Here is a 72,089-nt window from a genome sequence, read left to right on the forward strand (position 1 = left end):
GAATGAAAGTTCTGAAGTTTCCCTCTATAATCTGATGTTAAAGTCTCTTTGAAGTAAGATGCATGTAGTAAGGTCGTTAAGACTGTACAGGTAGGTTGAAATGAAAACCAACTGGTTTTTCCTTGTGAAAATGTCTGATGTCTGATTTGTGGGCATTAATTCTTTGGCGAAATATCTGAGAAGTCTGTCCAATATACGTAGCAGAAGGACACTGTTCGCACATGATGGCATAAATTATATTTTTGGATGAACAGGAATATGTGTCCTTGATCATATAACTGACCTGGTTAGGTCCAGTGATGGCGTCACCAGAGTAAATATGTGAACAAAGTTGGCAACAGGGTCTGTTGCAAGGGAAAGTTCCAGGGTTGGTATTAATGTGGTATGTCCTGTGGTTGTTGGTAAGAATCTTCCTGAGGTTAGGTGGTTGTCTATAGGAGACTATGGGTCTGTCCCCCAGAGCCTCTCGGAGTATAGTATCCTCTTCCAGTATAGGTTGTAGGTTATTGATAATGCGTTGGAGGGGTTTAAGTTGGGGGCTATAGGAGATGACAAGTGGTGTTCTATAGTTGGTTTTCTTGGGCCTATCTTGAAATAGATGATTTCTGGGTATTCCTCTGGCTCTTTCAATTTGTTTTTTTTAATTTCCCCTGGTGAGTAATTGAGATTTACAAATGCTTGGTAGAGAGAGATCTTGAAGTTTCTGGTCTCTGTCAGTGAGATTAGAGCAGATGCAGTTATACCTAAGGGCTTGACTATAGACAATGAATCTTATGGTGTGTGCTGGATGGAAGCTGGAAGCATGTAGGTAAGTGTAGCAGTCAGTGGGTTTTCTGTAGAGAGTGCTGTTTAATTTTCCATTAGAGATTTGTACTGTGGTGCCCAGGAAACGGATCTCTCGTGTTGAATCGTCCAGGCTGTTTTGTTCCTTTACAAAAGTGTGCGTGGTCCCATTTCCCTGGATGCAGCAGGAACCAGCAACAGTTCCTTTCCTTAGCTGTTCCCAGCCTCTTTCCAGCCAGTTATTCTGTACCACAAGTGCCAGCTTTGTTGAGGCCACCGGGGGAGAGGGGGAGAGTTATTCAGCCCCCTACTCTCTCCCAAATTCTCTGCCCCAGCTCTTTCAGCCCCTCCCATGAGCATGCCCCATCTCTACTCCTCCTCCCTCCTTCCTCCCAGAGCCTCCTGCATGTTGTGAAACAGCTGATTATGGCACACTGTAGGTGATGGGAAGGAGTTGATTGGCAGGAGGGCAAGAGGTGCTGCGAAGTGAGAGGAGAAGCTGACTGGTGGTGGGTGCTAAGCACCTGCTAAATTTTTCCATGGGTGCTCCAGCCCTGGAGAACGTATGGAGTTGGCACCTGTGGTCCGTACCCAAACAACTTTCACTTACCTTTCTCTCAAGGCCACATTACTAGCCTCCTGTTTCAGTCTGCTTGGCTTTCTCTTGCTACTTGTGTTTCCTCTGGTGCTTCATCAGCTTGTGCTGTGCATGTGTCTGTCTTCCTCTCACACACAGCCCAAAACAATTCCACTGAAGTCCCAGCCCTTGCATTGAAAGCCCTTTGGGCCATGTGATTCAGCTTTTTCTTATGCCTGTATTTGGGGTACTAGGGTATTGTGTAAGCCCCTGGCTCTCAATCTTTCTAGACTACTGTATCCCTTTTCAGGGATCTGATTTGTCTTGTGTTCTCCAAGTATCACCTTGCTTAAAAGCTACATGTTTACCAAATGAGACCCAAAGATACAAGTGCCAGGGCATTCTATTACTGAAAAATGGCTTACTGTGAATTTTACCATATAATTACAAAATAAATCTATTGGAATATAACTGTTGTATTTACATTTCAGTGTATAGAGCAATATAAACAAATCATTAGCTATATGAAATTTTCGCTTGTACTGACTTCTCTGAGAAAAGCTATGTAGTCTGTTAAACTAGCAAATATGTAGATGAGTTATGTACCCTCTAATGTACCCTGGGGGGACACAGAGATCTATGTACCCATGTTTTATGCCACTTGCTTACAACAGCTTTTTCACATTTATTCTTCATGTAAGATAGTGGCTACACCTAACCTATAGCAAGGTATAACTTTCAATTATATTTTCAATATAAGAAGGAAGTTCTTTGGGGCAGGACCTAAGACCTTATTTTTCTTTATAACAAGAGCCCTTTGCACCACTTTAGTAATGCAAAGTGACTATAAATGTAACTTATACCCACTTAATTCATACCACCAGTGGTGTAAAAGAGCCTTGGTAAAAGAAATTCTTGCCCATAGTCACTAATACACCTTGCTCATTATTTGCACAAAATACTCAAAACAATTTCTGTTCAAAGGACAGTCCAACAACAATCTGTGAACTCATAGATTTGTCTGATCTCACCTAATCTCATCTCAAAGTGCAAGGTGAATACCCAAATGTGAAGAGTAATGTGGCTTTCTTCCCTGGTTGATTAAAAATCATTTTTGCTCTGAGGGAAGTTACAGTTAGCAATATAAATGTTGAGCAATGGCCCTCCTACTTCAAATGACTAGTTGATTTAATCTGCTCTGTCCCTAAATCTCAACACTCCTGTAATGCAGCAAGCTCACAGTCTTTGATTATATCTGACACTAACAGAGGAGTATTGATCAAAAATACCCTCCTTTGATTTTCTTTGGGTAGCACATAAGATTCATCAGTTAAAAGGGTAGGAATTGATTAGCACACAGGGTGCATTTATTCCTGCAAAGACTTGCTTTAGAATTCTAGACAACATGAGCAATCTTTTCTTTTTGTTTTGTTTTAAAGATACTTTCAGTACCTGCAAAATGCAAAACAATCTGAGCCTTCTATACCAGCACCCCATAATGGGTGAATGTACCACTCCAAGGAGAGCACTGGTGTTGATTCTCCACTGCTGTGCTTCTTGGGCAGTCATTTAGGCTGTGCAAAAGAGATAGAAAAGTCTAGGAAATCCAAATGCTAACAGCTGAACTCACAGGTGGGGAGCAGCGGGGGTGAGGAGGGTATCTGTACAAGGCTGTGAATAATCAGGCCTATTGTATTTGAATCAATGTAATCTCCTGCAGGGAGTGTAGTTACTTCCAGACCTCTTGAAGAGGTTGTGATGTCTGCACCTTTCTGTACATGGCCATACCTTGAGCATCATTATAGAACACTAGAACTGGAAGGGACCTCGAGAGATCATCAAGTCCAGTCCCCTGCACTCGCGGCAGGACCAAGCACCAACTATATCATCCCTGACAGGTATTTGTCTAACCTGCTTTTAAATGTCTCCAACATTATATTACCTCATCTACTGTGCTGTGTTTGTGGTGCTGCTAATGGTGCTAATAAAACTAAAATGTATTACAGATTCAAAAAGGTCTTTCCTACATGTGAGAGTCTATGGTATACACACAGATTCTCGTTGTCGTTTTATTCTGTGTCTGATCAAGAGGCAGTAGGAACCTGCTAAACCACAGAATGTTAAACTAGAAACTGAGTAACACTTAATCAATAAATCAGGCACCAGTTGTGACTATCTCAGCACAAGAGGAGGAAGGTTTGCATACCTGTGCAGTGATACGCATGCTCTTGCCTTGTGAATGTTTTCAGGGCGAAGCAAAGTAATTGTGTATTCTTGTAAGCAACTGTTTTGATACAAGCATTTTCTTGAGTTATGGATTTGAGCTACAATTTTTCATTTTGACTTCCTCATCTACACCATTCCCGTGGCTAGGATAAGTGATGATTAGAGAGCTTTGCTAAAGTAACTGTTTTTATTGCTTGAACAAGGCTGAAGTGAGGAGGACAAGCACATTAATTATAAAGCTCACTTCATATGTATGGCCAGCTCTGGACAGAAAAATTTCATTGGGCACTCACGAGCAGCTGATTCTGCTTTTTCCTTTCTGGAAGTGAAAGCCAAGCTACTCTAAGAAGTTTATTGTTAATACTTTAAAGCATGGAACTAGCATTATTTTGTGAAAGCTACTCATGACAAATGCACTGTACCACACATGGAATACTTACTTACAGAACAATTGAAACTTTCTTAGTTAGCTAACCCCACATTGCTTACTCTCAAGGCCAATTTGCTTGTCCTACAACTTATCACATTTGAGATTGTTGGCTGGCTTTTTTTGTAGTAGATGTATTAATGGATAATTGAGTGCTTTATTTCTGGACTTTGGCTTGAGGTTGATCTGTGGACACTGGCCAATGGGAGCTGCCCGCACCATACGGGAGGACAGCACGTAAAGTACCCGCACCCTTAGGGCTCATAGCATTCAGAGTAGCACATGCCTCTTACAGCCAGCTGCTTTGAGTGGCATGAGGGGGCATGGGAGGCAGGGAGTCTGCTTGAGGGACCTTCTGGGTATCTGGCCAGGAGCCATATAAGATAAGTGCCTCCCAGCCTCTGGCACCTCAGCTCTTTCTCGCCCCCCCCTCCCAGCCTTCTGCTTTCCCCGCCCCATATCTCTGCCCCGGTCACAACTCAGAACCTCTGCAGTCCTGCTCCTGCACCCATACCACCCTACAGGACTCTGCATCCCAATCTCTTCCCCAGGTCACATCTCAAACCCCTGTACCCCCTCCTGCACTTCTGCACCCCCACCCCCACCCAGGGCTTGTACCCTACTGTCCCAGGACACAACCTCTGCACCCCCACTCCTGTACCCATATCTCTTCCCAGACCGTTCATCTCAATCTCCTCCCCCATGACCCAAACCTCTGCATTCCCTCAACACCCATCCTCCCAGTCAAATTCCTCTCTTACAAGAGGGAGTATGGGTGTACCCTGTGCCCTCTCCTGCACCCCAATACCCTGTCCTAGGTCAGAACCTTCTCCACCCAACCCCCCTCCTGCACCACAATCCCCTCCTGTAAGTTCTCTTCTGTATGCAACCTCCATCTCTGACCCTGTACCGCCTCCTTTAATATCACAGAAGAGTGTGGCCCTTGACCACTTTCCACTCATCAAAAATTATTGCCACATAGTTCATTCTGATCCCATCAGTCATTGGCCTTGAAAATAATAATTTAAAGTCCTCATTCATGCTGATGGAATTTACATTGTTCAACATAATAGGTGAATTTCCATCACCCAATTTTATTCCTCCTTCAGTTCCCCTTTCTCCTTTCCTTCCTTCCTTGGTCAGCATGATTATGTCCTATCTGAGAGTTAGACAAGTTAAGATTTATTCCCTCCCTACAATCAGCAGTGTGTTTGCTTTTCTCCATTCAATCAGCAGGCATAAAAAGTCAGATAGCATCTTTCACACTAAAGGTCTAACCTCTCTAGTCCAGAATGCTCTGGTTTGGAAACGTCTGTCATCTGGGATGATTTTGGTTAGCCGGATGTCCATCTTTCATGGGTGTAGCCACGTTTCTCATAGTCCTATAAAGTTTGTTTACAGCCACCAGTCCTGGTTTTGTGTTCTGTGCTTTTATTTAGTTCTAATTTTCCTCTAAAAGTCTAACAGCCTAGTATACAGTGGAAGTGTTGGTAAGACTGCTAGACAATATTGACCTCCCATGGTCTGGAAAATTCTCTGGTTCAGAACCAGTCAGGTTCTGGGGGTGCCAAACTAGAGAGTGTCAACCTATAGTGATCTATGGGTCACTTTTGATAGTGCCTCGTAGAAGTGAATATCCCCCAGAGGAGGGCTTATTCCTGGTGAAACTTGTCAAATCAGGCCCCTAGGCCTGGGGTTATTCACAGTGTAGGGAAGAATTCCCAGCCACTAGTGTGCTACATCTAAGAGGGAGTGTGGCTGTAGTTTTTCAGTAATCTGTCAGTCCCTAATTTCCACAATCCCTTCCCCACCCCCCGAGCAATCTAAGGCACAAGAGTCCCCAAAGCCTGCTGAAATGAGCTAATGGTGTAATGCAAGGCTACTCCAAATTGCATCATGGGGTGAATTAGGTGTAACATGAGGCTGCCAGTATTAGGGACCCCCAAATGACAAACATTTTAGTGCTATTTTTTCCACACATGTCCCCAGCCAAGCAAAACAAACTGTAGCAGAGGATATAGTCCATTAAGTTACAGCATGTGATCCTTTGCAACTTCAGCTGGGTGTCTAAGAACTCAGTGTTGAGGATGGATGCCCTTGATTTAAACTACCTTTTGTTCTAGGCAGACTAGTAACTATTTTATTTATTCATGCTAGGATGTTGGCATTATCATATGGTTGTTGATCTTGCCTCCAGTCTTCAATCTCTTAGTTCCCTCATTCAAATTAATTTTATGAGCTACATTTCAATCATTCATATCATTGGTGAAAGAAAAACTGTCTGTGCTGTGATTTCACGGTTCCCTCAGTAATCATCATCCTAACAGATGCTCTGCTAATAGAGACCTTGCAGTGAGATTGAGACACGGATGTCTCAACACGAGCCTTGTTACAATCCTATGTGCTTCCTTAAATAGACAGAGAATGATCCTTTCCAAATCTGCGACTAACAATTCTTATGATTTCTGTGGTGAATGGAGAGGTAACACTATTTTTTGGATGTTCCAGCCATTCAGTTAACTAAGTAGTTAACTCTTTATATCTAACCTTAATTGCCTTGCCTGTAAGAGTTAAAACCATAGACAGTGAGTCTTAGGGTATGTCTACGCAGCAATGTTATAACAAAATAACTAGCGTTATTTTGAAATAACTTAGTTTGCATTTAACAGCCAGCAGTTATTTTGAAGTGTCAAAATACTGTCGAGCTTGAGGACTTCTTATTCCAACTCCTATAACCCTCATTGTACGAGGAGTAAGGGAAGTTGGAGGAAGAGTGCTCTATTTCGAAATAAGTGCTGTGTAGATGCTCCCAGTTTCGAAATAAGCTATGCAATTTTCATAACTCCAAATAAGATACGCAAAATTGAGCTAAGCCCTGCAGTGTGGATGCGCCCTTAGTGAGTATTCAGGAATGATTAGGGAAGCTGGAAGTGACTTTGCAGGAGGCCAGGAGAGCCAATGAAAACAGTGTGTAGGTTTTTTGAATTTGAGGCAGCAGCTTTCCTCTTCATGTGTGTGGCAGACAAAGTTCTTGAAGGACATGAAATAAGCCAGGGAGCCAGACAAGGAGAATCCAATCACATCCATGCCTAGGGGAGAAATCTTGAAACTACAGAGATGTGAGTAAAACAGGGAAAGTTTAGCCAGATGTGATCAGACTATTTTCTTTATTTTTATGTCTGTTGGACTTCTCTGTGCTGATCACATGTAACTACCCCCTTACTCTATAACTTTCCAAGTTGAATCCCAGGAAAGCAATTCAGTGCATTTAATCCTTTTTTCAGTTTCTCTAACACCTAGCAACCAAGCAATGTTTCACCAAATGTGTTTTCTTTAATAAAAAGTGTCCTTTTAAGACTATGATCTGATACTTATCTTTTAGAAGGCAGGAGGTTCTGTGTGCCTGTGCCTAAGATCACAGACAAATTACCAAGAGAAATCGAAGTTCCATTTTCAGTTCATAACAATACCTGGGTTTTCAAGCTCTCTCCAGAGGAGGAGTTAAAGGAGATTGAGGGTACCTGCACAGGAAGGCATTTCCAAGTGCACCTTCCTGGATTCTCAAAAGGGTTTTTGCATTTGGGTAGTGGCAGTGATACAAAACCAAGGCCATGGAATCTGTGATCTCAGAGTATTAATACAAGTCTTCAGTAGCAGGGTATTCTGAAAGTCTTTTGTGGGTTCTCAAAGGGCTCATCTACACTACAAGGCTTAACTCAAAATAAGCTACACAAATTGAGCTACGTCACTTGTGTAGCTTATTTCAAAATAGCTTATTTCAAGTTTTGGTGCTGTCTACACGGCACTTATATTGAAATGGAGCACTCTTCCTCCAACTTCCCTTGCTCCTCATAAAATGAGGGTTAAAGGAGTCAGAGTAAGAAGTCCTCCAGCTTAACAGTATTTTGACAGTCAAAATAACTGCTGGCTGTGTAGATGCGGACTATGTTATTTCGAAATAATGCTAGTTATTTAAAAATAATGTTGCTCTGTAGACATAGCCAAAGTGCAAGAGTGGGGAATAGCCTTGACACCTCAGATTCAAAGATTAAATTTAATAAGAGTAAACACATACATATTTGTCTAATCAATGCAAAGAAAGGCTCTACTGCTCCTCTTTCAGCCCTCCGCTCCACAAATTAGTTCTGCTAGCAATCAAATTGAATTTTTTAAAATAATCTGCACAGTCTGTCAATGGGGCATTGATACCTGAGATAGATCACCTTTGGCACACAGAGGTGCTCACCACCATCCAGCTTTGGCTGGGTCTGTGGTAAAAGTGCCACTGTAGAACTGCTGCTTGAGCAGTATAGACACTACTGTGACTGAAAGGGGTTTCCTATTCCTGCAGTAAATCTATCCTCTCGAGGTGGTAGTTACTGAGTGAAGTCTTCTGTTGACCTAGCTACATCTATAACAGGGTTTAGTTTGCATAGGACATGATATTTTTCACATACTTTAGCAAAGTTGATAGGTGGGTGTAACTTTTAGGTGCAGATTAATCCGTACTATAATTAATTCAGTATCTCTCACACCATTCAGCATATCGAAAGCTGTGCTTTGTGGACCTGTTTTGGTCAATATAGGAAAGCATCTTCAGGTTGTGGTGCTTTCTAGTAATTGTAGCTGCATCAGTTGTATTATGATTTTTTTTTTTTTTTTTTTGATGAGCTGATCTAATATAGTAAGGTGCTTTTGGCACCCTGCATGCCTGCTTTCTTGTTTTCTCTCCGTTCTTTTTTGTACAATTTAAGTTGTGAACAAACTTGTCAATCGCATCAAAACTGGAGGAGGAGCCAACACCCAAGAGGATAGAATTGAGCAGCAAAGAGACTTGAAGGTAGCAAGGACTGCAGGTCGTGGTAACTGATTTGGAACTAATAAATGTAAGTTATACTCCCGGGTGAGGAAATAAACAGCATAGCTCTGAGATGGTGGGGTAGGAGGTGGTGCAGCCAAGCAGATGCAGCAATTGCAGTGAAGTCCATTTGCTTTATAGTCTCTTTAATGCTGTCCTGATGTTACACTTACATGAAAACAAGGCAGGTATAGTAGTTGCTAGATAGAAAGCTGTGCAGTAACACTGCCTCATCAAGCCCTACCCAGACCTGTGTGTGTGTGTGTGTGTGTGTGTGTGTGTAAAATGTCTGTGTAAAATGTCTGAGTGGGCTGCTCTATGGCTTAGACATTTTAACTTTGATTTTATTTATAATGTCTTTGCACAGCTGTGGCACTCTAGATGTGGATTAAAGAAAGATTTGGAAAAAATAAACACGCTCAAATGGATATAGGATTATGGAGTCTCAGTTACATAAAATATTCTTTTATCTGCAGTGTCTGTTAGCTTCTGATGCCATGGGGAGTGTGGGTGGGCCTGAGTGGCGCCAGCCACCCTCCCCAGTGATCCCGAAACCATATCCTGTAGGGTGGGTGCAATGGGAGAGAGAGGGTGGGGATGGTGGTAGGAAAGGGTGGAGCTTGGGGGCTAGTAATGGACAAGTCCCTGCCCCCCAGGACTCCTGGGCCAGATTGCACAATTGCTCTGGAGGTGGGTGACCCGTGGGCCAGGAGTTTGAGACCCCCTGGCTTAGACCTTTATTTAGTAGTGCATAATCCAGTGCCTGTTTTTTAAAACACATGTTTTATGGATCTTGAGTCTCTAACACCATATGTGGCGATTGAGCCTGTCAGTATGGACAATATATAAACTACCTTAAAAATCTGTGTGTGTGTGTGTGTGTGTGTGTGTGTGTGTAAGGGGGGGGAGAACCCTCTCTCAGTTTTACTCACTCACAGTCATAATGACGGTGATACAGCATCTCACTTTCTCAGCTGCTAATATAGTACCAGCTTCCTCAGGGCTGGCCTTACCATGAGGCGGCCGCCTCACGTGCCAGACTGGGGGGGAGGGCCACTAGGACTCAGAGTGTAGAAAATTGTCTGCTGCTGGTGCATATGTATTCTCTTTGCTCTTGATGCACAGAGATGGTGTAGTGCCATGAGAGGAGTAGAACAGGAAGAAGGCAGAATTGAGACCTTTCAAAGTTTTGGCCCAAGTGAGGGGGTGTGGGAGCATCATTTGAGCTCCCTGCCTCAGGTGCCAAAATCTTGTGGGCCGGCCCTGGGCTTCCTCAGCATTCTCGGGCGTAACACGCCAGCTATGTACTCTGCCTTTCTGCTCCCATCCGGTGAACAGGCAGGGTATGAAATATATGACTCCTGTTCTCTGCTGTTGTTGGTGATCAAAATTCTGTCAGATTTAACTCCTCTGCATGTCCTTGTAAGAACAAAGAGGAGTGGAGGGACTGTGCAGTGCTGATTCCACAAACCAAAACACCACTGGTAGGTCTAATTTTGAGGCCTGCTAGCTTTCACGGTGCCCTTTCAACAACCTCGATCCCACAGGTTTGTATCGCAATTGCTTTAAATAGGATTTATTCATTTAAAGAGGATGATAAATTGTTCCCTTTAATTAGACTCTTCAAACAAATAAGATTACTTGGGCCAGATGAGGGAGTGATGGACGTACAACTAGCCTCTCATGTGGTCAGACTGGCCTGGCCTAAGAGATGGGGGAGAGGATGCCTTAAAAATCTGTCTACCTTCCAGCTCCCACCCCTCCAGCTCCCTCCCCTCATCTCATGTCCATGAACAGAAACCAAGGATCACATCCATTCATGTACTCCTTGAACACCATAAGATGGGGATGCTGGCAGTGCAGCCAGGCCAGCCCAGCACCTTGTTCTGGCCCTGAGAACGTGGAGCACAGGCTCGAGGAGGGGGCAATGCTCCCTCAGGGTTTCCAGAAGGTTTGGAAAAAATCCTGCTCCCACTGAAATGAATGGAAAGTGTCCATAGCTGATATTTCACTTCATGAATAATGCCTCCAAGAGCTTCTGCTGCATAGTGCCTCTCCACCTCAAAGGGCATTGGTTAAAGCCACCCCTTTGTCCCTTTGTGTGTATTCAAGCAGAGGTAAATCCCGGTTTTGTCTATATGGTGTGGACCCCCTTGGCAGCAGCACTATATGGTGGAAAGGATAAGGGGGTAGGATTCCAAGGGACTATTCCCATTCTGGGTATCCACTGCTTTGTAGATGATCATTCCATGGTCCTTCTTTTTTTTCTAGATCCTACAAAGGTTCTTCATAGAGTTTGCATAATTCCTCTCCCTGATGGTGGATCTCTGTCCCAGCTATTTTGGTCAGAGAATGTGCCTTATAATATAGATTGGCAGATTCCTGCCCCATCATGCAGAAATGGAGGTAGAAAATGGATTTAAAATGGTGCCATTAGTACATTAACTATGGTTTGCATTGTTCCTTTATGGGAATCACAGGAAGCTACCATGCTAAGTGCACCGACTGTCTCCTCGCTTTTCTCCTGTCTCTCCTTCCACAGAAATCGTGTCCACATCACTTTGTTTCTCTCTTGCTTCTCAAACCTCCATTTTCTAATGACTGCTGGCTATGAATCCATCTGCAAAGCCTGACATCTCTGATGGCATTTTGCTTCACCTGTCACAACCCTCTCTACTTTAATAAGTTAGCTGTCCAGACAAGTATCAGAGGGGAAGCCGTGTTAGGCTGCCTCCACAAAACAATTTTCCACTCCATGCATCTGACAAAGTGGATTTTTGCCCACGAAAACATATGCCCAAATAAATCTGTTAGTCTTTAAAGTGGCACAGGACTACCCATTGTTTTTGCTGTGCAGAGCTGCTGCTTTAGAGAGCCAAGATGGAAACATGCAGAGAATAGGAAGTGATTCTACTAGCCTCTTTTGCTGAGACACTGATTGCTAGTCTGGTAGCTACAGTTTGACTTTAGTGCTGCAAGCAGCCTATGGAGCTATGCATTTTATGGATATGGGGCAAGGCTAGAACTTAATGCCTGGCCTTGGTAACCAGGCTAGGTACTTGGGCAGAAGTGTGGGTAGGAGGAGGAAAGCGATCAATGAAATAGCTTCTGTTTCCAAAATGGAAGATAGCAGCAGCTCCTCTTGTGACTTACACAAGGTAGGGATTGCTGGTATGGATGCACAAGGGGCTGCCTAAGAGAGGAGATCTACACAGGGGAATGTACCCAGAGAGGCTCCTTGTGCAGTGAAATGACTCGGGTTATATTGTGTAAGGAGCCTCCATGCCCACAGGGATAGAGGGGCTGTGTCCACTGGATGCCTATGAGGAGCAATGGGCACTGTCAGTGGTTCTCTGTTCAGTGTTTCCCTCTGGATCCCTGGTTTTTAAGTGCATGAACTCACTCCTATCCCTGTTTAATCATTTGCTCCCCCCCCCAATCTAGTTGAGAACTGGGTGTACAGTAGCTCTTCTGCGGCAGCTGTGAGAAGGGCCTTCAGATGGGGGTGGACTTGTGCTCGCCTGTCCCCAGACTCTGAATATGTGCAGAAAAGGCAGGACTAGCATTCTTGGGAAAGCAACAAGGGTTTTCAGAGATGCCATTAGTCATCTAATCAAAAAGTGATGAGGAAAAAGTGCCTGGCTCTGGGAGGAGAGAGATGGCATTGCACTATGTATCCACCTGCCACTCAATCAAAAATGGACAGTAACAACTCATCCTGGGCATATTTATCTACATATTTTCTAGTGGCGTTTCCCTGTCCGCATTCTGTCAAAGGCCAATAGCCTGTATGTGAGCATTCAGAGGAAGATGATATATTCTCCCATCTGCCCACGAACACCTCTTTTCATATTACAGATGCAGGCTTTGTGCCTTCCACTAACTAGCAGCCTCCACGATTTTAACCTCCTTTTATAAATAGCACATTTGTCTGGAGTTCCTTGAAAATTAAATTGACAAGAGTGCCTGAAAGACAAATGACAACAGATCAGTCTGAACTCTTGTGCCTTTGAAAAAGGTGCCAAGATAGTGGAGGTGCAACTTCTATCTGGCCTGGCTCATGGCAGAATTGGATCTGTTGGTCTAGCAGAGTAGCCCCTTGCATGGTCACTGGCTCTCTCGTAGTGAGGTGACTTCTAGATAACCTCACTGATATGTCTAAATGCTCCCTTTCTTCTGCTATTCCACAGTTTCTCAATAGCATCTTATCAGTAAAAGTTGGTAAGTTAGTTGAAACTAAATGACATTCCAGTGGTTATTTATTTTCTTTATAATTTGGGGGAAGGAGAAGATAGGCCTCTGAAGCTCCCAAAGTCAACTGTAATATTTATTCTTTTTTTTTTTTTTTAAAGAAGCTTCTACACAGTGTTAGGAGTTGTTACCCTGAGATAAATGAACACAGCTTTCTGCTGTGTTCCTGTGGATAGCTTCAGGGACTGTGGGGGTTTTTTGTTTTTTTTTAAGTTCAATCTTCTTTGCCTGAACTCAGAGCTCTTGTTTCACAAATGTTTTGAGGAACTGAACATAAGGCATATACAAGTGCCTTTGCCAAGGAGCCAAAGGTCAAAAGCCTGAACAAGAGAGGAAGGAGTTTCATTGCTTTAAAGTACTGTACAACTTATCTGGAGGACATCACCCCAGGACTAGTCTGGGAAGGAGGCAGGGCAATTGGAAAGTTTAATCTGTTCATTCTCCATCTAGTATACATCAGCACTACCATTAAAGAGAATCTAGAGATGATGCAGTCTTTAAAAAACAAACAATCAAAACCCCTTAGCTGGTACTCAGTAAAAATTCAGAGGAAACAGCAGTGTAGATCAGAAACTAAGAGTACAACAAGAAAAAAAATGGCAACTCTTGTATATTATGTAGGTTTCATGGAAACCAGATTAATTCAGTCAGGGACTTTTAGTTATTTCAGCAACATTTTTATTTATTTGCTTTTAACAAGGATAGAAGACATCACTGAGTAGTGTGGGAAGAGTTTTATTCCCCTGGGCCACGAAGCAGCCATTATCTATCTTCTGGGGTTTGAATTAGCGGGTCTAGTGAAGAAACACACTAATTTGAACTGAGCGGGGCACTCTGGTCAATGCCGGTAGTCCTACTTCTATAAGGAGTAAGGGAAAGTGTGCTCCCTTCAACTTCCTGCAGTGTGGACGGCAACAAAATTTGAGTCCGGATACTTCAACTTAAGCTATACAATTAACATAGCTGAAGTGTATCTTAATTTGAATTTATCCCCTAGTGTAGACCAAGGGCTTGTGTTGTGTTATAATGTTTAAAAGCTCTCTTCCTGAGCTGATTCCAAAAGTGAATGTATTGGGCCACATTGTATTATGAGAGAGAACAGTGAATTGGTTGCTACAGTAAGATAAAGAAATAGGTACCTCAAAGTCACAGTGCAAACACACACAAAATAGTGACTTGAATATTTAACATAGTAAGATTACCTCCCTATACACTGTGTTTCTCCTTGGTTTTTGCTTGTCTTTGCCCATTGTATCTATTAATTTGTCAAAATATTTCCCACAAAAATATGAAAAGGAGCATATGACAGCAAAAAGAACAGCTTTGCAACTGAGCCATAAGCAGATGGTCACAGTGAATGCGGCCTGGAATGAAACATCTAAAAGGAAAGACAAATGTCATAGGCTGGTTTGATGAGAGTGGCCTAGGAGATGCCAGTCACCACCTTTTGGAACTGGAAAATGCTTTTTGTACAGTTCATAAACATGAGAACACGCAGGCCTTTCCTTTTAGACCTTTAAAAAGGAAAGGAAGGTATGAACCATTTCGATGGGATGTAGCGCTGTCACACCATTTGATGCAAACAACCTCTTTTTCCAGGCCTTACCATTTCTGGGTTCACTAGAGATGGATTCATACCTGCTTCCTAGCTCTGATCTATTTGAAATGTTTCTGAGACACCTAACCCTGTGTGACAGTGTATTTTGTATTCTTTATGGAAATATGCTTCTGAGTATGAATATGTATATTATACATGAAAAATGCTTTATGCAAAATACTACTTGTAAGGTATCATTTGAAAGGTTATAATCTGAATATGATTTCTCCACTTATGTGCAGTTATCATTCCTGTATTTGAAATTAGAAATATGAAGTATAAATCTTTTTTATTAATCTAGACATGCTAAGTGAGGGCCATTAAGGGTTATTTCAGAAACTTTATGGCTCATTGAAATGGACAATTATTTGTAAATTACTTTGTTTTTCCTGTGAAAAGCCAGCCAGTAGGAGAGGCTCAGAGTCCCCACAAGGACATGTGTTTTAGGTCATCTGATGCCGGGACCCATCTTGGATGCTGTACTTTTCCAATGAAAGTGTGAACTGAACACAAGGGAGTTGCACCTTTTGCAAAATCTACATAAAGGCGGGAGGCCCACTAAGGGGGCTATTTCCCAGGGCAATGGGTATAATAAGTGGGGCAAGGCATTGCCTTCCCAAACTGCTAGCCTGGCCCAACCCAACCTCCACTCCCAGAACATCTACTGTAGGTATACTGGGGGTGGAGTGTTGCTGCCCCTGAGTATTTGCCCTCCCAGTGTTCTTGGGCCAGGGAGGCTGGGGGGCAGTCCACCCTTCCCATGGGGCTGGGGAAGCTGGGGGCATGCACAGCCCGCTCTCCCCATGGCACTGTGGGGGTGGGGACAGGCTCCCGGGGAGGGTAGAGTCTGGGTAGAAGGCATAGAGCTGGGGGCTTGCCTCCCTCATCCCTACCTTCATCCATTGCCAATGCTATTGACAGATGTCAGGACACCCCTTCTTGGCACCCAACATGACTCCTAGAAACATCTAAGGCTGTACTGAGGTATCGACGCTCTGGCAGTTGATTTTTCCGGGGTTCAATTTAGTGGGTCTAGTAAAGACTCACTAAATTGAACACTGAAGGTGGCCCCATTGGAGTACTGTGAGGACTACTAGCACATATGGGGGCACCCTCTGCGTTCGATTTAGTGGGGAATAAGGGAAGTCGTGAGGAGAAAGGGAAGCCACCAGGAGCATTTCTCCCATCAATCTCTCAGTGTGGAGATGGTGTCAAGCTTGGCATAAGGCACGTTGACTCTGGCTACATTATTTATGTAGCTGGAGTGGCGTACCTTAAGCTGACCTTCCCCCCCACAGTGTAGACCTGGCATAAGACACAAAGGAAAAGCATCAGGCCTAGACTGGGTGACTTTCCAGCCCCTGAAAAAATATGTTTAGAACTACTGTAAGGGTAAGGTAACAAGTTTCTTAGTGTATTAAGTTTAGCTGCCATGTTTTGTTTTATTTTGCTTAGTGACTGACTTTGTTCTATTACTTGCAACTGCTTAAATCCTATTTTTTATACTTCATAAAAATTGTTACCTGGGGGCCCAAGCAGCTGTCTCTTTGGGTGTGTCTAGACTACATGCCTCCTTCGACGGAGGCATGTAGATTAGCCAGATCGGAAGAGGGAAATGAAGCCGCGATTAAAATAATCGCGGCTTCATTTAAATTTAAATGGCTGCCCCGATCTGCCGATCAGCTGTTTGTCGGCAGATCGGGGCAGTCTGGACGCGATGCGCCGACAAAGAAGCCTTTCTTCATCGGCACAGGTAAACCTGGTTTCACGAGGCTTACCTGTGCCGATGAAGAAAGGCTTCTTTGTCGGCGCGTCGCGTCCAGACTGCCCCGATCTGCCGACAAACAGCTGATCGGCAGATCGGGGCAGCCATTTAAATTTAAATGAAGCCGCGATTATTTTAATCGCGGCTTCATTTCCCTCTTCCGATCTGGCTAATCTACATGCCTCCGTCGAAGGAGGCATGTAGTCTAGACACACCCCTAATGTAAGAGAGTGGACAATATGAGCTTGTTTTGTATACAATTTTATTTGGGGGTTTTGGTCTAACTGAGATGCACCAGGTCCCTTTGACTAAGTCTTCCCAGAGCTGAGCTGATCTCAGTGTATTACTTTGTATAGGGCTGTGACCCAAATTCTGTGTCAGGCTGGCAGAGACTAGAGGGCCTGGCTCAGCAAGACCAAGTGAAAGGGGGGCCCAGAAAGGCAGGAAGGTTGGCTCAGTGGTGTTTCAGCACATGAGGATCTCTGTGACTAAACCCATCACGTCCTGCATTTGGGTGAATCATGTTGATCAGAAGCTCATTCAAAATGTAGCTTTGAATTTTGTAACTGGCCCAGTCCTTGTTATGGAACAAACTAAGCCCAGAGATTGACTCCTCCCCCTACCACAAAAAGGAGGGCGGGACTTTAAAAATCCACTTTTAAATTTTGTTTGAGCCAGAAGTGGCATGATTGCCAATGATGGGGGTGTTTGTCACTCCTCGTGAAAACAGGTTCTTGTAGCTTGTAGAACGTTGATCTTTTACCCTTCTGGCTAGACTCATTCCAACCATTCATCTCTGGCTCCTCCTGGTTCCTCTTTTGTGGGAGACATTTCTTCCATAACTCCCTAAAGCCCTGATACCCAGGGTATTTTAGGCAACATTATAGAAGTTGTCTTGTTTCTGCCTCCAGCAAGCCATCTGCTGAGCTAGCAGGTAACTGAAAAAAGGAAGGCTATCCTTGCTTCATGTTTCTAGGAAACTGTCCCTCTCCTACTTTACACAGTCCAGCAGGAACCCTTCTCTCTTATAAACCTGAAGGGCAGCATGAAGGCAGCTTAAGTGGGACACTGAAGTAAGGGAGACAGTACTCGGTAGAGGGAGAAATGGAGGAAGGAACTTAGAAAGGGGAACATGCTTGTTAAAGAGAATTGGAAGGGACAGAAGATGAAGGGCATATGACATTCACAAGGGGTGGATTCTGCGCCAAAGAGGAGGAACATGCATCTTAATTCATTTTATTTCAAGGCCTGGCGGAGCTAATGTGAGATGAGCCTTAGCTAAGCCTCAAGGCAAAGAAAGGGAAAGGGCTTGAACAAGGAAGCAAATTCAAGGGAACTTTAAAGACCTGTAGAACAACAGGTCTCCTCTTCAAAGAGATTAGTTTCAATATAAAAAAATAAACTTGGGTGACCTGACTCTCTCTTGCCTTGCACGCTGCGTACTCATGTTTATCTGTGCAGAGTGAGTGCAAAATACTATCCGCAAAGGGAGGGGAGAGATCTGTTTTGCTAAGCTTTTACATCCATTATGCAAGGTGCTAGTGTCTGGCTAAGACGACATGGAAGTGCATAATAAAACCCAGTGTTTTCAGGTGGAAGAAAAGGGATGAAACCTAATTTAACTGTATGATCGCTTTTTCAACACACCCTTTCAGAAGCACAACCAAGGGTATTTTAAAATTTTCTGTTTGCTCTATGTGTGCAACTGCAGAATGATACAGTGAGGTAGGAACAAGGGTAGGTGGTTAGTGATGCCAGGGTAGGTGGAAGACGTGAATTTATAAGAGGGACTTGAAGGAACAGAGTAAGATTGGTTGGTGTATTGCAGAGACGTCATTCTAGGCATAGGCAGCAGAGTAAAAATAGCACGAAGATTGAGGGTTGGCAGAACCAGGCTGAGTTCACAGAGCATAATGTGCACAGAGCTGTGGATGGGTGCATTATAATTAAATAAATCCCCAACGGCAGCAGGGTGAGAATCAAGCTGTGCGGAAGGACATCAGCCTGTTGAAAGTGATATTCATGAGTTTAAACCCTGCTGTGGAGGGAAATATGAAGCCAGGGGAGCAGCTGACATTCTCAGAAGGTAACTTTTGCTTCAGCAGGGTGAATAGAGCATGGAAAACAACGAGGCTGTGTCCAGACTCGAGGGTTTTTCCGAAAAATGTAGCCTTTTTTTCTAAAAAACTTCACCTGCGTCTAGACTACAGCCGCGTTCTTTCGAAATTAAATCGAAAGAATGCGGCTTTTCTTTCGACGGTGGAAAACCTCATTTCACGAGGAAGAATGCCTTTTTTCGAAAGTGCTCTTTCAAAAAAAGGCGTTCTTGAATGCAAACAGGGCTTTTTCGAAAGAGAGCATCCAGACTGCCTGGGTGCTCTCTTTCGAAAAAGCGACTTGCTTTTTCGAAAGTACTGCTTGCAGTCTAGATGCTCTTTTTTGAAAGAGGCTTTTTCAAAAGTATCTTTCAAAAAAGCCTCTTTCGAGAGAGGCTTGCAGTCTAGACGTAGCCTAAGTGTGGAGGCTGGAGAAGAACCACCTATGATTCCTTGGCAGATGTCTCATAATCCCTCTCCCCCTGCAGTGAGAGTGGTTATTCATTGCTCCATTGGGTCTCCATATTAAATTTGCTTCTTGCTTCGGTCTAGTTCTAATATCAGGTTTGTGTCACATCTGGGGGGAAGGGGGGGCATGTAGAAACTAATCTCTTTTAGGGTTTTGTAGTTCCTTTTGGGTAAGCTTCCAGGTGTGGAAGAAAACAGGAAATGCCCAGAAAGTCACCCCCTTCTTCCATAGATGGTCCATCTCACAATCTCGTGTCTCACACGGTGTTACTTGGTACACCCAACCAAACAACAGTGCTGCTTCCTCTTTATATGCTTGAAAATTGGTGGCCAGCTAAGTTAGTAATAACTGAATGACTTCACTTCTGATAAAACTTGACTCTGTGTCTTTTAGCCATTTCCTCTGAAATGGCCATTTGGATTAAACAAACAGCACGACTCTATCCTGTGATGGGGCAGAGCCTCCTGGGGGCTGTTTTGGATGTGCTGAGACACCACTGAGCCTGCTTTCTCTGACAGCCTGGGCATCCCGTAACCCTGCCTTGCTGAGCCAAGCTCTCTACCCTGCTTCAAATGAGACACGCAGTCAGGGCTATGCTCCGGAGGCCGCAGACGCTCTCTGAAAGCAGGACAGCATGAGACCATTTCCTAGCACTTAAGTACACAACTTTGTGGGAGCTAACTCCAGATAAATTTGCCTTGCGCTATATGGACTAGCTTACAGAGTAAGCTCATGTAAATGTGCCCTTTTTTCAATGTAAAAAAAGAGATGCACCGACTCCTTGCCCCTCCCCCACAGGTAACAACCATTTACACTGAATTGATTAATAAACTAAAGTGATTTTGTTAAAAGTAAAAGGTAGGATTTAAGTGGCCATAAGAAATAGCAGACAGAACAAAGCAAGCAAAATGCAGGACAGTGTAGCACTTTAAAGACTAACAAGATGGTTTATTAGATGATGAGCTTTCGTGGGCCAGACCCACTTCCTCAGATCAAATAGTGGAAGAAAGTAGTCACAACCATATATACCAAAGGATATCCTTTGGTATATATGGTTGTGACTACTTTCTTCCACTATTTGATCTGAGGAAGTGGGTCTGGCCCACGAAAGCTCATCATCTAATAAACCATCTTGTTAGTCTTTAAAGTGCTACATAGTCTGGGGTAGCTGAAGCAAAATGCAGGACAAACACGGCTACATTTCTATCACTATAGAACAAAGCAAGTAACTGAGAGAAATAAAATCTGAGTTTAATACACTAAAACTAATTACATGCAGCCGTCTTGGATGGATACCTGTGGAGAACTGATGACCAGGATTACTTTACTTCTCAACCTTAAATAAAATTTGCATAAGGCAAGAATGCTTGGTTCCAAATTTGAGTCCCTCCCATCTTCTCATGGAAATTTACAGACTTCAAGATGGGTTCCAGGATCAAGTTACATGGTCACAGGTCATTCATTGCAGGGCCAATAACCATTTCTTACAGACTGATACTTACAGGAAAACCAAGTTCTTACAAAGTTCATTTTCTCTTGCTAAGGGGCCATTAGTTCTATGTCTGTCATCTTCATTGTTGTACTCAGTGGGCTGGTAATAGGCTTTGTCAAACATGAACACATTGATAAATCTTCAAATGGGGCGTCTGAGGGGAGGGGACATGCTGGGATACCCCATTGAACAAATACAATTTTGGTGGGGGCACAGGGTGGTGCACCTTCCAACTGCTACCATGAGTCACCTCTGTCTACAGCAGTGGTCTCCAACCTTTTTACACCCAAGATCACTTTTTAAATGACAGACCAAGCCAAGATCTACCGCCCCGCCCCTTCCTTGAAGCCCCGCCCTCTCTATTCTTCTCCTCTCCATCACTTGCTATCCCCAGGGAGGCTGTGCCTAGCTCCAGCTGTGAAAGCCACAGTCAGCTGGCTGGGGTGTTTCAGCCCTCCTGACCTCCCAGCTCCCACCATTCCTCGCAGCTACTCACCTGTGTTGTTGCTCAGTGAGTAGCTGCTCCTGAAATGAGGAAATCTAATGTAAATGTACTGTGCAGGTGCGCAGTTCAGAAAGGGCTCAAGAGCTACTCTTAAAGCCCCTGAGATCTACTGGTAGCTCACGATCTACTGGTTGGTGACCACGGGTCTACAGTCACTATTCCTAACTTCAGATACAGAAATGATACATGCATACAAATAGGAGAAACACAATTATACTAAATCATTACCTTCCTGATAGGATCTCACATGAAGCATATTCCAGGTATTTCATGTTCATAAGCATATTTTCATAAAGAATATGATATGCCCCATCACATAGACCAAGGTACATCTTTCCATAATAGAAACATTCATTTCCTAAGCATACTTGGTACATCATCCACTAGTAAAATGATTACATGTGTAGCTTGAAACTTTATTGGCCGTCAAACCCCCTTTCACAATACAATAATTTGAATACTGTCTGAGTAAAAATGTGTTAGTGTTGTGTTTTCTTAATTCTGGAGTTAAAGCTTGTTTTCCTGGCCAAAATTGTCTCAATCTGCACTTCAGAACACTGACTTTGGCAAGAATAGCCTGATCAACTGCTCTAAACAATTTATAACCAGTCAGAGCAGATGATTTCTTTAGGTTGGACTAACACCAAATTTGTTCAGAACCCAATTCAATTGCTGTATCTTGCCAGATATTACTTGACAGATATTACTTGATAATTCAATGTCACTTTGTAGTGATACACGATAGTTTTGCACATATTCCAAAAGCTACATTTTATAGGATGTGAACTTGACACTTTAACATTGAACTGCCCTTCAAAGCTTGTAATTTGGAATGATATTGGTGGGCTTTGCAGAATTAGATTTTTTATTTCTTTTAACATTTTGAAGGATATATCTATTTTAAAGCATCTTAAAATTTTTATTGATTTAAACTTTTAGTTGTGAAATTTATTTTTTTAATTTTCAAAGTGGTGGAAATCATGAGGGAATTAGACAAAACAGTTGATAATACACGGGGCTCGACAAATCACTATATCCACTTGCCCGTGGTGAGTAGATTTCAGCAGGTCGCCCCGTTCACCGGCGCTGCATGCATGAGCGGTGCAGGGCTGGTGAGTAGATCTCGCCGCAGGTCATCGAGCCCTGATAATACACATTCAGATTCAACAATTAAAACTAAGTTTTTTATAAAAGTTTAAACAAAAACTGTCATGTTAAAAATACAACATAAATGTCCTTAAATAATACTCTAAATTCTCAAGTAGCATTTTTCTTATTTTGCTTATCTGTATAATTTGGTCATGAATGGAAATTATTTTTCATCTGTTTGAATGTGTATGATGAAATGGTTGTTTACCAGCATTTACTGATTTAATCTAATCCTTCCAAGCCTAATAACCAGAGGCTAAGATTGCACATAACATTCTGTAGAAGCGGTTAATTAAGGGATTGTTATGAGAAACATGCATGTTGACACCATGTTCTTTAGATCCAAATTTGGAGCTTCAAAAATTGTAATGATGTAGGCAGAGACAAAAGCTGACATCGTAGAAACTGACAAACAAAAGGTTCAAGTTTCACCATCAATAGGCAGTACTTCACAAAGCAAAAGACATCTGTATAGTTGGAAAAGCTTAAACAACAAATAGTCTAGCAGCACCTCGAAGACTAACAAAACATGTAAACGGTATCATGAGCTTTCATGGATATAAACCACTTCTTCGGATGAATGGAGTATTAAAAGTCCAGTTCCAAAATACTCTGTTCGTCTGAAGAAATGGGTTGTACCCATGAAAGCTCATGATACCATCTATATGTTTGTTAGTCTTTATGGCGCTGCTAGACTATTTGTTGTTGTTTTTTAAGTTTTTCCAGTTAGTCTGTAACTCAGCTCTGAAGCCAGGAAAGTTGGTTATAGATTCCTGATGCTAAACTGACACACGCAAATTTAAACCTAAAAGCTAATAAATAAGAATGTACACTGAGCCTGATCCCAAGAGGCATGATACACACCCATTAACATAAACAGGAGTTCCGTGTTATACTTCTGGAAACCATTGCAGGAGTGGTATAAGAATCTTTTTCGTTTCGGCTGCAAATATGTTTCAGGCCATCATGAGTCCATGCTGGTGACAAGAAAATGTCTGTACAGACAATCTTCTGAGAACTCACAAAATATAGATAACATATATATATTTGGCCATCTGCTTTTTTCAAAAGACGCATGGGAGTTAGTTGTGCTGTTTCCATAGGAAGAAAATGGAAAAGGAGCTGAGCAGTACTCACAATATGCTGATGGTTTAAATATTCATTCTTTCTTTTAACTGATCTATTGTGTCTTGTTCGTTTCCTATTCTGCAGGCAGGAGAAGCACTATGGTGATGGTTGGCAAATGTTTAATATTTAATGGTGACCATTAAAAAGACTTTTTAGTTTTGACATCACTCATGAGAGTACGTGGTAGTTATGCTTAAAAGAAGGAATCAAGAGGGAATCTCCCCAACCCCAAGTTGCCTGTAACCAGTGGAAGCATCGTACCACTATGTTTGTTGCATGTAGATGGAAAACCATATAATCCAGCTTCAGAATGGTCACCACTCTAAAAATTTAGCATTTGCCTTTACTACACAAGGGTGTATTAGCTACAATAATGTCCCATTGTTTGTAATTTAGAAAGTAACCTTGTTAAATATGTGATATTTGCTAGGAAAAAAATATATTTAAAAGTGGCCACGTGTCTATTATGGACACTGCAATTTGCTTTTTGTTTCGAAGACAGAAAACTTGAAGAATTGGTAATAAGGGAAAAGGGACAGCTTAAAGAATAATTAAATCTGATGTATTCAAGCTGGCAGAAATGAAAATTAATCCTGGAGAACTGAAGGACCTAGCTGAAGCAAACTCAGAACTGTTAGTGATTTATCTTAGAGAGCTCATGGAGGATGGGTGAAGTCAGGATTGGGGGGAGGAGAAGGAATTATAGAGCAGTCAATTTAATTTTGATACCTGGAAAGATTCTGGAACAAATCATTAAACAATCAGCTTGTAAGCACCAATAGGGTAATAGATTTATAAAAAAATAGCCAACATGGGTTTGTCAAGGACATACCATGCCAAATCAACCTAATTTCCTGCCTTCACAGGGTCACTGGCCTGAGGGATTAGTAGATGTGATTATATCTTGATTAGTTCCTTGTGACAGTCTCATATGCAAAATGTGTTCTAGATAAAATTGCTATAAGGTAGATGCAAAAATGACTGAAAGGCCCTACTCAAAGAACAGTTATCTTTGCTTGCTGTTAAACTAGATGCACATATCTGGTGGGGTCCTACAGGGATCTGTTCGGAGTGCAGTCCTGGTCAATATTTTCCTCTAGTGACTTGGATAATGGAGTGGAGAATATACTTGTAAAGCCTGTAGATAGAAACCAGTTGGAAGGGGACTGCAAGTGCTTGAAAGGACAGGATTAGAATTCAAAATTACCTCTGCAAATTGGCTTGAAATCAACAAGATGAAATGCATTAAAGAGAAGTGCAAAGTATTACACTATGGAAGGAAACATTAAATGAACAAGTATGAAATGGAGAATAACTGGCTAGGGAGTAGTACTTTTGAAAAGGTTCTTAGGGTTATATTAGATTACAACTGACTGAGTCAGCAGTTGCAGAAAAGGCTGATACCATTATGGTATGTATTAATAGGAATCTTGTATTTAAGATAAGGAAGATAATTCTCCCCCTCTATCTGGCACTCATTAGCCTCAGCTGGAGTACTGTGTCCATTTCTGACTGCCATGCTTTTTCAAGTTTGTTCACATCTTTCCCGGAGTCTAGAGGAGAAAAGCAACAATGGTAAAAGGGTTCAGAAAACCTGACCTATGAGGAAAGGGTAAAAAAAAATTGGGTATGCTTAGTCTTGAAAAAAGAAGGGACCCTGACACCTATTCAATAAAGTAAGCACTGTTATAAAAAGGATGAATACTGGTCTCCAAGTCATTTAGTATACAAGAAGTAATGGGCTTATACTGTAGTAAGAGAAATTTAGAGTAGATAGTAGGGAAAACTAACTATACAAATAGTTAAGTACTAGAACAATCTTTCTAGAGAGGTTGTGTAATCCCTGTTCTTTGAGGGTCTTAACAGGTTAGGTAAACACCTGCCAGGAATGGTATATTTCATCCTACCTCAGTGTGGGGCATTGGACTAGACAGCCTGTTAAGGTTCCTTTGAGCTCTACGTTGCTATGGTTATTATTGCTAATTATTCGTTTTGCAATTAGCATCCCAGAATCAGAGCACCATTGTGTTAGGGGCTGCACAAACACAAGGTAAAAGTTTATCCTGAACAGCTTTGAATCTGAATAGACAAAGGATGGGAGAACTGAAATATATCCCCCTTAAAGATGAAGTGGGTCATAGAAATTAATTGACAAGCCGAATATCACAGAGGAATTGTGACAGAGCTGAAAAAGTAACCCAGATCTCACGAATGCCCCTAAATGCCACTTCAGTGCTTCACCATAAGACTATCCTTATGTATTAGAGATCTGAGCAAGAATACTTCTGAGGAGCTCTTGATATTCAGTACCATTAATTCCCCTACTTCACTTCTCCATGTACTATTCTTAATTTTTAATCCTTTAAAAAAATACTCACAACTCTTTACACTTACATTACTTTTCAGCATTTCTTTCAAGAATGTGGTTACAGGTGGGGTATATAATAACTCAAATACTCTTGAGCTACTTCAATTTTATTGAATTTAGTCTGCTCAGCTAGATAACATAGATCTAGTTCCAGGGACTTGCTTTTTGTGTCTATTTGTATAGTATTGGGATGAAATTGGCACTATAATTTTCTCTACAACTAGGAGTGATACAGGTCCCTAAGTAAAACAATTTTTAAGAGCTCACAGGACCTGAGAAAATGCTACCTAATTTTCCATTTGGTTTTTTATGAAAGATAGTCCCCAGATATTTGCTGGCTGACCTTGCAAACTTAAATGCTGCAGAATGGTGTTATTTCTTGTAGACTATTTGATACACTAAACCCAGGCTGTGTCTAAAAACTAGAGAACACTGTCTGTGTATATAGTAGTACAGCTCTGTAGTCATTTTCCTTCAGTGCAAAGCCTTAAACCCCATGGATATTTGTGCTGATTTTAGGTCTTGATAACTAAAGCAAAATGTTAAGGAAAGAGGGAATAACTGTGCCTCCTTCTGCCTGAAATGATCTGTCACCACATCATTTAGCAAGAGCTTTGCTGCAGGGGAGAGATTCAAGGCAATTCTGTGTTCTCTTGGGGTTTCATCAAATGCCTACATCTCCAGATTCTGAAATGGAATATCCCACTCTATCCAATAAACCTTCTATGACACCCACAGAGACAACGTATAGCTTTCTCTTACCAGACTCGACATGCCATAATTAAGAATTATCATCAGACTGTCTGTGAAATTTCACAGCTAAGTCATCTGAATATGTAACATCACTATCTCTGTTGTCTGGAAATACTTTTGAGCATAGGCTGTCTCAGTTACAGAGTTTTTGTGACATAGACAAATGTCTGTTAGGAACAAAATCGAAACTCTGATATTTTACCACCTGGCTGTTGCTTGGGCTTGAATCCAGGAGCCAAATTATTTGTTGGTTTTAGAAAGAGAGCACAACTGTTTACTTGAATGAGGTGAAGCCACTCATGGCACAAGCAAATTTGGTTTCTGATTGCAGCACTAATGGGCTAGTGCTTTCATTAACTTGTTACTACGCTTAAAATGAAAAGTCATTCTTATGTTCTATTTTATCCAGATTCTTATTCCACACTGATTCCTGTGATCTCATCTAATTATTCATCAAAGGCATAGGTAGCAGTTAACACACAATGCTATTTGAGAAATTGCAGTTTGAGAAAATTTGAGAAAATGGGAAATAATGGCAATAACTATGGTAGCTCATGTTTTTTTTTTTTTTTTTTAAATGACATCCACTGAAGCTCCCATAGAATGACATGTTTGAGAGATGCATTGGTCTTAGAACAAGCAGGATATCTTTAAACCTTGTGTAAATGAGCAATCTTAGAATCCTAAGGCTGGAAGAGACCTCAGAAAGTCATTGAGTCCAACCTCCTGCCCAAAGCAGGACCAATCCCAACTAAGTCATCCCAGCCAGGGCTTTGTCAAACCAGGACTTAAAAATCTTTAGGGATGGAGATTCCACTACCTCCCTAGGTAATCCATTCCCGTGCTTCACCACCCTCCTAGTAAAATAATTTTTCCTAATATCCAACCTAGACCTCCCCCACAGTAACTTGAGACCATTGCTCCTTGTTTTGCCATGCTCAGATCTGTATTTATACATTCTGAATATATATTTTAAACTACTATATATTTGAGAGTCTATTAGTCTGTTCAAGAACTCCTTCTAAATGGTAAGAGCTAGGACCACCAAATTTGGTATGGAGCTTTCTCTGATCACACCTTAAAGCAAGGCCAGGGTTTGGTTGTGCCAGGAAAACAGGATGCACCTGGAATGGGATTGCTTCTCATAAAACCATACACAAAAGAGACAATCCTCAGGCAAATAGAAGAGAAGGGCTGGGGCATGCCTCCCCCCTTCCAGGACTGTCCCAGCACTAAGTCTCCCACCCCCAGGCACAGTTTATGGAGGGTTAGGATGGAGGCATGTTCCTATGGGGACATTGCTGGCTGTTCCCCTTCATCAGGGATTGAGGTGAAAGTGCAGTTTGCTGAATTCCTCATTCTGTCTGGGGAGTGCAGGGGGCAGATGAGCTGTGCACTTTGCTCTTGTTCCCTGACAGGGACTGGAAGGGGAAGAAAAAGCATCCCTGGTGTACACTTTTTTTAGGGGGAGAGGGATTCTTTGGGCCCATCCATGCTACCCCATAGAATCCCCTTTCCAGAGCCCCTCCTCACCCCCCCAACCCCCACCCTTCTTAGCCCTCTGCTCTGAGCCCTTCTTTAAGGGTCCGAGCAACACCAACCAGGTAAATGTGCTAGTATAAAAATAAAGTATATTTTAAAAGTCAATATCACAACTATGATGCCAATTTTACTCACTTTACAAAGAAACTGCTCTTTTGAGAAATGATGTATTTTCTCAAAGAATTACTACATTTTCATAAAACTCTCCTGAATTTCTCTCACCCAGTTGTGCATGCTAATTTATGTCATCTGTGCTCACCAATTTATACCAGTATTCATAATGATCTATTTTCTTAAAGTGGGATTTGTGAAGTAACCTAAAGCATTTAGCCATCTAACCCTTATTGAAATTCAGTGAGTGCTGGCACCCAACTTCATTTGCCTAAGAAAATCCCAATTGGCAATGTTTTGTATTAAATTTTGCAACTGCTATTTAAGGAAGCTTCTATTACAACTTATTTGGAAATACAAATGTATGTGGATGTTAACACAGAAATCAAAATAATGTCTGTCCATGAGAAAAAAGATGATCAGGATAAGCGGCTTTCTTTTCTTTGGACTGTTGTTCATCTATACTTTTTTTTATGTACTTTCCAAGAAACATTTTCCCTCTTCTATTTGCAAAATATACAGAAAATACTAAATCATCTCCCCAAACCTGAGCTCGATCTTTTTTATAATGTGTTGGAATTAAGCAGCTTATTTGTACATCAATTTTCTTTCAGTCCTGCTAAATATTTAATAAATAATTCTAGTGGCATAGCAGCATGATACGCCTTCACATCACTAATTTTCTACACAGTCAAAAAGCGTCAGGTATTTAATGATGACAATCTTTGGAAACCAACTTTAATATAATATAATAGGTATCCTGCTTTACAATTGATTTTACTGTGCTAACCATTTCCTGGGCATCATTACTTTATACAATGGGAATAGGGATAGCTATTTCCTTAGAATAAAACAATTTGAGGTCTGTCATAAAAGGCTGAAAGAATACCTTTTCTGCTTCACTTCCCTTTTAACTGCCTCCATAAAACTTAAAGGAATTGCAATATAACTTTTGAAGCCACTTTCACCAGGGCAAGCCTGAAAATGCTATTTGACAGTATTTAGGTGATTATGTTGTGCTCAATATCAGAGGCATGTTTTTAAATGATATTCCTTTTCTGGCTTAATTCCAAAGATCCCATTTTTTAACATCAAGATCTTTAAACAGTTCTCTGACACCTCTTCATTCAACTTTTCATTTCATGTGAATTCTCCTAGGCTCTCACCGGTTCATAAAGTAACTTTGTAGTTCTCTGAATCTCTTACTGCCAGTATTAGGAATGCTTGTCTCTGTCTGACAGAAAACTACATTCGTATTGCTAAGCATGTATCCCAAACTTGTATTGTAACTTTGCCAGCTCTTTCCATCTTTCAAGGTCATCTGTACTGTATTTCTGAGATCTCTCACAAGTCTTCTGAAATTAGTGCATTGTGCTCATGCTTCAGCATACAGCTTTGGTGCACAATTTGGATTCTGATAATGATGTATTTTGTGTGCATGCAGTTGCTTTAGCTTTCAAAGGGTTACTGGAAGGCTCCGTGTAACAATCCCCTAGCCATTTCACCTGAAAGACATCTGCAATATTTGGCACAGGTTAGTCATGATGGAAGCGTGTTACCATTTGATAAGTATTATGTGGCTTATGTGATCTCAGTCCATTTTCTAGGGGAACAAGGAGTCATAGGTTGGTTGGTTTGCTTATTTATTTATTTACTATCAGAACTATAACACTGGCTGACGGTTTGAATAAAGCAACTAAAGAATGAATAAGGGGGTAGTATAAACAACCCTCTCATATAAGCAGTCTCCACAATTCAAAGTTGGGGCATATTGGTGGGGCACTCTGAGAATGCGTCTACACGGCACCCTAAATTCAAACTGATTGTCTTATTTCAAAATCGATTTTGAAATAGGCTATTTTGAAATTTTGCGCATCTACACAGTAACAAATTTTGAAATATGCGCTATTTCAAGCCATTCCTTATGCCTCAGGCAACGAGGTTTACTGGGAGGGCAAAACAGCACACCCGTTATTTAGAAAAATATTTTGAAATAACAGATGGCTTGTGTAGATGCAGGATAGCTATTTTGGGATACCTCCAGTATCCAGAAATAGCTGTGCAGTGTAGACGTACCCTGAGAAGCTTGCAGTGTATTGCACCTACTCTTTCAGTGTTCAGTTTAACAACACTTCAGTTCAGTTGAGCATATGACTTATCCTCAGTGCTTCACATGCTTAAAATTACATGTGCTTTTTTGGACCAAGGCCTAGCTAAATACACATAGGGCTCTCCATTGCAAAATATAGAGGACTTCCTAGCCCTTTGTGTGAATAGTATTGTCATTCTGACACTTTCATAAATCTTTTCACTGAAAATAATTAGAAAGGTAGAAGAGGGAAGTTCTTTAAATCAGTGATTCTCAAATTTTCCAGACTACTGCATCTCTTTCAGGAGTCTGATTTGTCTTGTGTACCTCCACCTCACTTAAACTACTTGTTTCAAAATCAGACATAAAAATACAAAAGTGTCACAGCCCAATATTACTGAAAAAGTGCTGATTCTCTCATTTTACCATGCAATTATAAAATCAATTGTAATATAAATATTGTACTTACATTTCAGTATGTAGTATATAGAGCTGCATGAACAAATCATTGCCTGTATGAGATTTTAGTTTGCATGAGATTTTAGTTTGCATTGACTTTGCTATTTCTTCTTTATGTAAGCTGTTCTAAAAGTAGGCAAATAATACCCCCCAGAAGACCTCTGTGTACCCCCAGTATCTCTGGTTGAGAATAATTTCTTTAAATGGCCAAAACTGAGGGAACACTTACATAGGCAAGTATATTTAAAATTGCTTAGATGGTCTGAATTATTTTCTCTTACACATAGAGTATGTAGCACTATCAACGTTTCCAGCATGAAACTTTGTGTAATTTGAAGTGTAACTTGCCAGCTCCCTGTCTGTTTTCTATGGTGCCAAATCATTGAAGCCATTAAGTATTATAATCTTAAATAAAATAAATATGCACCTTATCTGTGTATCTTGCAATAGATATATAGATGTCTGATTTAATGATACAGCTGTATTTCTGAAATGCTATGAACAGAGAGCTAAAGTAGAAATTCAGACAATAGGTCCATGGCTTGCTGTGAAACCAGAGTGAAATTCAGTGAATTTCAAATTTAAATCACTGTTCACATGTTTCTGAAATAAAAGGAAAATGGCATATTGACCAATACAAAATTTAGTCTTAATTCTGACCTTTTATCTCTATCTAGTTTCAATCTGTAAATGTCAAAACCTCTACATACAGCCAAGCTATATCATATACATTTTGTGTATAGACTACAAGCTCCGATAAACAGCACCATACGATATCCTTAGATATGTGGCAAACCAAGAGACACCATAAGCTTGCCTCTTTCCCTCCACCAACAGACTAGAACACTTGATCATTCCCCATCTTAATATTCCTCTATGGTGAAAAGACCACAGCATGTCTGTCCGTCCTTCATATACAGGCCATCTATAAAACCATTTCCCATCCATTATTTTACTATCAGCCAGAAAGCTTAGTGATGTAAACTAATTCTCTCTCTGTATGAACAGGAAACCCAACTGTACCAATCATAGAATACTAAGACTGGAAGGGACCTCAAGGGGTCTTTGAGTCCAATCCCCTGCCCTCATGGCAGGACCAAAAACAGTCTAGACCATCCCTGATAGACATTTATCTAATCTACTCTTAAATATCTCCAGAGATGGGGATTCCACAACCTCCCTGGGCAATTTATTCCAATGTTTAACTTTTTCCTAATGTCCAGCCTAAACCTCCCTTGCTGCAGTTTAAGCCCATTGCTTCTTGTTCTATCCCCAGAGGCCAAGATGAACACGTTTTCTCCCTCCTCATGATACCCTTTTAGATATCTGAAAACTGCTATCATGTCCCCCCTCAATCTTCTCTATCTATTCTTAACTATCTTCCTAATATAGGTGCTCAGGTTTGGCCAATCTGCGAGAGGGGTTAAGAGTGACTTAAAACCCTGATCCTGAGGCTGTTATTTAGAACAGCCATAGGGATCTGGCTCCCAAGGAGACCAGAATGGCGCAAAGGGGACATCAGAGGCAAGGTAGCTGACCTCAGTAATCTGCCATTATCCGTAATGCACTACTCAGAGAGCATTTTTCACTCTTTATGCAATATAAAAGAACCACACAGGCACAGAAGAGTCCAAATAACCATGTTTCTTTATATATAAAAGCTTCAGAGGGGTAGCCAAGTTAGTCTGTAACAGGAAAAACTTAAAAACCAACAAGTAGTCTTGTATCATGAGCTTTAGTGGGCACAACCCACTTCTTGTCAGAAGAAGTGGGTTGTGCCCAGGAAAGATCATGATACAAGCTACATGTTTGTTAGTCTTTAAAGTGCTACCAGACTATTTGTTGTTTTTTAAGTTTTTCCTGTTTATATATAGTTAGTCATTAAGGCCTTGCTTCCAATATATACTATTGCTCTGGCTGGAGTTCTGGTGGCTTCTAGCACAGAGAAGACAGCGAGGGCCACTAAATAGCGCACAAACTATTGAAGGGCATACCTTGAAGGGCATACCAGACAGGTTCTGCATATCAACTACTATAGAGCTTAGAGGCCTGCCAACAGAGGCATGGGGAGAAAGGGGACACTTGCCCAGGTGATTTAACATGGTCCAGGGCCCTGGCGGTCGCAGCTCTGCCTGCTCTGGGGAAAGCTTCTCTTGATTCAAAGGTGCTTTTGATATGCCCTGTGTAGGTTCCAGGGCAGGGTTACTAGGCCTCCAAACCTGCATATGGGACATCAAAAGCATCTTTGAGTCAAGACCTACTGCTGCACCTTTTCCTCAGAGCAGGCAAGTTGGGTCCAGGCAAAGGAGGGGAGGTATGATGCAGCTACTCTGAAGCTCCTCTGAGTAGCCGGGGGCTGGGACAGCCCTGGTGTGTGTGGGGCACTTGGGGCTTCTCCAGTCTGGGGGAGGGCCTTGTGGCCCCGACTGAGGCAGAGGAGTAGGAGACCCATTGTTCTGCTCTGGGGCCCAGAATTGCTGTTGGTGGGCCTGGTACCTTGTTATTAAATTACTTATTTACTATGAATAAGAGGAGTTAACATGGCTTTTATTCATAGGTTACTGAGTTTCTTCTGAAAGACTAAGGTAAGACTTTACAGTTTTCTTTAAGGAGCTCTCAAACTTTTTTTCCTGTCTTTTTAAACTTCCATACATTTACATTCATAAATACGTGCTTTTAAAAAAAATCTAAAATTCCTTTTGTGCATTTTTGTGTTAAACTACAGTTTAAAAGATTTTTATCACGGAGAATTTTCGTATTTTTCCAAATAAAACATGTGATATGTCTTTATTTTCTCAGAATTGTGTTTATAAGGACTCGTGGTGGGGTGGTCACCTCATACCAGTTCTGAAAGGGTTAAGGAATCTGAGAGAGACCCCACATGAGGGGTTTAGATGGAAGAAGATTGGAAAATGAAGCTTAGTTGAGCATATGTGGACTGGGCTAGTATAAAGCCAGGAAGCTGGCAACAGACATGGCTACAGTGAGGAAGTCTACAGCTGTCTTCTCTGCATTAGGGTACGTCTACACATCAAAGTTAATTCGGAATAACAGCCGTTATTCTGAATTAACTTCCATAGCGTCTACACAAGCAAACAGCTATTTTGAATGTAATTCAAAATAGCAGGGCGTTTAATTCAAGTTTGGTAAACCTCATTCTACGAAGAGTAACGCCAAACTCGAATTAGCTAATTCAGAATAAGCTCTGTGTAGATGCTTAGTCCGAATTAGCTGGCCTCCAGCCTTCCCAGTTTTCCCTGGCGGCCACTCTGGGCCACACCAGGAAAACTCTTCTCCTCCTCCCACCCCCCCAGTCACCCCCGTCAGCCCTGGAGCCCTAAAAGGGGCAGACTCTGACCACAGTGCCTGTGCCAGCTCCAAGCCTGCCAACCCAGAGCCAGCAGTCACTGCCCTGATCCAGTGGCCCCAAAACATGAGCCAGCAAGCTACTGGCAGCCAACCCTCCACTGAGCCCCAGCAGCAATCTGCCAGCTCCCAGGAGTCTGCCAGGGCCCAGAGAAGGCGGGTGCCTTCCTGGTCCAGGGTGGAGATCAGGGTGGACTGTACTCAGGTTTGGGGGGATGTCCCCAACATCTATGATCTCCGCACTAGACAGAAGAACTCAGCTGTCTATGGCAGGAAAGCTGCCAGCCTGGTCACCAAAGGCCACATGTGAACCTAGGAGCAGGTTTGCATGAAAATCAAGTTGGTCCAGCAAGACCCCCCAACCCTGAGCTTTTCCTCCTCCTCCTTCCCCCTTCCAGCTCCCTCCTCCCAGGTTTCCCTCTTCCACCCTCATTCCTACCCCACTTTCGGCCAATAAAGAGAGTTTATTTTTGGCAAGAAATGTGGTTTTTTAATTTGACATCAGGAAGGGGGGTTATGGAGGGGTAAGTGGAAGGAGGGAGGAATGAGGCACAAGCCCCCAGTGGGGCAGACCAGGGAGGCTTAGTGTTCCTCAGGGTGGAAGCTCTCTTGGGCTATGTCTAGACTGCAGGCTTCTTTCGAAAGAGGCTCTTTCGAAAGCATCTTTCGAAAGAGCCTCTTTCGAAAGATCGCGTCTAGACTGCAGGTGGATCTTTCGAAAGAGAAATCCGCTTTTTCGAAAGAGAGCACCCAGCGAGTCTGGATGCTCTCTTTCGAAGACGGCCTCTTTACATTGAAGAACGCCTTCTTTCGAAAGAGGAACTTTCGAAGGAAGGCATTCTTCCTCGTGAAACGAGGTTTGCCGCCATCGAAAGAAAAGCCGCGTTCTTTCGAAATAATTTCGAAAGAACGCGGCTTGAGTCTGGATGCAGGGGAAGTTTTTTCGGGAAAAGGCTACTTTTCCCGAAAAAACCCCTGAGTCTGGACACGGCCTTGCTGAGCCTCCTGGATACTGACAGCCCCCCGATGGACCTCCAGGATGGCAGCCTGCAGAAAGTACAGCCAGGCTCGCAGCAACACGTCCACGAGAAGCACCAGAGTGCCCAGGGGCAGCTCTGGCTCCATGTTGCAGAGTGCTGTAGTGTCCTGAGTGAGGGCATCCAGAGCACGCAGAGACACAAATGCTTTGCTGTCCCTCACTGAGGCAGGCAAGCAAGCAGGGACACCTGAGAACTGGCTGCCCAGGGGGCGGTGTCCCTTTAAGGACAGGCGTCGGGCAGCAGCCACACACAGACACTCCTGACCTGATGCTCTGCCTGACCTGGATCTGGCTGGCCTTAAATCCGATTCTGTGTCCAGTCAATGTGTATGCAGTATTTCAAATTAGCAAAATGCTAATTTGAGCGACATTTTGTGTATAGATACATTAATTCAAATTAGCTTAATTCAAATGAACTATTTTGAATTAAGATAACTTGAATTAATGCTGTAGTGCAGACATACCCTTAGAGAAGAAAGGAAGGAACCAGGAGAAAGCATGGGACTCTGGCCCTGAGGAAAGACAGAAGGGTGAAGAAAGCTTCTAGGAGGTGGTAGGATGCAGCTCAGGGAAAAAGCAGCAAGGTTGGGGACTGAGCCATCCTTGGCTGTGCTGCAAGATCCCTGGACTGAAACCTGAAGTAGTGGGCAGATCTGAGTTTCTCCCATCAGCTACTGACACAGCAGCAGAGTGTGGGCATCCTGTCCATAGAGACTCTATACACCGGGAGGGGAAACCACATAGTGACTTAAGTGGAGGGCTGAGTGATGGAGTGGGAGCTGTAATCCCTGGAGTGAGAGAGGGGCTGCAGAGTGAGAGAGAAGATAACAGGTTGGCAAGACTAAAAGGGGAGGTGTTGGATCTGAAAGAGAGCTGGTTTCCAGAACTGTCAAGAGGAGGCACCTCTGGCAGTCCAAGCACCCCATGACAGGATTACCTGAGCATCTGCGGATCTCATATCCACAAAAAGAATACACACAATGAATTTTTTTTTTTAAAGGGCTCAGTTGCTGTGGCTTCTGAAAAGTCTGCAAGAATGCTCATTTATTAGGAAGAGGGGAAAAATCAAACAGGGAAGAGTAGAGGCTGGGGGATGGATGGAGAACACAGGATCCCTGAGCTGTGAAGGGCTGCCTGAGAGCTATGGAACAAAGGAACCTGCAGATTGTAGGAATTGTATTTGGTCATCGGTTTCCTAATCTCACCCCCCCCCATTCTATAGTCTTGTTTCTTTGGCTCCCCAACTTTTCTCTGCTTTTTGAGGTCCTCCTGTTTCTTTTCATGACCCCCCACACTGGCTCCTGTGGTCTTTAAAAGGTCAGCAGACATGCTGACTTAGTAGATGAAGTGGGGAGGGCTTCATGAAAGGGGGACACTAGGGTCTAAAGGGGAATCTAGGTATCTTAATTTAGGAAGACTGCCTGGAAAAAAGGGAGCAAGAAATAATTGGGCAGCTTAAGAAAAATCCTGCCTAGTTCTTGTTCTCATTGTCCTCTCTCATGCCATCTCATGAAATCTAGACTGTTCTCAACAGCTAGTCTGTTCTCAACCATCAGGTGGAACCTGTCCAATCTGTTGTACATTCAGTTCTGTTATACCATATCACTGATGTTTATCCCACAACATGTATGCTCTCCAATGTTGTGAATAATTTCTCCTCAAACTTCTGCTCCGCATATGGGTCCGAGTGTTGTTTAATATTTTTATGTCTTACCTGGTTGCTGGGCTAAGTGACCGCCCTTCTTGTGTTAATTGTTTGCCCTTCTTGTGTTAATTTGATGTCACCTTGCTGTTTTGGGGTTGACTTTCATTTCTACGCATAATTTTGAGCTACAGGTTGCCATGGTTGGGGTAATATGGCACAATAGGCTTGCATTAAAGGATCAGTACATCTTATTACAAGGTAACTTATTCATTGGTGTGCCAGATTCAACTTGTTCCTTTCATTGTTTTCGTAAGAGATTGTCATTGCAAATTGAATCTAGTGCCATGTTTGTCTTTCTCTGTTAGCTTCGGCAACAGTGACTCTTGCTTTTGTATCTTCTTATATTTGCCTGAAAAATAGCCAAGTTTATGGTGGAAATTATTTAACAAAGATGCTGTGAAAGATCAGTTCACTCCATTGTGAATATATAGGCTGACTGTTGCTCTTTAATTTTATTTCTCCAATAATGGGATGGAGAGAGATTAAATGGAAATCTGTGAATTGCTTTTGGAATACGTAAGGTGCTTACACTTTAACCTGATGAGCAATATAAATCCATGTATAATGTAGATATATATACCTCACAAAAATTTTAAAAGCAATTTCAAAAACTATATTAATGCCATATTATTTCTAATAGAAATATATATTCGAGAAAGTTTTCTTATGTCCCATTGTAAGGAGGCAGCATGGCCTCCTGATGACCCGGAGGAGGAAGTTCCCCTAAAAACCCCTTGGTGGGTGGTGCCAGAGCATCCCAGCCCCACCCGCAGGAAGCAGAAGGGCGGGGCCGGATGTATAAGAGAGGGAGCTCCCAGCTCAGTTGGAGCCCAGCAGCTGAGCAGGGAGGAGGTTCGGCTCGGCTCAGCTGAAGCTCCAGAGGCAACAGCAAGCCTTACCCCGCCAACCCCAGTGGAACGGCTGGGTTGGGCCACCAGGACCACCGCCACACCCTGAGGACCACTCCAAGCTACCACAAGCACTGAGAGAGCCCAGTGACCACGGGAAGCTGCAGAGACCCCTGCTAAGGCCTGAGGCCTACCCTAGACCCCCCCAGGACCCAGACCAGGCTCAGAAGAGTGGGCCGGGCCCCCTGGGCCTCTGCTTCAGCCAACCCCGGAGGAACCAGTGGACACCCTGCCAGCTCCATCGATCCCCACAAAGCTTGCTGACCAGAGTTAGAGCAAGATAGGACCCCGGGGGGACTGGAAAGCAGTCCAGGGAGAACCGACCTAGTGCCAGCTGAGGACATGGACCCCCACTAGCCCGCTGATCAGGCCAGTGCGTTGTGGCCAAGAGCTGAGTGCTGCCGCTGATAGGGCCCTGGGCTGGGACATAGTGGAGTGGGTGGCCCTGTGTCCCCCACACCCTCACTCTTCCCCCTTGGGTGGCGGGTTCCCCCCTGAAGGGTGAACCGCCTGCACCTGTTGGCTCTCTGCCAGCAAGGAGACCTGAACCCCAGTTCATAAACTTTAACTGTTTGTTCGCCCTGCCCTGACCTCAGGGCCTGGCTCAAACTGTAACTTTGTTTGGTCGCCCCATCCTGACCCCAGAGCTTGGTTTATAAACTATGACTCTTTGTCTGTTCACCCAACCTGATCCCAGGATCCAGGCTTATAAACTGCAACTATTTGTTTGTCCGCCCCACCCAGGTCCCAGGGCCTAGCTTAGGACTGCTAATATTGGTTTGTTCACCCCTCCCTGACCCCACGGCGTAGCTCTGAGATTAGTCGTAGGGAGGCAGCAAGGCTGATCACCAGGGGCGGCCCTAGACTAGCTGCCAGCAACTGGCGCCCTAGGCGAACCGTGCAATCGGCGCCCCCACCTCCAAACCCCTCAAGGATATTGTGCCACCATTTGGCACCCCATTTAACTTGGCACCCTAGGCAACCGCCTAGTTCGCCTATATAGATGGGCCGCTCCTGCTGACCCCGGCCTAAGACTACTACACTACATTTCTCTTTTTACAATTACACTGATTTTAATTTATTTCATTTTTCTAATTTTATATATTCCTAGTATGCAGATTTGTTTATTAATGTTGACACTTTGTGGTTCACTTGAACTGGGAAGAATAGTGATAGAGATGCAGCCATGTTAGTCTGGTCTAGCTGAAACAAAAGGCAGAACTATGTTTGAAGTGGGTCTGGCCCACGAAAGCTCATCACTGAATAAACCATCTTGTTAGTCTTTAAAGTGCTACATAGTCCTGTCTTTTGTTTCAGTTTGAACTGGAAAGGGGATTCTTATTGGATTTTCTTTTCCTTTTCCTTTTTAGTTTTTCTTAAGTAGTATAGTGTCATTGCATAAAACTTTAATCTTTGAATGGTTCCAAGTCTCCTTTCATTTCAACCCACCACTCCTCTATCCAGGTGAAAATGATTCTGGGGTCTCATTGTAACTGTACCTTTCTGAGTCACATCTGAGGAAATTAGGAGAAATATCCCCCAAAATGCTGGTGGTTTTTGCCCCATAAGATATACTTTTGCAGCTGGTTTGGTAACTTCTGTTCACCACACTGGCTAACAAGAAGTAATACAAGCAGTTTCCTGTGCTTTCCAGTCTTTATATTGCCACCAAAACAGTGGGTTCAGAGACAAGTGGTTCTTTACAACCAGTCTCATCAAATGAAAGGTCCTTCTGATCCCGAAGCACCAACCATGTACGCAAGTCAATATGTAACTCGTATCTTGCCCAAAAATCATGCAGTTGCCAATCCTTTAGCATGTAAAACCTAAAGGTGTATTTATGAAAGGAAGCAGTGAGTTAAAATTGGTTAAAGGAATAAAATACGTGCGATTGCAAAGCCTTTGGTTCAGGCTTGTAACAACAATGGTATAAACTGTTGGCTTAAGTCAAGTCTCTGCTTTTTTCCAAATCTTTGGAAGGATCTCGGACTTTGTTAGAATGCTCCTATTATTGTAAGTCCATAGTCCAGAGCTTTGATCAGTAAAGAGGCCAAATGGTGGTGTTTCCAGGGCCTCTTATAGTTTCTGCTATGTGGAGGGAAATCCATTGTTCCAAACAAAGCCCTAGCCCAGCCAGTGGAAAATTACAGGTGAAGATGGAATATGGAGTCACATAGGCAAATCACATGCCCTTGCACAATTTTACATTTTCACAGCAGAGGCCATTACGCACATTCTAGTTTGACCGTTCACTGGATTACATCATGCCACATTCTGTACAAGACTTGTTGCAAATATATAACAGTGGTTGCAACAATGATCTAATACAGTCCTATTAATCTGATAATGTCACACTCTTCTGTACCCTTTCTTGGCAAAGTCAGCCTATAAGGTGTGTCTAAGCAGCACAGGCCAAGTCATGAATGTCTCAGACCCACTAACTTTAGTTGTTTGTGGAAGTTTGTAAATTCAGTACTGACTACTGCTGGGGAAGTCAGTGACAACAGCAGAGATGGCATGCAGCCTGTGAAATCTTTTGTGTACTGTATGATGTGTATTATATATCTTTATACACCAACGTTTTGTATAAATTGTTTTATATATGGAATGAATTGTTTTTTCACATGAAGACATGTGCGCAACACCATATCCAAATTTTAAAAAATACGTGAGTGCAGCAAACAATGCACTAAGAACTCCAGGAGTAGAAGGCTGCATGGTATTTCTGTCCTCATGAATGGCTATCTAAAACTGTTTGAGTTTCCAGGTCTGCACTTTCTCTCAGACACTGTAGTCACTGAAATGTATTAAATCTTAGGGTTGAGTGACAATACATTTAGAAGCATCATATGATATGGGACTGCTGTGTTTCTGACCACTATAGCTTAGCTTATCCTTGTGGGTTGGAGAAGCAGCATATTAACACAATTCAAGACCAATGATGAAGATGGGGGCTGCAGGCTGCTACTTTGAGGTAAAATATGTCATAGAAACTGCGGAGTGCTGAGCCCATCTTGTTGACTCTGATTAAATCCAGAGTTTCCAGTAGTCAATTCACCTAGAAAGATTTCCCTGCTCAGACCTTCTGGAATTCGAATATTTTCATGTGGAAAGTCTCCAGTTTAAAGATTCCTTTTTCTAACTGGCTCTCTCCTACAAAACACCCAGGTAGAGTTTGAAGATGAAAATACTAGAGTGAAGTATTTTCATCTTCAAACTCTACCTGGGTGTTTTGTGGGAGAGAGCCAGTTAGAAAAAGGAATCTTTAAACTGGAGACTTTCCACATGAAAATATTCGAATTCCAGAAGGTCTGAGCAGGGAAATCTTTCTAGGTGAATTGACTACTGGAAACTCTGGATTTAATCAATCAGCTTGTTTTGGTTCCAGCAGTTTGAACGATAGCCACTCCAGTGTCACTTGTTTTCTGCTGCTTATTGTAGCTCACCATATACTAAGTAGAATTAGTCTACCTGGCTTTCTACTAATTATATGTTTGTCTAGGTGTATTTGGCTATCTCTTGAATTTACATTTCTGTTGCCTTGTTTCAGCTGCTCTAAAAACATATTTCAAAAGCTGCAGATGTTTGTTATGAATCATCTCTTCCAGCGCTGCCTCTGTTAGCACAGCTCTGAACCATGCCTAGTGCAGGGCTATGCATGAATCGCGGTCTAGCCCAAAGCAAGAACTGTTTCTTTCTACTGTATAAGAACGCTCATCTAAACTTTGAAAGCTAGAAAAATCTTTGAAGAGAAGTCTATAAGGGTGGGTTTTTTGTGCCATTGCACAATTTTTTTTGCACAAGTGTGTGGGTTTTTTTGTTTTGTTTTTTTATCCATTTAAGAAATGAAAGGGGCTACATTTATATTTGGGATAAGGTCATCTGGTAAATATAAATGCATTATTTGTTCTTTAGTCCATTTTTCTTTTGGGAGAAAGTTTTAAAAGTCTTAAGGAGTTGAAGAGGGCACAACAGACAAAAGGATACCTATCACTCTCATACTCTGCACATAACACCATTTTTCCATCAGTAAGAAATTTGTGTTCAAAGAAGACTTTCAGGCTCTCTAAGAGCATGTCTACACTTACCAGGAGATCTGTTCCGTGGCAATCAATCCCATGGGGGTTGATTTAGCAGGCCTAGTGAAGACCCACTAAATCAACCACCGATCACTTGACTCCAGTAATTCACTAGAACATGAAGTTTAAGGGTAGTCAACAGGAGAGTTTCTCCCATCAATCCGCTGAAGTGGTGACTTCCCAACCTAAGGTATGTCGACTCCAGCTATGCTATTCATGTAGCAGAATTGCATACCTTAGGTTGACATTGCTCCAATAGGGTAGACCTGCCGTAACAGACATTAGTTTCTTCTAGTAATATAAGCTTGAACCAATGACAAGTTTTCTCCCCAGACACTGAATATCACAAAGATTAGCTTCCTTCTGTTGAAATGATGATTGTCATGGTTTTACTATAGCTCAATAAACACTTATTGGACTCAGCTAAGCAGGGTTAATGTATTTCTTACCACTATTATGCTGATGATACTCCCCTCCATTCCAAAGCTGAACTTACCTTGTTTCATTCCCTTTTTAGCTTCTCATGAATAAAATAAGAAACCAAAATGCTAAGGTAGAGATCAAGGCATCTGTTTCCTAAAGGGCCTCAGTCTGGCTGCCAATTTTGCACTCTCAAATAATTTAAAGTTGCAATTTTGTGGCTGGAGAGGCTCGTGGGTATATTTTTAAAGCTGACTGGAAGTTAGCAATTGCGTAGTTAGCTCACCAAGTGATATAAAATACATGCTCATTCACATTTTTATAGGTCCAGTAGCTACAAACAAACATTTGTATAGCACTTTTTACACAAGGACTGCACTGACATGAGCTAGGTGATCTTGCAACACAAACGTCTGTACCACATAAGCAACTAGAAGTGCAGGGAGCATGAGGGCAGTTCATAATGTCTGTATTTATTCCTTCTTTCTCTAAAATTTTGAACAGCCAGGGCCCAGGGAAGCTAATTTTTTTTTCTGATCACTTTTGCATTTTATCCTGGTCCAAATGATTCTAACAATTCTAACAAAATGTGTTATGGTTGGTGTAAGACGGAGGACCATTGGTATAAGTTGGCAAGGGGTTCCCTGTTCTGTCAGAGAAACTCACTGCACATAGCACAGCAATGATGTCAGGTGAGGTCTCTACTAAAAGTTTTATCATACCGATCCTCGTAATTGCCGTGAGCTTTATGGATGATATTTAAGAAGTTATGGATATGTACTGAAAATACGTTTTAAAGTCTGTGACTAGGGCTATGTCTACATAGCCATGTCGCTAAAAGTTAGTGTGTGTAAATGCTGTTTGTTGGCACTTTTGCTGACAAAATACTTCTAGTCCCCACAAGCAGCTTTCCATTTGTCGGCAGGAGAGTGCTCCAAAGCATATTAATAAATGATATACCACACAGATGTACTTTGCATGAATCTGATATCTTAATGAGAAATTGCAATATATGAGACAGGGGAGTAATCAAGGGAGGTTGTGTGAGTAAAACTAAACTACTCAATTCTAATGTATATATGAACATTTAGACAAATTGAGAGAGAGGGCAACATGACTACCTCATCATTATGACAAATTATATTCATGTTTTCTGCAATTAAGACAACATTAAGCTCATTCCAACCAACAAATATGCAGATCTGATTCAGGAGAGATTAAATGGTGAGATGAAATCTTAAGCCATACAACTTACTCCTGATTGAAGAGGAAACACTGAAATGAGGCGTTGGATGATAGTTTGCACTCAATCTGTTAACTGCACTGAGTAGAGTACAGCTTACCTTGTCCCTAAAATGAGTCTCCGCCTTAAATATTGTATTTCAGAGTGCTCTGCACTTCAGGTAGTCTATCTAGGTGGTGTGGCCTATAGAAGCAGGCAACTTCCGTAAGAGAAGCTCCTAAATTTGGGAAGGGCAATGGAAGCTTTATACCACATTTTTGTTCCCTTCTCTCCTGTAACCTGAACTCCCATCATCCACAATACTGCCAAACCAAAGCATTCCAAAGTTATGGGCCAGGCTGCAAAAAGTCATGGGATTATCTTAAAAATAACCAGACTTTACAAATAATTATGAGTCCTCCTGATTTATCATCCAGTTTTTGAGACCTTGGGTTTCATATATTCAACCTTTACTTGGCAGCCATGAGAACCAGAGACTTGATTTAAAAAAGCAAGCAAGCTGAGATTCTCATTTATTCACTGACTCCAGGAGCTGGGGCTTCAACACAATAAAATCATGAGAATTAGCAACACAGCACTTAGGAGGTGTAGATGAGATTTGAGGCCACTATTTTTAAGGTGCATATTTTGTTTGTTTGAGCTTCTGGCCTACTGCGCTCCATAGTTCCTTGTAGCCTCCAGGGCTATCATCTACCTTTATTCATGGAGTTCAAGTAAATTCCTGAAATAAAAAATAGGTATATTGAGTGGTAAACTGGTAACATTGTGAATAGTTTTGTTTATTGTTTGGCTGAAAAGGTGTCCTTTTAGCTAGAAGTGAATTGGAAGAATAAGCTACCTCTTACTCTTTGCAGAATGCTACATGTTTTCAGCCTTCTTTCCTTGGACTAAACCTTACAGCATGTCTAAATTGGGAAAGTTGCACCATCTTAAGGAATTCATTTAACCTAGTTTGCTTAAATTGGTACAAAAAGCTGTAGGGACCCTGATTTCTATATTATATTGCAGTTAAGCTTAACTCACTTAGGAGGAGACTGAACTAAACCACAATAAGTCATTCTTATACTGAAAACATTGTCCAACTTTTTGAAAGAGTTTTAAACCAATTTAAAAGTCGATCAAGTTATAGCAGTACAACTTTCTTGCCTATAGACCTTCAGTAGGAGTCTTCTATAAACTAGGTTGATTTGGTATGAAAGCAGCCCAGCTCTTAAAATAAAAACAATCATATTTCTAAAGGGATTTGTTTATGATAAATTTAATTTCTTACAGGCCTGGATTGTTTCTTTTCCCACTTAGTGTGGCTCTCTGGAATTCACTGACAAGGACAATTCTTCATGGTGTGAAGTAGATCCCAACACCTAGAACAGAGCTTGCCAAACTGTGATCTGTACATCATTTGTGGCTGGTTGCCACCTTCTCCCCATTTCCAACTCCTAAATTGTATTAAAGTTAGTTGAGGTTCATTCAATACCTTCTTAATGTTACTTATCCAAGTAAAGGATTGAGTTGCCACAGGAATCCAATGGGATTATGATAGTGAGGAGATGTGGTCCATGTATTAAAATATCATCCACAATGTGGGCAGCTAGCTGTAGCTTAGATACTCTTCTGACTGGCCCTCTCACTAAATAAGGTAGAATTTTATGTGGTTCCTTTAAAGCTATTAGTCATGCCTACCCCCCCAGCCTGAGGTGAGTGAGTCCCTGGTTTGAAGGCGGATAAAGAAAATAGAATCGAGACACAGAAGGAAAAAGTCTGCTGCATTTGAGAGAATAAAGGTAGTTGTCCTTCAACCTCTTCAGTTTGGAGAGCACTTTGGAAGGGAGAGAGCCTTTTATGGCCTCAGCCACTCTGGTACTGAGAGAGCTACCTAGGCGTGAGATTGTGTGCCCTTTGTATGCTGGTCTGATCTGGGTGGGCGTTTGCTTCCTGGGACACAGTCATACACAGATATGTCAGGGTGAAGGGGCTCCCTGGTCACATGGGCCAGTGGCTGAGACAATAGTTGGCTCTTAATATGTATCAATAGTACAGGCAGTTCCCGGGTTACGTGGATCCGACTTATGTTGGATCCCTACATACAAACGGGGCTTTTCTCGCTGCAGAGGATGTGGGCGGCGGGACCACCCAGACGCGCCACGGTCCCACCGCCGGTGTCCTCTGCGGCGAGAGAAGCTGCTCCGCGTCTCCCTGGTCTGCCGGGGGGGCACACTAGCTGCGCGCCCCCCCCAGGAGACCAGGGAGACGCGGAGCAAAGCCGCAGAGGACGCGGGTGGCGGGACCGCGGCGCGTCTCAGCAGTCCCGCTGCCCACGTCTCCCTGGTCTGCTGGGGGGGGGGCGCAGCTAGTGTGCGCCCCCCCCAGCAGACCAGGCTTTTCTCGCTGACGCCTGGGGTAGAGCAGCTGGGGTGCTGCTGGGTTGGTCCAGTAGTGCCGAGGAGCGGCGCTGTGGGACCAACCCAGCAGCACCCCAGCTGCTCTGCCCCAGGCGTGTCCGATTCAGCCGCTGCTGGTCAGTTTCAACAGCGGCTGAATCTGGACGCCAGTTCCAACTTACATACAAATTCAACTTAAGAACAAACCTACAGTCCCTATCTTGTACGTAACCCGGGGACTGCCTGTATGCAAAAACATTGCACAGATAGGGGTATGGCATGTGTTTCTGTTGTACAGGAAAAAATACCAATGCAGTAAGCTCTCAGTATGACCTAACATTTTGTTAAGCTTCCCCAATAGATCTACTTGACCCTCATTTCTGTTCTACTAACAAATTACACCTGTATGAGGAACTTTGTATGGGTCTGATCCTGTATTCTTTGTGTGCCCCAAACTCCCACTGAAACCCCCAGAGCTGTGGGAGCGCAGTCATTGCAAAACCTGGCCATTTATAGGGTTATGGTGAAATGGGCATTTTATGTTAATGGCTAAGATGGCTGTGATTGCACCTACATTTTTCAAAGAAAATGTACAAAGGGAATCACATTTTAGCCATCCATTGTAACTGTTTTGCTGCTCCCACACATGCGAAGTGCCTCCTACTATCCTGCCAAAGCACAGAAGATATAGTGGAGGTCTAGCAATGGAACAGTTAAAGAAATGTGGTTATTCATTAAAGCCGTGGTCCACAGGTTTCAGAAGGTCAAAGGTTTCTAATAAGTATAGCTAGAATCTGATCTGGGAAGCAGATACCCCTGAAAAATGAGCACAGAAAAGAGAAAGGAAAGGAAAGAGTGCCAAAAATAAATGGAGTTACTGCAATTAGATATCTCAAATAAATGCAATAAAATTATCTATGACTAGGGGTGGACTGAAGGCCAGTATTTTCAGTTCTGGATGGCAGACATATATGCTATATGTAAATTTGCCTTGATACAGTATAGTCCTAAAGTATTAGTGGGAGCAGCAGTTTATAAAGGTTTGTATCCAAAATGCCTAACGTGGGTGTAAAAGTCTGAAGGGTAGCCCCCTTAGTCTGTAACTTTAAAAACAACAAATAGTACTGTGGCACCATGGGGCAGTTAATGTGTTCAGAAATGACCTCACTCACGTTGCCTTTCCATGTGCAGTTAATTCAGATATTAAATTGTACACTGCTGCTATTATGAATGGCCACTTTGCTGTTTTTCTCAAAGCAATGGCATTTATCCTCTCAGGAAGAATAAGATGACCATCTGCATTTTTGCAGAGCGATGGCTACCCATAGCGAGGTCAATAAAAGAAAATTATGGCTTTGTGCTTTGCAACACCAATAAGTCAGCAGCATGTCTTGCACAGAGGCAAAACATGAAAAATAATATCTTGTGGGAAGACAAAACATGAAAAATAATATCTTGTGGGAAGACTACTTTTATAATGCCAGCTTACCATTCAGTCATCCATTAAAACCCTTAGACTGAGACTCCTGTAAAGGTTATGACTCAGATTCTTTTCTGTAGGTGATCGTGCATGCCAGAGCTGCTAGTGGCAATAGTGTAAGAGAATATCTGCATGCTGATGGTCTATCATATTGGCTTGTGCATCAAAGAACACTCTCCAGCTCCAAGATTTCAGACCTTTTTCTTCAGGGCTTCAATTTTATTTCTTAAAAATAAAACTTATTTAGCATGGGTTCAGCATATCAATCTTGTCCCCTCTCATTCCAAGGATTAGAGAATAAGACAGGGAATATCAAGATATCTTGGCACTGGAAAAATTTAGAAAAGAGCAACAAAAATTATTTGGAATGACTGCCATGTGAGGAGTGATTAATAAAATTGGTGCTTTTCAACTTAGAAAAGAGGAGGCTAAGGGGAGATATGATAGAGGTCTATAAAATCATGACAGGTATAGATAAAGTGAATAAGGAAAAGTTATTTACTTGTTCCCATATTGTAAGAACTAGGGGTCACCAAATGAAATTAATTGGAAGCAGGTTTTAAAAAACCAAAATGAAACATTTCTTCATACAACACACAGTCCACCTCTGGAACTCCTTGCCAGAGGATGTTGTGAAGGCCAGGACTTTAGCAAGGTTCAAAAAAGAGCTAGATAAATTCATAGAGGATAGGTTCATCAGTGACTGTTAGCCAGAGTGGGCAGGAATGTTGTCTCTAGCTTCTGTTTTTCAAATGCTGGTAATAGGCAACAAGGGTTGATCATTTGATGATTATCTGTTTTGTTCATTCCCTCTGGGGCACTTGGCATTGGCCACTGTCAGAAGACAGGTTACTGAAGTAGACGGGTCCTTGGTCTGACCCAGTGTGGCTGTTCTTATATTTTTATGATCTCCTCACTACCACCCTCCCCAAATCTGGGCTCTCCTGCAGTTTATCTCCTACAGGATTACTTTCTGCAGGCTGTCAAGACCAGTATCTATGCTTCTCTCTTCCTAGCCTGATCCTTGCAGGATTATACTCCATAGGCCATCTGCCTGGGGATTATATATTAATTGGTGTGATGGAGTCCCTTAGGCTGTGGGACTGCTGAGCCCTCTGAACCTATAACTAAGGATGTCCCTCATACCGTGATGCTAATGTCAAGCTGCAAGCCATTCACAGGCCCTGCACTTACACACCTGTGCACCAGCAGGGACATCTCCAACTGAGTTAGATGAATGATCCCCTGAGCCACTCACGAGCCATCAATAGAGAGGCTCAATCCAATTCCCCCCAGCTGCTTAGTCTTGCACCACAGACCTACATGGTCTTGCACCACAGACCTACACTGTCTTGCAGAAGCCTGGCCAGTGTAATTCATTACCTAGTCTATCACTGCTTCACAAGAAAGTGGACATTCATTAGAGGTTGTGATCTGAGCTGAGGCTTGCCAAACACTTCAACCAAAATGCACTCTTTTAGGTAAACTATAAAACAGATTTATTAGCTACAGAAAGAGAGATGTTAGTGCTTATAAGTAGCAGGCATAGAGATCAAAGGTGGTTACTTAAGAAATGAAAATAAATGTTCAGTCTAAATTTTACAAACGAAGCAGGATTTGAATCAAGCAGTGTCTCACCCCGACAGATGGCAGAACCAGCTGACAGTTCTTTACAACCCGGGCTAGGACTACCGTCTATCTTGAAATTGAACTTCTCCAGTTCAAAGTCTGTCTTCCAGACGTGCTTGGCCTAGGTGTTGATCGCCAGGGAGAGAGGCCAAGTGGTGATGTCACTGTTTCTCTTTTTATACCTTCTACCAGCATCTAGAAAGATCTTTCTGTTATGTGGGTGTGATGCAAGCCCCATTGATCAGTCTTCATTGCATATATTTTATAAACCGTGTCTAGGATAGTGAATTCTTTTCTTGGCAGGTCATCAATGTCTTTCTGGCCCTCTTTTGTTGTAACCAAACGGCTATTCCCAACCTTGCAACATATTTCAGTCACACCTAGCAATACCTCATAAATTCACATACAATCCAACAGGATATTAATGTTCATCAGCTCAGGACTTTTAAAACAATACTTCACAAGGCATATGCTGTACAAACCATACCATACCCCTGTCCCAATGGTGACGTATGGGGTTTCCTGGGTGTTACTTTGAGGTATGGAGTATCACAACTAGGTTTTTACTCTTGCTTCAAGAGCTATTGGAGAAGCCTTCCAACTATCTTCAGTGTGTAACCCAAGCAATGGCTAAAATGTGAGACACCACACTGGTGTTAGGTAGAACATCTGTGGCATGAATGCAATCAACAAGAATTTTAAAAGAAATCTAGACAAGCAAATGTCATTTTGTGCAGCCATTGGGACTCTTTGCATGGTCAGAAGGGCTTGTATCATGTGAGGTCTAGGACCAACCTCTGCCGCTTGAGTGACTAGAGTAATTTCTATCTTTGATGTGAAATAACTATTAGCGAGGGGCCAGTAGGTTGCAGTACTGTTTGCCAGAAAGCAGTGGATTACTTATGCTCAGTTCAGGTCAGTTACTCAGGTTCTATTCCTAGTTCTGGTAGGACCTCCAAACTCCATAATCCAATCATTCTGAGTGGAAATGTGTCTGTATAGAACACTTGGGTAGGTTTTATTAGAGACGTGGGTTTTATTACCAAACATGATCTTGTACAGTCCATTATGTGATTTGTAAAATGGAGGAATGAAACCTGGCTGCCTTCTAGGCCTCATCTATAAGGGCTATAAAATCCACAGAAATGAAATAGCAGTAAAAAGCAGAGACACCAGAACTCTTAACTTAACTCTTAACTCCTGGTTTAGTGCATTTTTCATAGGCTATTTTGTGTGTGTGTGTGTGTGTGTGTGTAAAGGGGTGTATGTATTTCTTTCCTCCAGATCATGAGGAAAGAAATACAATCAAAAGATAAAACTAGAACCCGCCTACTTTGACACCCTTTGCCTCCACATGTGCAGCCATAACATAGATGGATCATGGACACAGCCTTGCTCAATATCAGAATTATGTGCTAATTAGGGATTTAGTAAATCTGTCCATGTTCATATAAAATCATCAAAATCTATATGACTATCTTACGTGTTTTAAATGTATGCAACACTAAATGGACCGAATTTATGTAATTCAATGAATGAAGACATTTCATCCCAAGTACGTATGTTCTGATGTATTTGCCTTATATTTTCAATGACTATTTTTGTGATTTTTCCCACGTTTGTAGAAAAACAGCAGGTCAAAGGCCAAATTCCAGTTTGTTAGGGATGAGTAAATCCACAGTAACTTCATTGAAGGCAAAGTTACAGGTACAATGAAGACCAGAACTCTACTCTTATCTACCTCTTGCAATTTTCAGTGCTTAGATCTATGATGACTGCTAGTCTATAAATTCTTAAAGATGGATTCTACCAAAGTGCTCCCAGTGTGTCTTTGGTGGAAGCTGTGCTTTTGAAAATCCCAGCTTAAAAAAATGCTGCAATGAACAATTATTACTATAATTTTCTTAAACCTACAGATGATACAATGCATTATATACAAATGGGGCAGGAGTAAATGTCTCTGTCATCAATCTGATTCTATTTGTCCATGTGTATTATTTATTACTAAACAATTGAGCTACATCTTCTTAGACACTTGATCTTAGCCATTGACCCAAATGACCACTAGATGTCAGCACACTTCTATGCCCATGGAATTGGAGCAGCAACCATCTGGTAGTAAAAAACCTGCCCCCTAACTGAGGATTGGATAATATACAGCATATAGTTGAAATGGTTTTGTTCTTAGGTGGCGTTATAGGACACTAAGTGTACGTCTACATCGCAGCATTATTTCGGAATAACGTCAATTCCGAAATAACATCTTGTGCATCTACACAGCATGCCCGTTATTTCAAAATAAATTCGAAATATCAGACTTCTTACTCCAACTTCTGTAAACCTCATTGTACAAGGAGTAAGGGAAGTCAGAGGAAGAGTGCTTTATTTTGAAATAAGTGCTGTGCAGACATGCCCAAATTTCAAATAAGCTTCGCAATTAGCGTAGCTCAAGTCGCGTATCTAAGGGTACGTCTAGACTACATGCCTCTGGCGACTGTTCTTTTTTTCCACTCCAGCTAGGGACTGATCCTGCACTGATGTTAGCCAGAATTCTGCCTGCATAAGCCCTGCAGGATCAACCCCATTATAAATGATAATGTGGCAGCAAATTCTGCTTATAGCATCACCATGGCATAGCACAAGGTACAGATATTTAGTGGGGACAGGCAAGAACTAAATGTATTTGGGGTTTGTTTAATTCAGCTATGTTGACCCCATTCTGGATGGGCATATTAGAAATACCTAGAAAAATGATGTGGCTGTTCTGTATTCAGCCAATATATATAGCATACATACAGGATATTGTTTGCATTAATTTTAATCTGTTAGAGGAAAAGCATAGTCATTGTACTACATTGGCAACTATTATACACAGGCTTTACATATGCTCATTGTTTACTTCAAATCTCAAGATATAATCTTGAATCATATGATAAGGTCTTCCATGGCTTTGACTAGGAGCTGATTTAACAATCACCATTAGACAAGCCGAAGGATAACATGATAGTTCAGAAAATTGGAAATAGGGCACTAAAAGTTATTTTATTGCATTTGTTCAGCACCTACCACAAAAGGGATCTGTGACCAGGCTCCTCAGTCTTCTCTTTATTGATAAGTGTCCCTTTACTGACCCACACTGTCTGGGGCACATTTGTCCTTCCTTGCAGTCTTTCAGCAGTGAAATGATACATACCCTGTTATAACAGGCTGTAGCTCCTGACACTTGTTCAAAGCCAACTTTGCCCAGTAATGTCTCAGCGTTGCTTGGTATCCTATGTGAAATGAGGCAATGGTCTCAGTCTGTTTTTCAGAGGAGAGAGTCTGTTCACAAAGACCACCATTGTGGCTGGGTCCTTTGCTGTCACATTCAGCACAGCTGTCTGCACGGAAGTACTCCTTCCTTAGTGAGGCTGGGCTTGCCACTCGGGATTTGATAAAATCACATAGGGCCTGATCCTGCAGGTGCTGAATTGAAAATGTACAATCCAAAAATGTGGCCAAGATCGAGGGATGAATTCTATACAGCTTCCGCAACATACTACCGAAACAAACGGGGAGGGGCAATTTGTGGCTGTTCAGCACTTCACAGAAACCATTCCTTACAAGCCAAACACTTGCCAGCAATTGTTTTCAATCCATTGACCAGGGGAGGCAGGTAAATGGGCCCACAATGCACTGCAATAGTCAAACCTGTCCCCGGAAGAAGGCTGCTGTATTGGTATGAAGGTCACAGCATAAGCCTGGGGAAGGGAGCACTTTAACCCAGCAGTATTTTAAAGCTGATCAAAAGCTGACCAAAGGCTGGGAGAGAATAAGGGGACATTCAGAGGTGAGAATAAGCCTGCGATTGTTGCTGTGTTTTGCTGACATAAAATGTATCCCACTGAAGTACAAACCCAAGCAGCATCCTTTCTTCACTCTGCGCCTGGGGCTGGTTGCCTAGCAGCAGCTGTCTTAGCAGGATTTAGCACAAACAATTTCTCACTGTCCAGGTCTGACCCGTTGGTGAGTATTAGACAGCAGAGAGACTTCCATACGAGGGAATGAAGAAAGCTCTATATGCTGAGTCTGGTGCTATCACACGCACAGCCGAGAACTCAGACAGGCTCATTTAAAAGGAACAACTCTTGTCTCTTAACAAGGCATAGTCTTTTGCTAAGGCACTAGAAAAGGACTGATCTATATAACCAAGCAAATCAGCATATTTGAGCTGAATAAATAAAGGTAGTGGGGAAAACAAATGTTGAATTTAAAAGTATATTTCGGTGTGACTGTCTTAGTGATCTTTTTCTGTTCGCAACAGGGGAACGCTGGAGAACCTTGAAGGAAGTCAGCAGGAAAAAAGAGAACACTGATGTGTCCTTAGAAAGATTATGGCTGCCTGAAATCAAAATGTCTGATGCTAATAATTACATAGGGGCCTAAACAAGTTATTTATGCCCAATGTTACTTCTAGCACAGCACGTCTCCTGCCCATCTCTGATCCAGAGCATCTCCTGATTTGCATCATTCATAGAAATTTGACAGCAGCTGCCTTCCTGCCAGCTGTTTTGTGCAGGATCATCAACAGGACAGAGAGTCTGGCATTCTATCTGGTTTTGCTCGCTGGTAACCCCGAGGAAGAAATAAATGGCTGCCTGTAGGTGGCTCGGCCTTGATCTCATTCTTCCTCCTTGGCAGCCTCTCAGGAAAACCTTTCTGGATCTCTACAATCTACACCTGGCCAGGTGAATCAGAGACAAAAGTGTTAAGTAGGGAAAAACTTGTACAAGTACAGTAATGACCTTCAGCTTTATATGGTAGTTCAGGAAGTTTCATTTTCGGTACATGCTTTTGATCCAAGATAATGGATCAAATTCTCTGCTGGTGGAAAGTGGCACATTTCTCCAACAGAAGCCCATTGAGCTACGTGACTTGACCCCAGCCAAGAATTTGGCTTAATGGTTTTATAAACTAATCTGATGAAATACAAAATGTACACGTGCATCATTCCTTAATTAAGGGTTTCAGCCTGCAAGATGCTGTGCATCCTCATAAACCCCAAATTCCCCATCAGTTGCCCTTTCTGTCTGTTCTCTGCAGGTTTTTACACAGCACCTGTTATCATGGCATCAGAATGCCTTTGATAGTCAGCTTTGTTCTGTGTCAATGAATAGTTGTCAGTAAAAAAACAAAGCAACTAAACCCACTGTGTTTTATCAGTCATTTTTTTTTTCCTGCTGTGGGGGCAGCAAGTTATCTTTCTGAAATACAAGAAGATTGGACTGATTTCCAGAAATGTCTCTAATTAAATATAGTCTTTTTTCCACATTCATCCATTGGGCCTCAGGAGCTGTAGAAGCTACACTCACCATTGTGAAGCCTGTGGGAGTTGATTTTTATCTGACTCCTGTTATTGGTTGCTTTTTCTGATATAACCCGCTCTTGGGCTGGTAGAAACAATCAGCCAGAATATCTGATGTTCATTAGACCATTACTAGGAGAAAGCAGTCAATCTATGGGACTGACACACAGTCCTTATCTCACTGCTAAGCATCCATGACAACTGGGGTTTATGATTTGAGCTACAATGTTTAATCACATATTTTTCTGAAATGAGGAAATGCTTCTGTTTAACTAGCTTGCTTTGTCCTCTTGCAACATTTCAGTTGTCTTCAGTTTGCAGATAGCATGATTTGCTGTGTGTGCAAAGAATATTCTGCTGGTTTGCCTTCACCATCTTAAATACCCACCATTGCTCTGGGCTGGGTGCCATATCTTTTAGCACAAATCCATTTAACTCCGTGCTATCCCGTGTCTACAGAGCCTACAGCAGCATGTGCCCTAAAGGCTTTCAAGTGGATTAATGTGGCAAATAATCATTGGAATTCCAGGAGTTAAATATCCATAGCAATGAATCTCTACTTATTCATGCTAGAGAAGTGCACATATCTTTAAATGATGAATCAGATAGAATGAAGCGGGCCATTAGATTGCACTTCATGTTAATTGGAACCATGACTCACTCATTTGCATTTTTTTCTCCTCCCTAGAGAATGGCTAAGTAAAACCCTTTGCTCCTTATCCTGAAGCCTGTGCCTGCTTGCATATCAGAGAGCTACTGATCATTGCAGCTAGTCAGCAAGCGTGGTATCTGATAGTAAAAGCCCTGACTCGCCTCTTCAGCTTAAAATTAACCAACCTCTTTTAACATCCCTTTGTCTTTATTTAAAAAATTCTGGTTACTACAGGAGATCAACTCCATTTCAAATCTGTCTCTGGTTATGGGAGAAGAGCAATTCGGTCTCTAAGTGCAAGTTGTAAGTGCAAGACACCAAACCCTTGAAGACTTCAATGTTCTATAATGGGCAGGGCTTGACAAATTATACAATCTACTCACTCGTGGTGAGTAGATTGTAACCCGGAAGAGCCGGGTTCCGGCGATATGCACATGCGCAGATTGCCGGACAGCACGGCTGGCGAGCAGTGCTCGCCGCTGTTCAGCGAGCCCTGGTAATGGGGATGGGTCAAGACTGAGATGGCAAGATTATTACAGGGCAGATGCATTTCATAGAATCATAGAATACTAGGACTGGAAGGGAGATCGAGAGGTCATCGAGTCCAGTACCCTGCCCTCATGGCAGGACCAAATACTGTCTAGACCAGTGGTCCCCAACGCGGTGCCCATGGGCACCATGGCACCTGCCGGGGCATTTGTGTGCACCCGCCGACAAACTGGGCTGGCCCCGGCGCGTGGCGCACTGGAAGCGCCGGCCCCAGGCGCGCGACACGCACCGGCGCCTGGTGTGCGGCACTCGGGTGGCCCAAGCCCCGGGGCACATGTGGGCGCCTGGCGCCGGTGCTGGCCCCAGGCGCGCGGCTCGGACGCCGGCCCCAGGCCCACGGCACAAGGCGCTCGAGCGGCCCCAGCCCCGGTGCACATGCCGGTGCCGGGTGCAAGGGCATTCTCGCCCCTGGCGTGCCCCAGGACGCGCGGCCCCACCCCTCGGGCGCCCAGCGCATGAGTGGCCCCACACCCCTGGGCATCCGGCGCGTGAGTGGCCCCACCCCCGGGTGCCTGGGAGCCTCTATAGGTTGGGGACCACTGGTCTAGACCATCCCTGATAGACATTTATCTAACCTACTCTTAAATATCTCCAGAGATGGAGATTCCACAACCTCTCTGGGCAATTTATTCCAGTGTTTGACTACCCTGACAATTAGGAACTTTTTCCTAATGTCCAACCTAAACCTCCCTTGCTGCAGTTTAAGCCCATTGCTTCTTGTTCTATCCCAAGAGGCCAAGATGAAAACGTTTTCTCGCTCCTCCTTATGACACCCTTTTAGATACCTGAAAACTGCTATCATGTCCCCCCTCAATCTTCTCTTTTCTAAACTAAACAAACCCAATTCCTTCAGTCTTCCCACATAGATCATGTTCTCTAGACCTTTAATCATTCTCGTTGCTTTTCTCTGGGCCCTCTCCAATTTCTCCATCTTTCTTGAAATGCGGTGCCCAGAACTGGACACAATACTCCAACCGAGGCCTAACCAGTGCAGAGTAGAGCGGAAGAATGACTTCTCGTGTCTTGCTCATAACATACCTGTTAATGCATCCCAGAATCATGTTTGCTTTCTTTGTAACAGCATCACACTGCTGACTCATATTCAGCTTGTGGTCCACTATAACCCTTAGATCCCTTTCTGCCATACTCCTTACCAGACAGTTGCTTCCCATTCTGTATGTATGAAACTGATCGTTCCTTCCTAAGTGGAGCACTTTGCATTTGTCTTTATTAAATGTCATCCTATTTACCTCAGACCATTTCTCCAATTTCCAGGTCGTTTTGAATTATGACCCTATCTTCCAGATTAGTCGCAACCCCTCTCAGCTTGGTATCATCTGCAAACTTAATAAGCATACTTTCTATACCAATATCTAAATCGTTGATGAAGATATTGAACAGAGCTGGTCCCAAAATAGATCCCTGCGGAACCCCACTTGTTATGCCTTTCCAGCAGGATTGTGAACCATTGATAACTACTCTCTGAGTACAGTTATCCAGCCAGTTATGCACCCATCTTATAGTATCCCCATCTAAGTTGTATTTACCTAGTTTATTGATAAGAATATCATGCGAAACCGTATCAAACGCGTTACTGAAGTCTAGGTATACCACATACACCGTTTCTCCCTTATCCACAAGACTCGTTATCCTATCAAAGAATGCTATCAGATTGGTTTGCATGATTTGTTCTTTACAAATCCATGCTGGCTGTTCCCTATCACCTTGCCACTTTCCAGGTGTTTACAGATGATTTCCTTAATTACTTGCTCCATTATCTTCCCTGGCACAGAAGTTAAACTAACTGGTCTGTAGTTTCCTGGGTTGTTCTTATTTTCCTTTTTATAGATGGGCACTATATCTGCCCTTTTCCAGTTCTCTGGAATCTCTCCTGTCTCCCATGATTTTCCAAAGATGATAGCAAGAGGCTCAGATACCTCCTCTATCAGCTCCTTGAGTATTCTAGGATGCATTTCATCAGGCCCTGGTGACTTGCAGGCATATAATTTTTCTAGGTGATTTTTGACTTGTTCTTTTTTTATTTTACCTTCTAAAACTACCCCCTTCCCATTAGCATTCCCCATGTTTGGCATTCCTACAGACGTCTCAGTGAAGACTGAAACAAAGAAGTCATTAAGCATCTCTGCCATTTCCAAGTTTCCTGTTACTGTTTCTCCCTCCTCACTGACCAGTGGGCCTATCCTCTCCTTGGTTTTCTTCTTTCTTCTAATGTATTTATAAAAAGTCATCTTGTTTCCCTTTATTCCCGTAGCTTATTTGCAGAGCTATGTATGGGAAGTGCCGCCTTACACTATGCCTGACTGACCAAATTCTTACCTCTGTTGCAGGTGTTTTTTTGAAGGAAATGGGAGCCAGCCATGTATATCTTCAGGCAGATTCTGCCCTACTATAAGTACCATCCTTTCACAACTGATCCATTTCTCTCCTCACCAGAAAATTATCACTTGTGTTATAGGCATACATAGTGGTCCCAACAGTGCTAAGTGTTGCGTATGTACATGGTAAGAGACAATTACTGCCTAAGGATCTTATAGTCTAAAGAGGCAAAGCAGATGAAGTGTGGGAGAGGAAACCAAGTCAAAGAGCAGTAGAGGGACTTGCCCAAGAATACTCCCAGGTCAATGGCCAAACTGGGAACAGAGCTCAGTTTGCCTGACTCTCAGTCCAGTGTCCAGCTAATGGGTCACATTGTAACACTGGGACAAAGTGACCTGTGCTGAACTCCCCTTATATAAAAGTCCTACAAATATTAATGTGTTCAACCAATAGGATCCTATGCAAATTACTTTGTAAATCTATAGAATTAAACCTTTTCTGTACCTTTTTAAAAAAATTCTGTAGAATTCCATAGCAATGATACAATTTTCTGTTAAATTCTCCAGCTTAAAGACCCTCCCCCCGCTTTTCAAATCCATCATTTTCTATTAAATTCCAATAGACTATACAAGTCACAAATAAATCTGTCCTATTATGTGTTGAAAAAACTAACACATTTCTAAAACATTAAAAGTATATTATGTAGCTGTAATACAATAGTCCTATTTAATTTTACTTTTTTCATGCAATTTTCTACCAGCATTAGCTTCTTCTTTGCACTATTCAGCTGGGGACACATCTCGCTGCAGTCCATTATCTGACTGGTAGAGCCTGCAGCAACGGGGACTCTTGCTTAATTGGAAAGGTGCACTGATGCAGAAAAGATCCATGTAGCTACTTCTTGCACTTGCTACAGATTTTAGAAAAGTCTGTCCTACCTCCTTTGGTCTGAAAGAGCTCCAGAAACAGCCAGGTTGGGAAACTGGATGGAACCAAAACCTAAAATTCCTTCTATGTCAGGGTATGAAATAAATGGATAAAGAATGACCCTAAAAAAGCACCTGCAGAGAATTCTGCAAAGCTTTTCACAGCAGTCAGTGGAGTCTGATTTAAGGATAAAATAACATTTTTTTTTTACACTTAAGGTGTGTCTATACTTGCAGTTGATCGACACAACTTTTGTCATTCACAGGTGCTGAACTCCTTTCCTTCCATGAACCACAAAAGTTTGCTGCAGTGTGTGAATGCTGCTTTGTCAGCAGGAATGCTCTCCTGTCAACAAAGCGAAACCCCCTTGTAGGGAGTAGAAGGAATTTGTCAGCAAAAGTGCAAGCAAACAGCATTCACACAAGTTGACTTGTCACTGAAAACTGCCTAGTGTAGACATACCTTTCGCATACCCGTAATGCTTCATGAAGTTAAGTGATAGAGTTAAATAACACCAGCAAAAGGCAGCAGACATTGCAAGGTGTAGGCAAAAATGAACAGTTGTTTCCAGCTGAAATTTAAAATGAGATGGTGTAATTTCAATACACTATTTGGCACTGCTGTGACCAGAGGCTTTGCAGCCAGCTCCGCTACACCTGAAAGCTGTCAAAGCAAAGTGAACCAGACAAAGCATGACAAGGTGCGGGAGGAAATTTCCTCTATGGGGCCAATGTCTGTTGGCGAGAGAGAGAGAAGTTTTTGAACCACAGAGAGCTGTTCAGGTCTGGGAAAGAGACCCCCAGCATCAGAGCTAAGTGCAAGCTGAAACAGATCATTTAGCATAAGTAGTTAGCACATATTCTAAGGGGCCCTTCACGGTAGAATGGCTGGTTAACTCTTCTGCAGTCATAGGACAAAAAGGGGGGTTAGTAGGTTACACTTTGTGGTAATAAGCCATAAATCCAGTGTCTCTGTTCAGTCCATGATTTTTAGTGTCTAGCAGAGTAATGAATTTAAGCTCCCTGGGTCATCTGTTGTGCAGGCTTCCTTTGAAGACAAGAGCTGATAGGTCAGATACAGAGTGAAAAGTGTTCATGGACTGAGCAGAGACACTGGATTTATGGCTCCTAGGAGTACTTCTGAGGCGCATGGACAAAAATTTGGCTGAGCTTGCAGAGGTTAGTAGTGGAACTTTAACTGCTTTAGTGTCACCCACCCCAATGCCAATGCATCTGTGTGGCTCATCATTTTGTATCAGAAGAGAGAGAGAGAGACCATTTCCTTAGGAAAGCCAGTCTTTGGTTGGTGTAAATCATCCTATCTCCAGAGACTACAATGGAGCTGTGTCAATTCACACCAGCTAAGAAATTGGCGCTGTAATTTTTAAGAGGTTTTTGTGCTAAATCAAATTGTAATTTGTCAGTCTAAAATTAAGCATAGATGGATAAAATCAGATTTGAATCACAGCCAAAACTGGTCAATCTTGAAATATTATAATGGGGAAGGTTATCTCAATACAACAGCCTGTGTTTTTGTGTTTCCCAGCACAGACAAATGTGCACTACCCCAGCTAGCATGCTAAATATAGTAATATGGCTGGTTGCTTGGGCTTGCTACCTGGGTAAAATCCTGCTCTACTCAGTGGCTATTTCCTTGGGTGCTTAGCCCAAGCCTCTGTTTGTACTGGCACAGCCACACTGCTATTTTTAGGTGATTAGCTCAAGCACAGTGAGTGGGTATCTACGTATGCTGGAAATCTCACCTTTCACACTGTAATGGAAAGATACGAATGAAGCATGAATAGCCATACCTATGTTCATAGAATAATAAGGTTAGAAGAGACCTCAGGAAGTCATTTTGTCCAACCCTTACTCAAAGCAGGACCAACCACAACCAAATCATTCCAACTGGGTCTTTGTCAAGCTGGGCCTAAAAACCTCCAAGGATAGAAATTCCACCATCTCCCTAGGTAACCCATTCCAGTGCTTCACCACTCTCCTAGTGAAATAGTTTTTTCTAATATCCAACCTAGACCTCTCACACTGCAACTTGAGACCATTGCTCCTTGTTCTGTCATCTGCCACCACTGAGAATAGCCTAACTCCATTCTCTTTGAAATCCCCCTTCAGGTAGATGAAGGCTTCTATCAAATACTTCCCCTTCCCCACTTCTTTTCTGCCCACTCCCTCTGCCATTCCTCATAAGTTATATGCTTCAGCCCCATAATCATTTTAATTGCCTTCTGATGGACTCTCTCCAATTTGTCTATATCCTTTCTGTAATGGGCCCCCCAAATGCGATGCAATACTCTAGCTGTGGCCTCAATAGGAACCCACCAAAAGTATGACCTACAGTATACTAAGTTGGTCAAATAATAAAAAGGCAATACTAATTTGTGATGGATTTACCTTAAATAAATAAAAAGATGAGAGAGGAAAATAACACGTCAAAGATAAATTCTCTGGGGACTTGGCTAGGTAAAAAAATGGAAGTTTCAGGAAACTTTTTGCAAGTCAATATGATACCGATATATAAGGGTCGCTATCTAGGAATCGGTACGCCTCAGTTTTCAGCACTCTCCTTTTGCTGTAAACTAATGGAAATAAGTAATTATGACTAATGTGTGCAGAGCATTCATCCATGGAACCAGCTACTAGAAAGAGCCAGCATAGGATAAGAGTTCTGGCATTGCTAATATTTGTCTTATGTCCTTCTCTGATGGGTGTCTGTCCCAAAATGGCCATTAAGGGGTTAATGAAGGCCTGGATAGGCTGTGCAGAAAGAGATGGATGGAGATGGGCTGCAAGGAGCAGCCAATCAGGGCCGGGAGGGCCTATACAAGAATTGCTTCAGGGAAGAGCAGTTCTCCTTGGAGTTCAAGGAGAGAGAACTAGCTGCCTTGCAAGAGGAAGAAAGCTAGCACCTTGAACAGAGCAATAGTGGTCAAGATCAGGGGAGTGAGAGCAAGCTCTTGGCTGACTGATAGGACTGGTGTGCTGAGGGATCAGTTTGTAGCTTTATGCTATTTTAACATTTCTTTTGGGTCATTGATAAAAAAGACAATCACCACTGATAAAGTTTGCAGATGACACAAAAATTGGAGAAACAGTAAAAAAAATGAAGAGGACAGGTCACTGACAGAGCAACCTGGATCACTTGGTAAATTGGGCCACATTTTACAAGGGCTAAATGTATACAAGTAGGAACAAAAATGTAGGCCATACTTACCGAACGGGAGACTGTCTCCCGGGAAGCAGCGACATCATGGAAAACCAGTGGAATGCCATGGCCAAAAGGGCTAAAGTGATAGTGGATGCATAAATACAGTAATCTAAGTAGTAGTCAAGAGGTTGTTTTACATCTGTATATGGCACAGGTGCGACTGCTGCTGGAACACAGTGTCCAGTTCATGTGCCTACAATTCAAAAAACATGCTGAAAAATTGGAGAGGGTTCAGAGTAATGAAAGGATTAGACCAATGAAAGGATTAGAAAACGTGCTTTATATTGAGAGGCCAGCAACTCAATCTATTTAACTTACCAGAGAGAAGGTTCAGAGAGAACTTAATTATAGTCTGTAAGTACCTACATGGGGAACAACTATTTAATAAAGGACTCTTCAATCTAGAGAGAAGATATAACTTGGCTGGAAGTTGAAACTAGACAAATTGATACAGGAAATAAGATGTACATTTTCCACAGTGAGCACAATTAACCATTGCAATAACTTTCCAAGGGTCATGGTAGATTCTCTATCACTAACAATTTTGAAGTCAAGATTTAAATTTTTTTGAAAGTTATTTCCTACGTATTATTTTAGAGGCAGTGCTATGGCCCAGTGTGTCAGTCTCCATGATCACAATGGTCCTTTCTGGCCTTGGAATCTATGAACCTATGATATTTGCAATGCTTCTAGTATCATCCATTTTTGCAGCTCTGACTGACATCATTCTGACTGACAGAATGTGGAGGCAAGACTGTGAAGAAGGGAGAAAAAAGGCAAAGATCCACCTTTTAAAATACAATAAAGCCCTAACCTTCAAAACTGAATCAGCAGCAGAATGAGAGTGTGCTTTAGCTGAGCTTGTACTATATCCCTGTTCGATCCCAACATGAAGACTTCTGTATTAATTTCTAGCTGCCACAAAGAAAAAGAGGGGGAAACTGCCCCCCATTCAGAGGTGTAAAGTTGCCTATATTTGATTTCATTTTTACAAGGCAGAAATAATGTAGTGGTTTAATATTGAATGTGCGATCTAGAAAAAAGATGCTTCAAGATCTTATTGATGTGTCCAAAATATGAATTGGTATATATGATGCAAGTAAAGCCTGATCTTTCATAATGCCATTTTAGAAAAAAGGCAGAGGCAGGAAGGGGGAGAAGCTCCAAAAATCAAAATGACTTTAAGCATCTGGCAGTGTCAAGAGAAGTGAAGGCAAGAGGACTGGAAATGTATCCTAGCTGCTGCTGAAGCATGCCAGTGTGAGCTGGGACATGTCAGGTAGCACAATATGAATGGGCTGTGCCTGGATGGATGGCCTTTTCCTTGCAAATATTTCTTCATCTCTTCTGTTACCTCTCAGCAATAATGCTTACCTTTTTATAGAACTCTGTCTGAGTCGCTGGCAACCTTTGGGTAGTTTATTGATTTAACATTTCTTCAGAGACACTGTGAAATATATGGTCCATAGAGTGACAATCCTGTGCTTTGAACGATGTGTCTGGTGGCGCTGCTATGCTTGCTGGTTCCTGATCTGTAATCTTGGGTTTCACATTACATTATTTTAAATACAGTTTTTACTCTTTGTGGACTGGATTTTCTTTCCCGCAGTTGGCAAGGGTGCTGTATTACACTGGCTTTGGTGTAATATCTAATACACTTGTTGAAATGAGCCATTTCATGGTGAAGAAACCTGAATGTTATAGAAATCTGCCTTGGTTGAGTCCTATAGTTTAGTATGCCAAAGCAATAAAGAGCAAGGAATAGGCTGGCAGAACTTTCAAAGACCATTTGATTTATTACTTAAAAGTAATGAAACACAATGCATTTATGAGAATGTGCTGTACGAATATTAATCTTCCCAGCTGTTGGATAGTACAAGAATTGCTTGGAGCTCCTGTTAAGCCAGAGTTAACCAGTTGCGTGGCTATCTGTTGGAGGTTAGTGGACAAAAGACTATGAAGCTGGGATCTGGAACCCAATAAAGGTGGTGATCATAGATCCAGATTTTCAAAATTAGGAGACTAAAATTAAGTTTAATTAATGCCATGAATAGGGTCCTAGGCTGCAGCTGCTGGTGGTGGCGCTGCCTTCAGAGCTGGAGAGTGGCATCTGCTGGCCACTAGGACCGTGCAGAAGTAAGGATGGCATGGTATGCTATTGTCACAGACAACCCCTGGGGGGTGATTCCTGGGGTGCTGACACAGGCCACTGCTGCCCTCCTTGCTCTCTAGGGCTTCTCACTGCTCGGTCCTGCTGGGCAAGCTCCACTGGTGTCCCCCAACCAAAGCACCAAATTGAGATCACTGCCCCCCTGAGAAGCAGTACAGACACTGAACCTCTTCAGGTCCAAGGAGAATGCAGTTTTGGGCCCAGCTTCCTGGGATACCACTCCCCACACAGGATCAAAAGCCCCAATGAATTATTTGGGTAAGACCCCTTTAGCAATAAAAGTGGGAATGTACACACTGGTTGCTCCACTCCAGGACCAGTCTGCCAGCTTCCAGGAGCCTGCCAGGGGCTGGAAAAGGCAGGCACCTGCCTGGTCCAGTGCAGAGATCAGGGACCTAATTCAGGTTTGGGGGGAGGCCTCCAACGTCCATGATCTCCGCACTAGATGGAGGAATGCAACCGTCTGCAGGCGGATGGCTGCCAGCCTGGCCACCAAAGGCCACATGTGAACCCAGGAGCAAGTTTGCATGAAAATAAAGGAGCTGTGGCAGGTGTATGCCAGGGCCACAGGGGGCAGTTCCCAACCAGGGGCAGACCCAGAGATCTTCTGAAAAAACTTCTTCTGAAAGAGCATGTCCACGCTGGCCAAGCGGATCAAAAAAGTGATCTGCTTTTTCGAAAGATAGCGTCTATCTCACATATAAGGCCACCCGGAACCACTTCAGCCAGCGCTTTAGGTCACCAGTTGCTTCTGAGTGCTGGTGCTGGAGACTAGCAGAGACACGTGCTTAGAGGGACCCCCTGGACAGCCGTTTCTCTGCTTCTGCTGCCTGCTTGCTACCTCTTTGAGGGACAGCAAAGCTCTTGCAGTGCAAGCTGTGATTGCCGAGCTTTTTTGGACACCACAGCTTTTTCCTTTGTGCTATGGAACCGGAGCTTCCTGTGGGCATGCAATGAGCTGGGCCCAGTCGTTGTTCCACCACTCTGTGACCTCCCGGATCTTCTATGCCAGGGTCTGCTGCACATTGTGCAGGATGCTGACATGCTGCTGCATCAGGTCTTCATGGACCCTGGTGCATTTTCAGGTCCCCCAGGCTCTGGCGGCTGGCACGGGTGGTGTTGCTTGCCCCTCGGTCCTGACTGGTCCAGCTGTGGAGAACCCTGGGGCCGGATGTGTGTGTATCCTCCCATGATCCTGGGAGCAGGATCATGGCCATGCTCAGGGGCTGCCTGCTGAGTCCGCGTGGTGCACACTGCCGCTGCACAAGGTTCCACGTGCAGGGACTGCAACACAATGTCCAGACCGAGTGACGCTGTGCGCCACCTCCCCCACCCTGTATGAGTGACAAACAGAGCACTCACCTGGAGATCCCTCCCCAGCATCAGATGAGGCCTGGGAGACATCCATGGTCATGGGAACCAGCTCTAATGACAGCATGACAGTGACCATGTCTTCTGCCGCCTCCCCCTCCTGCTGCTGGCTCTGGTCATCGTCCTCATCTGCCATGACCTCCATCAGGGTGATAAGTGTATCGAGGCTGGAGTCCACGACAACGGGCAGGGAAATGGCTTCCCCATCCCCCAGGAGTTGGTGCAGTTCCTGGTAATAAGGGCAGGTGTGGGGTCCTGCCCCAGAACAAGAGCTGAGCTCTCTGGCCCTCATGTATCCCTGGCGGAGCTCTTTCACCTTACTCTGGACCTGTTCCAAGGTCCAGGATGGGTGTCCATGCTCTGCCAAGGACTCGGCCATGCGCTCAGAAATATCGATGTTACACCGCTTGGAGCGGAGATCCTACAATGTCTCCTCCTTGCCCCATAGCTCGAGGAGGGACAGGATCTCTGCTCCGGACCAGGAGGGTGCCTGCCTCTTGGTCCCTCTGGGTGGGTCCTGGGTCCCCTGGGGCTGCTCCCTGTGAGGGCCAGGAGGATTGCCTGTGGCAGAGAGAGCCGCGTGGTCAGGGTGCTGCTCTCAGGCCAGCTTCCTGCCAGAAGGCTTGTCCAGGGTGCCTGCAGCTTTAAGAGGGGCCAGGAGACCGGAGCTATAGAGTTGTGATTACTTTGGACGGAGTGGCCACCAGGGCACCTGTGTTGTTTCCTGGAGGCCTCTTCTTTCGAAAGAAAACTTTCTTCCCCGTCCATACATGCCTTCTTCCGAAAGAGCTCTTTTGGGAAAAGGCTTCTTCCTCGTAGAAAGAGGATTATCAACGCTGGAAAAACCCTTCTGTTCTTTTGATTTTTCTTTTGAAAGAACGTGATTACAGTGTGAATGTAATTGAAGTTTTTTTTGGAAAAAATGGCTGTTTTTCTGAAAAAAACCCTAATGTAGACATACTCCCATGGACAGAAGTGCTTCTCTTTGGCAGGAGGAACATCCTCAGATACAAGCCATAGCCTTGATCTCCCATGTAGAACCACATTTCGTTTTTGTCTCGTCTGTAATATTTTCTCTCCTGCATATGCAAATCTTCCCCTTACCATCTCCTCAGCGGCCCATGTATTTGACTCTCCTGTCTCAGCTTTTCAACTATGATTCTTTAAAGTACTCTAAAGTGTGTATGAAAAACCCTGAGTTACGCATAGGGCCCCCATTGCCATAATATCTGGCAACTTTTCAACTTTTGCTAAGTAACAGCTTGGTCTAGTAGCTGTGTCAAAGTGCAGGTCTGGGACCAGTCCCAGCTCTGTGAGGCCATGTCTACACTATAGAAAAGATTGAAGCTGCCCCAGTCATTCTTTTGGGGTTCAAATTAGTGGCTCTAGTGAAGACATGCTAATTTGAACTGAGCGAGTGCTCCCATCGATGCTGGTAGTCCTGCTCCTATGAGGAAGGGAAGTTGAAGGGAGTGTGCTTCTTTCACTGCTCGCAGTGTTGTGGATGGTGGCAAAATTCAATTTAAGGTACTTTGACTCAAGCTACGCAATTAACGTAGCTGGAGTTGCGTATCTTAATTCAAACTTAACCCCTAGGGCAGCAGTTCCCAACTGGTGGACTGGCGCTGGGCCACAAATCACTGGCTGCCAGGCCATGGTGGCTCTGGGGGCTGGGGCGAAGGTACACCCAGCGCCTCCCTCCCACAGAGGCTGTTGGGAGAGGCATGTCCTGCCCTGAGCAGGGGTGGGGTCTCCTCCCGGATGTGGAAGAGCGGTTTTCTGTGTGGTGGGAGGACTACTCAGAGCCCGGCATGGCAGCCTTAGAGCAGCCATGACCCAGGCAGCAGCGCTCAGCTGGTGGCTGGGAGGCAGCGCAGGGCTAGGTGAGGGGGGTAGGGCAGGCACTGGGGGTCCAGAGGTGGGGGGCTAGTGCTGGGAGGTTCTGGGGGTGGGCGGCTCTAAGATGTGGGGGGCTGGCACTGGGGAGCTCTGGGAGGGCAGGACTAGTACTGGGTGGCTATGGGGGCAGGACTGGCACTGGGGGGCTCTGAGGCTGGGGCTAATATTGGGGACTGGGGGATGGCACTGGTGGACTCTAGGGGGTTGGGTGCAATGGGGCTCTAGAAACTGGAAGCTGGCACTGGGGGGAGAGGTGGTGGGGGGGTCTTTAAGGGGCAGGAGGCTGGCACTGGGGTGGGGATTGGGTGCAGGGGACTCTGAGGTCTGTGGCTGGCGCTAGGGATAGTGGATAGGCGGGGGCTCTAGGGGTTAGAGGTGGTACTGGGGGGCTCAGGAGGCAAGGGTGTACCCCAGCCACGACCCCCAAAGCCGCCGCGAACAGCTGGCTTCAGCTTCAGCAACGGCCGGCCACATGGCGATTGCCATTTTCATAATAATATGCAAATAAAATATTGCCAGTCTGCCAAAAGTTTTTGAATGGGTTTGCCAGTCCACGGTATAAAAAAGGTTTGGAGCCAGTGCCCTAGTGTAGACCTCCCCTGAATGACCTCCCCTGTTGGGTGTTTTGGGGCAAGTTACCTGGCCTCTCTTCCCCATAAGTAAAATAGGAATAATGGGAATACCTACCTTCTGTTGAAAAGCACTTTGTAGTCCCTTGGTATGAATCTGCAGCTCCAGCATTTCCTAGTCTCGTCATGTCTGTGTGTTAGAATCAAGCTGTGGGGGAAGGAACAAGCGGGGAGGCGAGAGAGTTGTGGAAGGGGTACCTGACCTACTCTAATTGCTTGTTCTGTACTAGTATATCCATACTCTTCGCACTGCATTTAGGGGACTCACAGTTGCTACTCTTCGGTTTTTGTTGCCTGTCCCAGCTCTATTCTCTACATTCCTGCTCAGAAATCAGAGAGCTGGCTCGAGCAGAGGTGGAGCAGGAAGAAGTTTTATTCTCTGAAAATCACGCCCCCGTCCAGATGAAATCTGCATTGGTAGGCTACTGGACTTTCCCCCCATAGCAGGACAAACAGTGTGGGAGACACCTCAGCAAACAGTGTTAATCATTCAGTTATGGACAGGTCTATAGTGGAGTCATCATTCATTAGATATGGTGGCTGAGGTCATGGATTTTCCTGTGGGAAACGAACATTCAAGACACGTGAAAAAAAATTGCTAAAGCATTAGTAAGAATATAATGCTCTGGAAACTACTAATGGCAATTAGGTACTGGGGCAGAGAGTGTTCAGTTCAAATATACAATACTAGAAGACTTACCTGGCATTGCCGGTGTCTTTCAAGGCAGGGCCTTGAGGATGTGCAGGAGGCTGGGGGGCAGGGGTGTATTCTCTCCCCTCCCAACCTCCTTCACCCAGGGCCTGTTCTCCTCCCCCTCCCCAGACTGCCTGGGAACTGTTCTCCTCCTACCCCTCCCCCCCCAAAATGACCACCCACGCTGCCTGGGGCCTGTTCTCTACTCCCTCCCCTGGCGCTGTGGCCAAGGGCTGGGAGGGAAGAGGGTTTGAGGCGGGGAGGCTACTTACTAGTGTGCTGGCAGGCAAGAGATGGTGAAGCCCAGCCCTGCTGGCCACTCCCTTGGTTGTACGGCTGCCCTCAGTGGCCACTCTGCAGAATAGCTCTCCCCTGCAGACTTGCTGTTCCCAGTGGCCACTCTCATAGAGGCTGTCCTTGCTATAGGTCCAAGATACGTTCCAAAAAACTTGGACTTATAGTGAAACAACTTAAAATGGGGAATTTTTTCCCGGGGCTGACTTCCCTTTGAGTAAGTTGGGGTTCTTTTAATGTGACTTAAGAGCGGGGAATGAGGGGGACTTATAAATGCATCAGTTCTTATAAGCATCAAGGACTTGTATACTAGAGCTAGGGTTGCCAGGGTTGTCTGGTATTGACCCGGGCAGTCCAGTATTTTCACCTCCTGTCCGGTAAAAAAAAAATTCAGAAAATACCGGACACCTAAAATGTCCGTTATTTTCTGATTTCCCCCCCCCCCCCCTTCCAGGAGACATAAATACTGGTCACCTGGCGACCCTACGACATACTCAGCAACCAGGCCCAGCCCCTCCCCCATGCTTACCTGGTTCGGCAGTAGCTTGTCTTGTGGCTGGAAAGAAAAACAAAATGGCCACTAGCAAAAAAAAAAAAAAAAAGTCTCTTCTTAAAGGGGCCATGCTGATATTTTATTTTTTAATTAATTTTTGCTGAACTTTAGTCTTCCCCTTTTTTTTTCTCAACAGAATTTTTTTCCCCATGGTTTTTTTTTTTGTGTGGTGTAGGTGTTCGGTATTTTTGGTTAAACTATCTGGCACCCTAACTGGAGTGACTTATAGTGAGGATGCCCTGTATCACGTCCCTTGGAACAGCCCCTCTCTTTCATGTTATGGAAAACTTTCCTTTTTCTAGGACTTCCAATTGCCCTGGCACACCCAAACCCTGGCCTTGCTTTAAGTGAGAAGAGGAAGCTGCTTACCAAATTTGGTGGCCATTATCATTTAGGAGGAGTTCTTGAACAAACAGAGTTGCAGACAGATGCACTCTAAAACAGATAATTACATCCAGTCTCTAAATATTTTGGGCCTGATTAATTAGGCCTGATTAATCCCTATCATGCCAGCTTTACAGTGGCATTCAGCAAAGCAACACCAGTATAAAACTGGAATGCTGCAGCAGCAAAGTCCACCTTCCAGCTGGAACCTAAGGGTTGTCTCTACTTTCCAGGAGATTGACTCTGTGGAGCTCGATCTCCTAGGGCTCAATTTAGTGGGTCTAGTAAGGACCCACTAAATCAACTGTTGATCATGCCCCATTGACTCCAGTACTCCACTGGGTTGCAAGGAGTAAGGGAAGTCGATGGGAGAAATTCTTCCATCAACCTCCCACAATGGGGATGCCACAAAAATTGGACCCAAGATATATGGACTTCCAGCTACACTATTTACATAGCTGGAGTTGCATATCTTAGGTCAACTTTCTCCCCTAGTGTAAGCCTGGCCTTCGCATTAATGACTTTTATTTGTTTGGTTAAAGCCAGATGATAGGTGGTCTTGAGCAGACACATGAGAAAGTGTGAGTGCGTGTGAAAAGATTCCTTTCTCTTCACCTCCAGTATAAAAGTCAGCTTCAACCAGTGATGGGGAATGAAGACACTTTGCTAGTTTCAAGTGGTCAGTGCTGCTAGACTCCCCAAAAGGCAGTGAGATTTGACCAAAGCCATGGCTCCATTACTCCCACCTGCATTGGTCAGCAAAGCTAGACTAGGTGGGAGAGAGCCTGTTAAATGTGACTGAGTCAGCCATAATTTTTCTGAGGACATCTGCCATGACATGACCCCTGTGTAGCCCCATCCAACACAGCTAATGTCTTCAAGCCAGAAGCCTGGCTTTTAATCTTTAGTATGTTAAGCAAAAAGAGCTATGAAAGTTTAATCAACAACAGTCTTAATCTACCAGACAAATGAGTAATTTCACTGTTAATTTCGTAGTTCATGCTGGACTGTTTTTCCGTAGATTTGCCGTCTGATATTTTCTACCCAATCAATCCCTGCTTTTCTGAATTATGTTTCTCAGCAAATAGGTTGTTCCTTTTGGAAATGTCAAACATGTTTTCAATTACTGTGTTCATTCCAGCTTTCCTTGTAAAGACTCCGCAGGTTTATTAAGATGATAATGGCCCGTGTGCAGGTGTGCCCAATTCCAGCTATTTTCTAAGAGGTAATGGATACTGGCCAACTCAGGCCCTGGGGAAATTTTGGTTACAGGGTCAGTCTCCGCTGTAGCAGTGTCACCTGCAGGCTCCACACCAATTCTCAAGGAGTCTGAGGTTCCCCATTTGAAATTCCATTTAGAATTCATGGAATGATTACAACAAACATTTCCAACTATTCACCCAGTCCCAGTCATTCAGGATATCAAGTATCAGAGGGGTAGCCGTGTTAGTCTGAATCTGCAAAAGCGGCGAGGAGTCCTGTGGCACCTTATAGACTAACTGAAGTGTAGGAGCATAAGCTTTCGTGGGCAAAGACCCACTTCGTCAGATGCAACGAAACGAAGATGCATCTGACGAAGTGGGACTTTGTCCACGAAAGCTTATGCTCCTACACTTCAGTTAGTCTATAAGGTGCCACAGGACTCCTCGCCAGTCATGCAGGATGAAACTCACCTGTGTTCACAGGGCCAATTCAAGGACTATACACCATCTAGAACTGTCTATTCAAACTTTCTGGTCTGCAGGCCCAGCCTGCGCCGCCCCCCCCCCCCCAATGCAGATCTTGGACCACTAGCCAACCACCCATGATGACAAAATGGGTGCAGGAGTGAGTGGAGGTGCAGGCTCTGGGAGGGAGGGTGCAGAAGGATGGTGTGGGGTAGGGAGGTATGGGAGGGTGATGGGGTCTGGGCATGAGGCAGATGGGAGGTGCTTATCTGGCTCCATGCCTCTCGCTGATACCAAGCACCATACTCCACTGTTTCCATTGGCTGTGATTCTGGCCAGTGGGAACAGCAGTGAAAGCCTCCAAGAGAGCAATTTCCTGTGCTGATGTTCCCCCAGCTGGGGAGAGGGGAAGCGGCAGTGAGCAGAGCTGCTTCCTTATCCTACAAGCAGAATCCAGCCTGCGAGACTCTCCCCTGCAGGAGGAAGCCAGCGCTGATACTTCATC

The 72,089-nt window shown here is 43.3% G+C and overlaps 1 long non-coding RNA gene across 1 annotated transcript; it reads left to right on the forward strand.

The window, feature by feature from the left end:
- Positions 1-2,849: 2,849 nt before the first annotated feature.
- On the forward strand, positions 2,850-58,278 carry LOC142827295 (uncharacterized). Its single transcript, XR_012901949.1, has 3 exons — positions 2,850-3,258; positions 8,768-8,899; positions 53,196-58,278. It is a non-coding gene; the product is annotated as an uncharacterized LOC142827295 (long non-coding RNA).
- The last annotated feature ends 13,811 nt before the right edge of the window (positions 58,279-72,089 follow it).

This window comes from Pelodiscus sinensis, chromosome 2 (genome assembly GCF_049634645.1).
Source record: "Pelodiscus sinensis isolate JC-2024 chromosome 2, ASM4963464v1, whole genome shotgun sequence".
NCBI classification, from domain to species: Eukaryota; Metazoa; Chordata; order Testudines; family Trionychidae; genus Pelodiscus; species Pelodiscus sinensis.